This window comes from Hydra vulgaris, chromosome 02 (genome assembly GCF_038396675.1).
Source record: "Hydra vulgaris chromosome 02, alternate assembly HydraT2T_AEP".
NCBI lineage: Eukaryota > Metazoa > Cnidaria > Hydrozoa > Anthoathecata > Hydridae > Hydra > Hydra vulgaris.
In genome coordinates, this window is record NC_088921.1 from 60190263 (window position 1) to 60262351 (window position 72089).

The 72089-nt window shown below is 28.0% G+C and overlaps 1 protein-coding gene, 2 long non-coding RNA genes and 1 other non-coding gene across 6 annotated transcripts; 2 read left to right on the forward strand and 2 right to left on the reverse strand.

The window, feature by feature from the left end:
* The first annotated feature begins 2621 nt into the window (after positions 1 to 2621).
* Positions 2622 to 13294, forward strand: LOC101236613 (uncharacterized). Its single transcript, XR_010636808.1, has 3 exons — positions 2622 to 2764; positions 2855 to 2995; positions 12959 to 13294. It is a non-coding gene; the product is annotated as an uncharacterized LOC101236613 (transcript).
* Positions 13295 to 24428: 11134 nt separating this feature from the next.
* On the reverse strand, positions 24429 to 25534 carry LOC136076563 (uncharacterized). 3 transcript variants are annotated; one of them, XR_010636377.1, is made up of 3 exons: positions 25362 to 25534; positions 24970 to 25005; positions 24429 to 24800 (listed from the first exon to the last, which is right to left on the reverse strand). It is a non-coding gene; the product is annotated as an uncharacterized LOC136076563 (long non-coding RNA). The 3 variants fall into 3 exon arrangements; XR_010636375.1 differs by having other exon boundaries at positions 25340 to 25534; XR_010636376.1 differs by having other exon boundaries at positions 25378 to 25533.
* Positions 25535 to 27511: 1977 nt separating this feature from the next.
* Positions 27512 to 41104, forward strand: LOC105848279 (neuropeptide Y receptor type 6). Its single transcript, XM_065791582.1, has 2 exons — positions 27512 to 27568; positions 39620 to 41104. The coding sequence occupies exon 2, from the start codon at positions 39663 to 39665 to the stop codon at positions 40926 to 40928; it is 1266 nt and encodes a 421-aa protein (XP_065647654.1). The 5' UTR covers positions 27512 to 27568; positions 39620 to 39662; the 3' UTR covers positions 40929 to 41104.
* A 16608-nt stretch (positions 41105 to 57712) lies between these two features.
* On the reverse strand, positions 57713 to 61829 carry LOC136077072 (uncharacterized). Its single transcript, XR_010636807.1, has 2 exons — positions 58203 to 61829; positions 57713 to 57895 (listed from the first exon to the last, which is right to left on the reverse strand). It is a non-coding gene; the product is annotated as an uncharacterized LOC136077072 (long non-coding RNA).
* Positions 61830 to 72089: the final 10260 nt, after the last annotated feature.

Below are 72089 nucleotides of genomic sequence, written 5' to 3' on the forward strand. Positions count from 1 at the left end.
GCAATTTGATTTGTATTAACTTTGTAACTAGTTTTTAAGATTAAGGTCTTTAAAATCACAAAAAAACTTATTCTTAAAACAAAAAAATCAACTTTAGCCTGCCATTATGGGAAAAGTTAAGATGCCAGAAATAATATTTTTTTCTTTTTTCAAAGTATCCACAGCACACTTGCTATCTTATAATAATTGAAGTATAAAACTAACTTGTTCAAAAGTTATTGGCTGTTAAAAATGATGAAAAAACCCTTTTTTCTTGTAGAGTGAAATTTTATGCAAAATAGCCCACTACTTAAATAGCGTTTTCTCAAGAACCATATTAGATATTGATCTAAAATTTTCAAAACATGCTTTTAACATATATATGTACAAAATCAAAAAATTTCAATAAAATCTGAGATGGTCCATGAGGGACCTCATTAAAATTTGCACCACTTGGCATGGAATGACCCTATACCAGCAGGAGATGGCTAAATTTTTTTGTAAATCTCTTACACATTCATTCACACCTGGTGACTACAAAGAGCTGCTTCAGCTTTGCCTGCTCATAATAACTAAGGGACCTGGACCAAAGAACTTGAATATGCTCTATCCTGGTACCCTTCACAAACCAAGGCGAATTAGTAAACTGCTTTATACTCTAAACATTGTGCTTCTGTCATTGTGCAGCAATTGTTAAGAGCAACCAAATAAGAAAGTTATATCAATTTGTTGTGTTCACAGTTTTAGTTTATGTGTAGTGGTGGCTTGTTTATCCTTTACCATCTGCATCAGTGAATGACTTGATTTTAGTGGAAAACTTGGCAAAATTTGACTCAACTCTAGTTGAAAATGCTTGCATGGCACACAAGTCGATTCCATTAGTTCTGTTCTCATATAAAAACTGTAAAAACCAGAGAAAATGAGGGAACCCATTCTTATCTTTGAAAACATTTTGATCACAAAGAGAGTTGGACTCAGCTTAGGAGGATATGGCAGGCCCTATCTTTCTTTTACAATAAAATATGGTGCTTCTCTAGTTGACCTAATTTGGCCGCATTCATGTAGATTTGTTAACATTTTTGGTTAACAAATCTACATGAATAACAAACCCAATAAATTTCTCCATATTCCAGCATATGATTGGGTTAATAGGAAGACTATCAAAATATGAAATTGATTGGCGACAAAATTTAAGTGAAGCAGCAGAGTGTGGTGTGAAGGTGTGCCATGACTTTCTAGGTGTAACTAGGGATAAAAAGCACTTCCAAAGTGTTCTCCAAGTTGTAGAATCTCATAGACAATTTTCAAATCAGTGAAAGCCATTTTGTGCACAAATAGAAATTGTGGTTTCTGGTCCTGGAAAACAAGTAATTTTATTACTTTTTCATTAATTTTCTTATTATCTTGTACTCTATATAGTCTATAAATATTTCTGAGCCCCATCAAGGTATTAGAATGTAACATGAGGGAAAACAATACTTTTTGAGTTAAATTTCATATTTTCAATTTTATCAGTGCTCATTCAATTGTGGATGAATCTTCAAAAAAAACTTTGTATATGTCATTTTTATGACTAAATACAATTCCAAAATTATGAACAGCATCATACAATAAAGTTGGGGGAACTTTCACACACATACACACAGTTATATATATATATATATATATATATATATATATATATATATATATATATATATATATATATATATATATATATATATATTATAAATAATAAGTATATAATCTGTAATTTTATAAGTTATTTTATTAAATGATTCATACTTAAACTAGGTTAATATATAAAATATTGGTTTTCAATATTTTCAATATTCAAGTTTCAATATTTAAATTTTTAACTTTAGATTATCAAATTTTATTTTTGTTTGCTCATTTTTAAACACTTATAAATAAAAAAACACAAAATTTTTTTTAGTTATTCATTACAATAATACTAAGACTTCAAAATCCTATTTAAAAGCAACCTATGAACAATGCTTCATTTATAAAAAAATTTTAAGCTCTAAATAGCCGAATAAATATGTTTTACTCCATGTTGACAACAATCAGACTTGAATACAATAAGAAAACTTGTTTATCTATTTAGAAAACTTGTGGGTTTTTTCAATGGGTAAAGTGCTGTAATAAAGTGTAAAAATGCTATTAGGGACTTGAGGGCTTTAGTACATACATTGACTTGTTTAGGGAAAATATGCAAAAAAGTGCTGCTACATCAACTGATATTTTGGGTTGAGGTATTATGGTTAGATTTAGGAGTATTTTTCTGCATGGTTAGGGTGAGGAGGATTTTTCTGCAGTTTATTCCTGCATTATATCCGTTGAAAATTGTCAAATAGTATTTCTATTTTTACAAAATGCATTAATTTTTTATTATAAAACAAAAGCTTTTTTAATTATTAATTAGTTGAAATAGTGTTGTTGCAAGTATAGTTCTTAGTGTAAAACAGATTGTGTGATAAAACAGGTTACATCACCATACGTGATAATGTAAAAAAGGTTGCTTAACTTTATCCCTGTTGCTTAGCTAAAAAAAAATTTTAACTCTGTGAACCGAATTTAAAAAAATTTTGTTACAAAAGTTAGAAAATAATTAACAATATACAGACTATATATAAAATTGTCACAACATTAATAAAAGTTAATGCTGTGACAAATAAGTTTTATGTATAGTCTGAATATGTATTTGAGCAGTTTATTACTTTTCATGAGAAATCATTATTATCGAGGGTGCCATTAAAAACACACGAAGACTTTAGTAACATATGTAAGTAATTTTGTTTGATTTGTATGGGGTTTTTTCTTTGAATTTTTTTTTTTTTGCTGAACATTCTTTTTTCATAAGTTATTTATTTAGGGATCAAAATATTGCACTAATTGAAAAACAATGTCGTGAGCAAATTCAAATATTCACAAAATGTGTTGAACTTAATGAGGATACATGGCAGACTGTTTGTTCGACAGAAAAGGAAAACTTAACCAAATGCTCTTCTGAAAAGTAAATCTCAATTTTTATGTTTATATTATATCATTTATGTTTATTATGCTTATAATATATATTATATATTTAGTGACAAGTACAAAACACAAATAATTTATGTAGGGATGATTTTTCAATGTGTATTATTAAAATTTTTCGTTTTGAAATATGACTTAAAAATATGAAAAAAATATGGCTTAAAAATATGACTTAAAAATATGAAAAAAAGGCAACACAAAGATAAAGATTTTTGTTATATACAGTTCATAAGTACATTTATATACAACATTATGCTTAGTGAATTCGTACATTTCTAAATCAATCATCCAATATTTTGTTGTTTTGCAAAAAAAAATAAACTTTAAAGGGTAAAAATATATGAAATCATCCAGACCATGACACCCTTACGTCTCAGAATTTGTTTATTTTTACACCACTTGCAGTCCATATCAAAAAAATAATAACTGCGAAAATTTTAGTTAAAAATACCAATGGGTTCCAGAGATATCGTCACTTGAAAGAAATGCTGGCTCAGCATTTTAGTGATTTTCTGTAGTGACTACAAAGCAACTTTGACATACAGTATCTTCATAATGGCTTGGGGAAATTTCCTAAAATTTGGTACTCTAATAGATTTTAACTTGAGAAATCCAAAAATAGCACTCTTAAGACTCGATTATCTCAAGAAATGTCTCATTTATCCAATTTTGTACAAAAATTATTGACTTGTAAATTAGTGATTTTTGGAGGTAAAATGAAGACTGTGGCCCAAAATCCCGAGTAAAAAGTTTAATTGTATATCATTATTTCATCTTAGGTCTACTGAAAAAAATTAGATTCATCAATTGTTTCTCTAATACGTGATCAAAATTTGCATTTAAAAATGGTGTCTTTTTAGAAAAATTTAAATTTTGTAACAAAAGCAATTAAAATATTTTTTTAAACATTTATTTGAATAAAACATCAAATAGTGTCATTTATTGACTAGTTTAGGACATTTATAATCATGGGCCAAGGGAGATACCCTCTCCTCCCACAGGAGGTCCCTACGCCCCTCCCCCAATCTCCCTAGATTTTTTTTTTTTTTTTTTTTGCATAAAATGAATAAATAATGCAAAAACATACAATTTAATTTTAATTTTGAAAAAAAACATTTTCATTATTTCAAATTGGTGACTTAAAACCTCCTTTTATATAAAAAACAAACATAAGTTTTGTTTTGTTCTTTTTAAAGGTATTTACTTGTTTGTATTTTCTTAAAGAATTACTTTTATTTTATAGTTTTTATATTATTTTGTTAGGTAATAAATAATAAAAATAATTAATATGGAGAAATGTGACATTGGAAAAAGTCTTAACATTCATTGCCACAAAACTGGATTTTCAAGAAAACAAGGTTTTGTTCAATTTAAAGATCTTCCTTGTGAAAAACAAGAAGAAATAATATGGCGAGCAAATTTAAAGGAAAAATATAGTTCAATAAGAATTATATGTTGTTATCATGAGCAATTCTATGGAAAATGTTTTGAGAAAAAAAATACAAAGTGTTGCAATCCTTTTGGAACACACAAGGAAAGTAAAAAAATTGCTATAAAAGGTAATCTTACCTTATTTACAACAGAATTGATATGGAAATTAAAAGAAAACAATTTATTATTTATAAAATGTTTGATAATTTCAGTTATTTTAACCACGTAAAACTAAATTTGTTTTTTAGGTAATATAAAGATTTCCATAGACATGGTAAACTATTTGCAAAAAAATAATGTTTATGTAACCCCAGGTTGGAAATTCTGCAGTAAATGTTACAAAAAAGCAATAGAAACTGATGAAGATTTAAATTCACAGGAGGAATGGGAATCCAAAAGTGAGAAAAAAATTAAGTTAGATACCACTATAGAATTGCTTGGAATTTCACCAGTCAAACTAAAAAGTCTTTCAAAACACAGCAAATTGCCTGTAGCAAAACAAAAGTTTGAGAACACTATTGACAGAGTTGCAAAAATGGTCTCATTAGCACATATTATTAAAGAAACTTTTTTAACAACAGAAATAAAAAACCCCATTTTAAACAACAACATAAACAATGACCATGATCTAGACATTTTAATGTATGAAATAAAAAATAAAATTCCAGAGACTGACTCTTATTGCCATAAGGTGCAAATGTTAACACTCGCACCAAAATCATGGACATGTAAAAAGATATCAAGCTACTTTGAAGTGTCTGAGTATCTTGTTCGAACAGCAAGAAAAGTTAAAAATGAGAATGGAATTCTATCATTACCCGGAAAAAAAACTGGAAACCCACTTACACCAGAAACAGTTAATTTAGTGATTAACTTTTATCAAAGTGATGAATTTTCAAGAATGATGCCAGGAAAAAAAGATTATGTAAGTATTAAGAAAAACCAACATGTTCAAAAAAGGTTATTGCTACTCAATCTTAATGAATTACATGTTGCATTTAAAAAAGACTACCCTAACGTCAAAGTCAGTTTGTCAAAATTTTGTACTCTTAAACCTAAATGGTGTATTACAACTAATGCGTCAGGTACCCACAATGTATGTGTTTGCATACATCACCAAAATACAAAATTTCTCATTGATGCCATTAGGTGGAATAAAAGTTATAAAGATTTCATGGCATTGATCGTTTGCTCTCTTGAAAATGCAGAATGTATGTTGCATTGATGTAACCAATGCCCTGGTATTGAAGTGTTAAAAAGTTTTTTAGTGCAGGAGTTTATGGACCATGAGTATGAAGAAGATGTAGTATTTAAGCAATGGCAGAATACCGATCGTACAACACTACTTTCACAGTCATTGCCACTAGATGAATTTAATGATTTATTATGTGACAGCATTGACAACCTTACCACTTATTCATATATTGCAAAAACACAAAGTAGATACTTAAAAAACTGTAAAGAAAATCTTAACCAAAACGAATGCTTAATTTTAGGAGATTTTGCTGAAAACTATCAATATGTTGTTCAGGATGAGGTTCAAAGTTATCACTGGAGCAAAAGTCAATGCTCACTTTATACAATTGTACTTTATTTTATAGAGAACAAATTTCTCAAGCATAAATCTTTTTGTTACCTTTCAGAAGATGTTGATCATGACACAGGATTTATTTACAAGACTCAAGAAGATATAACTAGATATATCAAAGAAAATCTACCTGATGTATCAAGTGTGAAATACTTTTCCGATGGTTGTGCAGCACAATTTAAAAATTTTTAAAATTTTATCAATCTTTGTCATCACAGTAAAGACTTTGATTTAAATGCTGAATGGGTATTTTTTGCTACCAGTCATGGTAAATCCCCCTGTGATGGTATTGGTGGGACTGTTAAAAGAGTAGTATGTCAAGAAAGTCTAAAACAAATAACTACTGGGCAGATTTTAGATGTTAATTTAATGTACTCCTTTTGTAAAGCCAAGATAAATGGAACTTATTTTAAGTTATTTTCAAAAGAAGAAATTGATCAAACACGAGCTCAATTAGAAAAAAGATATTTAGGTGGAAGAACAGTTCCTGGCACAAGGATGTATCATCATTTTATTCCAATTGCTCCAAACACTATAAGTTATAAAAAAATAAGTACTGATGCATGCACTGAAATATTTGATATCATTCCAAAAAGCAAACATTATGTAGGTAATTCATTATATATTAAAAAAATGGATTATATTGCATGTTTTTATGATGGATTTTGGTGGGTAGGGATTGCTGAAGATGTAAGTGAGCTTGTTATAAAAGTCAGATTCATGCATCCACATGGACCAGGTAAAAACTTCTTTTGGCCAATGAGAACTGATGAGTGTTGGGTGCTCAATTCTGAAGTTATATGCCTAATTTCTACACCGCGAACAATATCAGGTCGTACATACAACATATCTGATTTAGATTTGAAGAATATAAACTGTTGGTTACAACAGTTTATATTCTTCAAAAATTAATTATGTTTAAAATAATTTTGTTTTTATTTTATTTACCTATTTTGCATTTAAAATGTCTTTTATTTTTTTCAAATTCTTGAATTGCAGGCTGAGAAGGAGGGGTGGGGGTTTAAATAAATCACAAATCACTCCCATCTTATTATGTCAATGATTATATTAGTCTAAAACTACATAAAGATATTGATTGTCAAAATGTTTTAAAAACGTTTTAATATCTTTGGTTTTAAAATTTATGACTTAAAATCGTAAAAAGATCTTTGAAATAAGAGGTAAGTATTTATCGATTTGAAGTAATGCAAATAAACTGTTTCTCAAACCTAAACTGAAAAAATATGTTTTTAAAATGTAATTTAACAATCAACTGTTATTTATTCATTTTATGTATAAAAAAAAAATAAAAAAAAATCTAGGGAGATGGGGGGCGGCGTGGGGCCTTCCTTGGGAGGGGAGGGCGTCTTCCTTGGCCCATGACTATAAATATCCTAAACTAGTCAATAAATAACACTATTTGATGTTTTATTCAAATAGATGTTTTACAAAATATTTTAATTGCTTTTGTTACAAAATTTAAATTTTTCTAAAAAGACACCATTTTTAAATGCAAATTTTGATCATGTATTAGAGAGACAATTGATGAATCTAATTTTTTTCAGTAGACCTAAGATGAAATAATGATATACAATTAAACTTTTTACTCAGGATTTTGGGCCACAGTCTTCATTTTACCTCCAAAAATCACTTTTTTACAAGTCAATAATTTTGAACAAAATTGGATAAATGAGGCATTTCTTGAGATAATCGAGTCTTGAGGGTGCTTTTTTTGGATTTCTTAAGTTAAAATCTATTAGAGTACCAAATTTTAGGAAACTTCCCCAAGCCATTATGAAGATACTGTATGTCAAAGTTGCTTTGTAGTCGCTTCAGAAAATCACTTAAGTCAGCATTATTTGGAGTGACGATATCTCTGGAACCCATTGGTATTTTTAACTAAAATTTTCGCAGTTATTATTTTTTTGATATGGACTGCAAGTGGTGTAAAAATAAAAAAATTCTGAGAAGTAAGGGTGTCGAAAATTAATTTTTTTGGATGATTTCATATATTTTTACCCTAAATCTAAGTAATAATTAATTGAATCAAAGAGATTAAGTTATGTGGGGTTCTGAATTATGCTTTTAAAGTGTTTATAAATGCAGTAACTGCAAAAAACCAAAAGTGGAAAGTAACAAGTTACATTTACTTGTGTTACTGTAATTGAGTAGTTTTTTTGTGAGTTTTTATTTTTTAAGTATGTGTACTTTTACTTTGACTTAAGTCTTTTTTTTAAAGTATTGTGCTTCGCTACATTTTAAATCATATACGTTACTGAATAAAAAAATATATTATGTATCAGTATTTAATTTCACAAAAAGTATAATTTATTTTTATTATTTGATAAAAATTAGCCTATTTTATAAAATTTTTTTCCTTATAATTTTTATAAATGTTTTAAGTGAAGTAACAAAGCCATTAAAAACGTACCTCGCTTACATTTCAATCTTTCTTTTATAATTTTAAAAGAAATTTTAAAAGAAAATATAAAGCAAAGTATAAAACTAAGATTTACTATTTTTTCATTTTTTACAAGTTTGTATAAAGTTGTCTGTTACCTGAAAATAGTTGTTAAAATTAGGGGTTTACCGGATTGGAAATTTTGAATTCCGGCTGGAATCAGATTTGCCGGAGCTGTTAAAAAATTCCGGCCAGAACGAGAATTATGTTTATGTAATTTTTCACCTTCAAGATTGATTGTGAAAGCCTGCAACTCAGCATCATGGCTACATATTATATTTATAACCTATAATATATATATATATATATATATATATATATATATATATATATATATATATATATATATATATATATATATATATATATATATATATATATATAAATTAGTAAAAAACACTTATCTAACTTTTATCTTCGACTTGAAGTTTCACCATTGCTGGATCATCAGGAAGAGTTACTAAATCTCAAAAAAAATTCAATTTATAGAAAAAAATATTTTACAGGAAGTTATAAATTATTATAAAAAATTTTTAATTACTATATTTTTTTGTTAACGGGAAGTTACAGAAAGTAATTATGAAATAATTTTCTTTGGAATGGGGATAGTTTAATTTGGTCATTTGTTTTTATAATTTTTTAAGAGGTATTTATTTTCGTGCCTACATTTAGAAATTAATTCAGATTTTTTATTTAATAAATTTTCTTGATTTAAATGAGTAATTATTTCAAATTTTTTTTGCAAACATAGCATACATTTTTTGGAAATGTTATTATAGGCAGGGGCAGATTTTAGAATAGACCATTGTAACTTAAAATTTTTATTTTTTTCTTTTAAATCCCAAATATATTTTGACAGCATAGTCTCTTTTGAATATTTTTTGTGTTTAAACGATTATTTGTGGTTGGCATAACGTTTTTTTCATTCCCCCTCGGTTAAGCCAATATATTGTTTATCAGGGTTGTTTTGTGAGGAAACAATGCACTTGTAAATTACATTTTTCGAAAGGCATTTTCCATTTAGAGGGCAATCTATTTTTTGTTTACAATTACAATAATCAGTGTTTTTTTCTTTTATATGTTCATTTTTATTAATTAACGAGTAGTTGTGGCCTTTTATAATTCTTTCTAAATTTTTTGTACAACTATAACTTACTTTAATGGTATTTCTGTTAAAAATCTTATGTAATTTATTAGAGGGAGGAAAATGTTTGTCTACTAATTTTAGAAAAATTTTACCTATATTTGTTGAAACATTTTTGCTGTACGTTGAACCAAATTATGTTTCTATTTCTATTACCCTTTTTTGCAATTTTCTTTTCAAATTTTAGCTCGAAATTTTGAAAGCCACTTTTTTTAAGGGCATCTTCATAAACGCGTTTAGAGGAGTTAAAAATATTTTCATTAGAAGAGTTTTGGTTTAGCCTATTGTTAATTGAAATCGGAATTTGTTTTAGAATTTGTGGGGGATGGTTCGAATTTACATTAATATACAATAATTCGTCATTAGGTTTTTTGTAGGGCTTATAGGAACTTTCTGAGAGGTTAAATGTGACATCAAGAAAATTCACTATTTTTAAATTTATATTTATTTCAATTAGGAAGCCAATATTTTTAAAAACTTTAATAATATCTTTTCTAATCTTATCGAGTTGTAGCCCTGATTTTTTATGCATTATTATTAAACCGTCGTCGCGATAAAGACCTAATTGATTAATTTGGATTACTTTAGCTAGGGTATTTAAAATATATAAACCTACAAATTCGCAAATTTCTGCTCTGTCGTAACTTCCCATTGTTACATTAGAGCAAAAATTTTTTATAAAAAATTTTTATAATAATTTATAACTTCCTGTAAAATATTTTTTTCTATAAATTGAGTTTTTTTTGAGATTTAGTAACTCTTCCTGATGATCCAGCAATGGTGAAACTTCAAGTCGAAGATAAAAGTTAGATAAGTGTTTTTTACTAATTTATTATTGCTCTGTTCTTTAAAAACATTGAGCACTCTATTTGTAAAATACACTAACATAATTTACATATATATATATATATATATATATATTCAGTGGGCCAAATTATTAGTTACAGTTTGTTTTTTAACAAAAACTACAATTAAATATAGATTTTAAATGAATAAATTTGCTTCTACTCTTACATTCTTGAAGATTTTAATATCAATAACAGTTTTTTACATTTTTTTAAATGAAATTGTAGCATTTGTAAATAATTGTGGCAATTTTTAGCATTGATTAGCTGGAATTTGCAGAAACCTGCGAAATACCTCTTTTTTCAAATTCTTTGCAAAATTAATATTTGCTTGACAATGCATGCATAATAAATAAAAATTTTGTCAAATGTTTGGTGTTTTTGTGACCCTGATTAATTTTTATAAATCAATTAGTAATTTTAACTAAAAATATTTGAACTTAGATACCTAAAAATGGCAAAAGCTAAGGATATATCAAAAAAAAAATTTCAGTAATATCTGCTTCATTAAAACATTCAAATCACTCCCAAAGAAAAATTGCAAATTTAGGTAAAGTTTCTGTGATGATAGTAACCAGAATTAAAGATAAACTTGATCAAAAAATTCCTGTACAAAGTGCCAGAATTGAAAATGTGGGAGGTCACGCATCACCAGCCTGAGAGATGAATGGGCAATTCATTACATTTGTGTTACAAACCAAAGAAAAAGTACAAAAGCAGTTACTAAAATCATAGAAGAAACCAGTATCAAGATTTCTAACAAAACTACAAGGCGTTGAATAGCAGAACTGGGACCTAAATGCTACAGACCTTTGAGGAAACTTAAACTTATGTCAGCGATAAAATTATAACGCTTCACTTAGGCTAAACAGCACCAACATATCTCTGCTGAAGAATATGTAAATAAATACTTATTTAACTGTTTATTACAACAGCTGATTAAAACATTTATATGAGTTTTTATAAAAACACCCTCTAAAGGTGATAGTGTGATCAGTTGTAAGTGGTAAGGGCAGTAGCCTTCTTTATATAGTTGAAGAGATGAAAAACTAGGATAAATATAAAAAAGAATTAGCTACCAAATTATTTCCTCAGTTACATGATTGGTTTCCAGATCCATACAAATGCATCTTTATACAAGATGCTGCCCAATGCCATAAAGCTAAATCAGTGACAAGGTATTTAGAGTCAAAAAATGTTACTGTTTTATCATGGCCTTGCGATTCTCCCAACTTAAACCTAATAGATAACGGCTGGGAACTTTTAAAGCGGATAATTGGACATGATAATAAAACCAACAAAAAAGTTCTCATAGGTTCACAAAATAATAAATGGCATAATGATCAGGAATTAGAAACAATCGTAAAGAATTGCATCTAAAGTATGCCAAGAAGGATACAAATAGTAATTAATGCAAAAGGCGCCCCAACAAAATACTAAAAAATATTTTGTATTATGAGTTTTTATAAATAAATGCTTTAAATAGTAACAGTGTTTAAATAAGCGTTTTACTTTTAAAAAAAATATATTTATTTAAGCAAGTAGGACTAATATTTATAAAAAATTTAACGTAAGAGTATATAAAAAAGCTTATAATGGTTAATATGATATTTTTTGGAAGTGTAACTAAAAATTTGGCCGCCCACTGTATATATCTGTTACATCTATTATCTTATAGCCTGCTACTACAAGGGAGTGTTGCTACATCGACTAAGGGTTTGGCATGAGGCAGCAATCTTTTTTCTTTTATCATTTTAATTACAATGCCTAATGCTTTCCACTGACGAGAGCACAACAACCGAAAAAATTATTTTAGACCGCTTAACTGTAGCTTTACCTAAAATTACATTTTGTTTGTTAAGAATTTTGTATTTTTTACCTAGGTTTACCTATAGTTCTTCATTGCCCTGTAGGACAATGATTTTTAGGTTTAATTTATACAGACTGTCTCACAAATCTTAAAAAAAAAAAGTAAAAATTTAATTTTGGCATTCCAGCCTGAAATATTGATGTTCCGGCCTGAACCGGATTGACTTAAAAATCACAAATTCCGACCGAAATTCCGTACATCCCTAGTTAAAATAGTAGCCTGGTAACTTTTAATCATATTTTTCATGAGCTATTTTTTGCTTTTACTTAAGTAAACTTTTCGACCAGCGACGTTTACTTTTCATTAAGTAAAATTTCACTTAAGTAACAGTACTTGATTACAAAGTTTTGTTACTTTTTCCAAATCTGCTGAAAACATAATCATTCAAGATTTAATTTTCAAATAAAATCATTTGTGAAACTTGTTGACGCAACACCATCAAATAAAATCATTTGTGAAACTTGTTGAAGCAACCGGTTCCTCGCATATAAACATCGCCCCAAAAACATAATTGTATAAGTTGTTTGAAAATAAAAACATGATTTTAAATTGATTCTTATACTCACAAGTCTTTATAAAAATTTTAAAATTTTTTTTATATTAGCCCTATGATTCAGTTGATAAACAAAAACTGCAAGAATGAATTTCGCAAGTATGACAGCTGCGTCCGAGACAATGGAAGTCAATTATACAACTGCATGGAATCGCTGGAGCACTTTAACATTTGTGCAGCTCGCACAGTTAATGGATTTGGAAGTTCTGGATATTTTAAAAAATAAACGAGTAATTTATATTATTTTTGGTGATTATAAATGTTTTATCTAATGTATTGAGATCATTTTTTCAATTAATAATACGTTACTATTTATATTTGTAATGAGACCATTTTTTCATATAATATTATGTTACTATTTGTATTTGACGACAAAAAAAAGAAAAACTATTTTTAATTTTCATTTTTCAAACGCTTGTTAAAAACATAAAAACCTATGCACATCAAATTTGAATGGATTTTTTTGATTTTCCTTTTAAAACTAATTAAAATTTTTAGGTTAATTTTTATCAAATCTCCTGTTTGTTATTATTTTAAATTAAAATACCTTAATAGTTTTTCTTGTTTTTGCTTATGATGCTCGTTGCATCGGGTCGCATCTTGAAAGTCATTATTATGGAGACAAGAAAGATTTCATATTTCGTTGCTTTGGTCTGGTAAGAAACAGTGATTACATATTAAATAGACAATAGTTACTCAAAAAGATTCAAAAATTAATAGATTTTTGGACTTGCGATTGATCCTCTCTTCCCCTCAAATGTAGTCCGTATTTTTTGTTTCGACTACAACGATTAAATTCAATTATATACAGTGGTGAAAAAAGTAAATACACTGTCTTAGCATTTATTACAGTGGTGAAAAAAATAAATACACTGTCTTAACATTTATTACAGTGGTGAAAAAAATAAATACATTGTCTTAACATTTATTGCAGTGGTGAAAAAAATAAATACACTGTCTTAACATTTTGAAAAATGCTTTTTATTCACTGCAATTGATCTCAACTGATATTAATTTTTTTTTCATAAACTTTATTGTTAAAAATTATATTTTTAAAAAAATTATGAAGTTTTTTTCAATTTTTCTCATGTTACTAACAATTTTGTTAGTAACATGAAAAGTATCTGGAAATTTACTGGAAAAAATAATAAATACAGAAATGGTTCATTTGATCGTATATTTGAAAAAATCAAGAAAATTCAATGTTTCTAAGACAAATATTTAACAAAAATAATTAAAAACAACATTTTTTTCATTCTGAAAAAGGTTTATCAATCACTCAATACAATATTTACAAAAAATACCTAATATTTTGTTTCATTTCCTTTGTTTTTTTTTTTACTTCGACTTGGCTTTTGGGCATGCTGTTGACCAATTTATGGCATGTTGATAGTAAAATAGCGTACCATGATGTTTTCACAGCCTCCCACAGATCCCTTTTGTTCCGAGGCTTTTATTTTGCTACCTCATCCTTTACAATTTAACTGTTTTATACAAATATGTATACTAATATCACCATATATTTTTAAATATTGAAAATACTTACTGATTAAAGGTAAGGGGCAATACCTTCAACTTTAGCAATGATTTTTACTCTAATTGTATTTAATTAACTGAAACGATATTAATATAATAAACCGTAAATAATTAACTGAACATACATAGAAAACTTATTGAACATACTATATTTCAAAGTATAAAGTAAAATATTATTCAGTAGCGTAGGAAGGTTATATCAGTTTGAGGGGGAGTGACTAAAACAGCCAGAATTGGAGATTTGAAGGGGAAGGGTGAGAGAAGTGACCCTCCTTTTAAACGAATATGAGGAAGAGGCTATTACCCCCTCCATAACTTTTTCCTTGAGATATTAATAATAACCGGAGTCAAACACATATTTGAAAATTAAAGAAAAAACAAGATCAATCATCACCGTATTTTTTATTTTTTTCAGTAAATTTCCGACTACTTTAAACAAAATTATTAGTAACATGAGAAAATTTAAAAAAAATTTCATAATTTTTTTAAAAATATAACTTTTAACAATGAAGTTTATAAAAACATAAAAATTAATATCAGTAAATATCAATTTCTGTGAATAAAATGCATTTTATAAATGTTTAGATAGTGTATTTATTATTTTTTCAACCGCCGTATCTTGATCAAAACGCTTTGAGCAAACTCTCACGTTCTACTTGAATTTATTGAGATAAGTGACAAGAATAAAACCTGTAATAGCTAAAAATCTGGACAAAGTTTTATTTACTATAAAAATATGAAGGAATAACTTTATAAACTTGCATTCACACCTATTTAGTTACAAATTTTACAAATACAATTACCTAAATTACCCGGATACCTAAATTATTCAATTACCTAATTTACTCAATACAATTACCTAAATTACCCATATTTTACAATTACAAACACCTATTTAGTTACAACTCTTTATATTTATTAATAAAAATTTTTTACTTTGTTATATTTAAAAATGGAAAAAAAGAAAGGCTCATAATAAAGATCGCTTAGAAAACTAGAGTACGCATTTTTGGATTTGCATCCAGATGAGAATAAAAGTTTTATTGTCAATCATTTTTAAATGGAAAACATACCAAAATTTACTATGCATAATACACTAAAATGAAAGGAGAACAATATAGGACCAAATTTGAACCAAAATTACTCGTTTGGATTGCATTTTCAAAGAAATAAATTACTCAGCATTACAAAGCTTTATCCGGCCAAGCAGTCAATGAAAATGAGTGTATTTCTAAATGTCTTATCAAATTAGAGAAATTTATTGAAAAATATCATAAAAATGGCAGTATCATTTTTGGCCTGATCTTGCATCATCACATTGTCCGCTAAAGTACTATCAAAAATTAAAAAGTATTAAATTTTGTACCAAAAGTGCATAAACCTGCTAATGTCCCAAATTACAACGAATTACGAATTTTGGGTCTGAACTTAAAAGATTGCTGTACAATAAAAATTGACAAGCTTAAAATTTAGATAAACTTAATAAACGGGTCGAGTTTTCAATCAAGAAAATTGACAAAAAACGTGTACATCTGTTCGTCGTTATGGCATGAAAAACTTGTAACTTCATTTAATTTTATTATTTAGTCTTTTTTGGTTTTTACACTTTTTAATTATTAAAATTGATCATTCCTTTAAAAAGTTATACGACTTTTAGTTTTGTCCAGATTTTCAGTTACCTCAATGCAAAATGCATTGGTCATTTTGAGATCAGTATTTTTGTTACGTTGGATCTTTCATTTGGTAAAACTCATGTACTTTTGTTACGTTGGATCTTTCATTTGGTAAAACTATGATTGCTGTAGTTTAAAAAAAACAAATTAATTTTTATGAAAAATAGTTTATTTTTGATTATTAACCGATTTATTGCAACAAATCAAATTTTTAAATTCTTCTCCTTCAAAATACCATATTTGCACCATAAATTACATATACATATATATATATATATATATATATATATATATATATATATATATATATATATATATATATATATATATATATATATATATATATATATATATATATATATATATATATATATATATATATATATATATATATATATATATATATATATATATATATATATATATATACATATATATATCACTCTCCTTTATGGGGTGGCATTAGAGCGTTCTATGTGTGGCCATAGCATTTACAGTGCTACACTAAATAAGATTAAACGCCGTTCTTTATTTTTTTGTTAAAGTTTTATGTTAGCTATGTTATGCACATTTCATCGATGTATTTATAACTACTCTTTAATAAATTGCATTGGCGCAATCCTTGTGTGACACATTAAAAAGACGTGTTTATATATGTGTACTTATTTCTATACGAACCAATATGCATAACCGCATTAGTTAGTATACTTAAGAAGCAAAATATTATTCTTTTTGCATTTGTTTATAATTTTACTCTCAATTACATTTCTTTTTTAATTATGATATATATATATATATATATATATATATATATATATATATATATATATATATATATATATATATATATATTTGCATACTAATACTGAAAATCACTTTTAGATTTTCTCCAGCTATAAGGGTTGTGGAGATAAACTATAATAGTGGGTTCCAGCGGATACCATTAGTATTGGTAGAAAATAATGTAATAATTAATAACATGTAGAAACAACAGTTTAGATTAATTTGTGTTGAACTTTAAGTTTAATTTATATGCCGATAGCATATTATTATCTAACTACAATTTACATTTAAAAGTTCAAAAATCTACATTTTATTATTTTTGTATTTTGTGTGTGGAGACATTACCACGGACAAAACTTTAAATATAGTCCTCCATAATGGCTTCATCCCATCTTCAATGGTAATTATTCTCCATTACCTTGATGTCCTGTTAAAACCTTTCTAGATATTCTTTACTAACGGCTCCTAGATTGGGACAGAAAAATTCAAGATAATAGTGTAAATAATGCAGTTTGGATGACATTCTGCAGCTCAGTTTGCTTTAACTGTCAAGTAGTTCTTTATCTTGTTACTTTTAGTTGTCAATCCTGTTTCTTCACAAAAAATTATAAACTATTATCTTGAATGCAAGTCAGGCTCTTATTTCTTTTTCTGTCCTTTTTTTTAAAGAGCTTCTGATAAAAACATTTGTCTTACTTGCGGTCCAGTAAATACACTATTTGAACGGTTTGTTTCAGAAACACCGTAAGTCATTTTTTGACAAAAATAATAAAGCACAAAATCATATTATCTGAGGGTAAATGCAAGTTAAATACATGTCAGAGCTTTCAATCAACACTTTATAAGGCGTTGACTGAAAGGTGTGAACAATATGATTTTTTTTAAAGAAATATGTATTTACCCACAGATAACACGATATCGTGCTTGGCTCATTTTTGTCTAAAAATGACTTGCGTTACTCCTGAAAAGATCCCTACATTTTAAAACTAGGCTTCTGATAGTTTAGGAAACATTAATCCAGTATTTTGAAAAAATGTTTGATCAAGCCCAATTTTTTGAGTAGTGGAGATACTACAAATAAAGTTAAGATAAAATTTTCCACTGTTACTTGAGCAACATTATCAAAATTGTAGATCCCTGGTTGCATCCTTTTTTTTTTAGTCCATTCTAATAATATACGGTGTCTCTTTTATCTTTTGCAGCAAAATATTAACATTTTTGTAATCTTCTTTTAAGTACACAGTGTGTGAAACTGGAAGAATATTGATTTCCGTTGTGAAGTATTACAATTTTTAAACTCTTTTTATTGCTGTCATCAAATAGCCGCAATTAATAAGATTGGTGTAAGATACAGATTTCTTAAAACAATCTAATCAGATCTGAACATAAGCAGAGAGACTTTTTGGCTGTAAAGTATTGAGTACACAATTTATGTTTTGTTCGGTACTTGTTGATTTTCAAAGTTTTCAAAACTTCCATCCTTTTAATATGGATGAAAGCAGTTCTGCATTAGCTTTTGAAAGATTCAAACCCTTTACTAGATAATCAAGTTCCTGTTGGTTTGGAAACTGAGGTTTTCTAGATCGCCAAGTTTCATTATCTTGCTCTTCCTTATCATCATTATCCTTATCTGAAACTTCAATGTTGACTTGACCTGTTGTTCCTAAAACTGGAATAAGTATATATTCATCATGTAGTACAGGTGCAATATATGATAATAAATTAAAATTGACTAACTTTTTCTTTTCCTGACCTTCTTATAATCAATCATTAACGTCTAAAATGGACGTTAATAATTATAAGAAGGCTAAGTAATGCAGAAGTAACAGTCGTTCAAGTAACTAGTTGTTTTTATCCGAATTCTAGGTAATGTAAATGGCCTTCTTTTTTTTAGTTGTTCTTCACCATCCTTTCAATGTGGATTTGTAATAGCCACAGAAAACATGAAAAGCCCAATTTATCTTGATTCCAAATAAAGATAAAAAAGTATTTCTCGTAAACAAGTTAATATATTTTATGCCTTGATATTGCACATTTAACTTAAGAAGGTCCAAAAAAACACCCATGTACGTAAGAAAACAGTTTGCTAATAATTTTTAATGTCTAGAAGCCATTATGCTAAGTAATTTAGTTTTTTTATTTTCCTAAATAGATAAAAAGGTAAATGAAATCACTGAATAACTACAATAAAGTAAAAAAAATAAATAAGTTGAAAAAAAATAAATAAGCAAAAATTTTGCTGTCTAGTGTAATCTATGTGAAATTGCCATATATGGTTGACATTAAAATTTCTTGTTGGATTACAATCAATAAAGTAGTGTTAATCCAAATGAAATACTGAGTCTTCTTTTCTTGTACACAACTGGCTGCAAACACTGAATCACATGTCAAGCTTTACAAAAGTTCTGCTTTAATTGTCTAATTTTAAAAGTATTTAACAGAAACTATTGGTTTTTAACACGCTCAATTATTTTATCCTGCATATTTTTAAAATATATTTTGATAAATATTTCATTTGAACATCGAGGCTCAGTTTTATTTATACTTACCTAGCTGATAGCATAATATTTATCAATTAGGCCAGCAAATTATCTTACATATTTTTAAAATATGTTTTGCTAAATATTTCATTCAAACTTCCAAGCTCAGTTTTATTTATACTTACCAAGCTGAATGCATAATATTCATCAATTAGGCCAGCAATTTAAATGTAAAATTATAATCAAACTTTTCATAGTTTTCTAAAATTCTAGGTTATACCAGAAATTTAAAGTAAGAAGTTTGATTTTCAAAATAACTTGAGAAATTTTTTTGAAGTTTTTAAATTTTTATATTCATTCAGTGCCGTGGTTTTATATTCATACACTGCTGTGGATTGGAGGCCTCTAACCACGGCACAATTCATCCTACCCCAAAACCTCTACAGCTCTATAGGGGCGTATGCAGCATTTTTTGGTTTTTGAGATAATTTCCAAACATGGAGCAAACTCCAAGCATTTGTAGGTTTATACTTAAATCAAATAAATATGCTTGACAAATTGCGGTGTTTAAAGCCCGGGAACGAAAAAGCCCTAACGAGTTGATAATTTTTTTTTTTTACTTTTTTCAACTTAACTTATATTTATTGATAAATTTTAAATTTCATAGACTAATCTTTTAGCATTCGAAAGTTATAACTATAAATAAAGTTTACTTCCCCCCTCAAATTTAGGGGGTCACAAATTTAAACGGTCATAACTTTTGAACGCTAAGAGCTAATTGTATGAAATATAAAATTTATTAATGAATATTAATTAAGTTATACAAATAAAAAATAAAAATTATCAATTTGTTGCTCTCGTTTTGGGGGTAGTTATGGCCAAAACTTTAGGGCTTTTTTGCTCCCAGGCTCTAATCATCCCAAGTTTTTACAAATCATTCTTATTTGACATAAGTTTAAACATGTAATTGTTTGGTGTTTGCTCCATGTCTGGATATATATATATATATATATATATATATATATATATATATATATATATATATATATATATATAATAATATATATATATATATATAATAATATATATATATATATATAATAATAATAATAATATATATATATATATATATATATACATAATTGATTTATATATATATATTTATATTTTTTACAAATTATATATATATATATATAGTTTTTACAAATCATTCTTATTTGACATAAGTTTAAACATGTAATTGTTTGGTGTTTGCTCCATGTCTGGATATATATAAATATATATATATAAATATATATATATATATATATATATATATATATATATATATATATATATATATATTATTATTATTATATATATATATATATATATATATATATATATATATATATATACATAATTGATTTATATATATATATATATATATATATATATATATATATATATATATATATATATATATATATATATAATTATATATATATATATATATATATATAATTATATATCTATATATTATAATTATATATATATATATAATTATATATAATAATACAATATAATATAATTATATATATATTATAATATATAATATTATAATTATATATATATATATATATATATATATATATATATATATATATATATATATATATATATATGTATGTATATATATACTTATAGTCAATTTTTTAAGGATTATATTCGGCTAGTCAACATTTGACATATGTCAGTTGGCTGAGTTTTTAGTTTTGAGGACCTTTTTTTTAGAAAGCAGTTGGCAGTTTTTAAGGATTCTCCCGATTTACTTTTAGAAACACCGCTGTATTATACTTTTAGAAGTTCTCGGTCCATACGAGACTATTTTCTGCGACGAGATTTTGTACAAAATCAAAAAAAGCCACAATTTTTCAGAATAATAAAAAACCCATAGAAATATCGCAAAATTTTTAATTTATTTTTTTGATTTTTATATTATTAGCTATAAATTAATGTTGTTACTTAAAATAACTTTTCAATAGACTTAAGTCATTCAAAGTTACAGCTGCCATTCTCTCCGGTCTCTTACTTCGATGGTTGCTTGAAAATGAATAATGTTGCTCACATTGTATCAATGTTAGCCTTTTTTTTTCTTTTCTTTATTAATTCATCTCCTCAAGGCCAAGAAAGCCACTACTGACGAGGAGGCTATTTAATAGTGGTTATAAGTGGTTATATATATATATATATATATATATATATATATATATATATATATATATATATATATATATATATATATATATATACCCTCTCTAAAATCTATAACTCTGAAACACAAACCTTGACAAACAAGGCCACTTCGCGGAAAACATGTTGAGCGCAGAACTACCAGGAAGTAGTGGGGATCAAACTCGGAACCTCTCGCTTATGAAGTGAGCGCTCTACCACTACACCACTACCGCATGATTAATTTTAACGCATCTTTTATTTGGCATAAATTTTCTGATTTGATTACAGTTGTAACGTAGGTGTTGAATTCTTCTGCCGTTAAATCATTAGGATCAGCGGCTTCGATTTTTTGTCTCGCATTGGATTTTATTTTCTTTGTTTTGAGGTCTCTTGGAGCTTTGGTACAAAGTTTGATGTAGTTCAAAGTTTGAAAGAAACTAGGAAACGTAACTTTGGAGTGTTTGGAGTCTGTTTGACTGTCTGCTAAGCTTCAGATAGAATTTCTATAACGTCATCACTGACGTCATCACTGGACGGAGTAAAATAAATATATGAGACAGAGCCTTTGATTTTTTGATAATTTTTTTATTTGATGAAAGCAAGAATGGGGACACTTTCGACTCTTCAAGAACTCTTGGATTGTTGAGAAATTTTTGCAGACTGACAGATAAGATCGGACGCCTTTCAAGATCTTTTTCGATTCTTTAAGCAAATGACTACAAATAGAGCTTTCCTTTATTCGGAATTCTTCCAAAAAAAATTCCGATGCACCTTCTGCAAATGTTTAAGTTATAGTAATTGCCACTTATGGGATTTATATCTATTTTACATGGTCGTAGAGTTGCTATTTGTTCAGTAACGTTCGAATTCTAAATAATAAGGCCAATCATATCCAAATGATTGAAAAGTATTTTTAACAGTTGGCATTATGTCATTAAAAGTCGTTAACATTTTCAATGCACAGCTCTATCGAGTTCTGACATTGAGAACCAGAAATTTTAATGCTAGACAAGCACTTCCTTGTCTTCTTTAGCATTAATTTCTTTTTCATATTCTACTTTGTTGTTGCTGAAGCTCGTTCGGTGTGCTGCAAGAACTCTGAGATGTGCATGCTGATATGTCTATGCATCTAATTTTTCTTTGTTCTGTCTAATTTAATGAATCTTCATTTGCTCAATTGATGTTTGTAATTGTCTTATTTAGTGTTAGTACTCGTTTTACACAATGGTGGATTCCGTTTTCATAGCAAATGTAATGAAGTTGTTGTGAGAGACTGCCGCTTTTATTGCAAACATTTGTGTGTGTGTGTGTTTTTTTGGTGCCCCAAGAAGTCCTTACGGTCTTGTCACAGAACACCGCGGAGGTGCATTTAATCAGGAAATTCACGCCTCCTTCCTTACCGTGACGCAAAAGTTTGTCAAGAGCCTGTTTCGAACCTGGATCTCCTGCTTATAAAGCAGGCACTCTCACCACTTCGCCACGGCTTGTTTCAAACCTGGATCTCCTGCTTATAAAGCAGGCGCTCTAACCACTGCGCCACGGCCGCACATTTGTCCCATCCATAATTTATCCATAATTTAACATTTGTCCGATCCATAATTTAACCAATGCAATTTTGGTTAGGATTAATGCCGAATGACATTAGTTGATGGTTTTGCAACCTCAATCGAATTCTTTGAATGATCAAATTGAGCAAGTAATGTGATTTTGCAATCACATTCATTGCTCAATTTGATCATTCAAAGAATTCGATTAAAATTGTTGGGTCCACAAATATCGGTGTTCATAACTTTAACTTTTCTACACGTTTTCTAATCGCTCACATAGGAAAATTTTCCTCTATTGGATTTAATCAGCGTTATTTCCTCCATCATTTTGTCCTTCTCATACGCTGCTGAGCTAAAAATTGTCTGACAAACTTCCTTTGTCGTTTTTGGAAGCTTCAACCTTTTGTTTCTTTTTGTCTAAGATCTAATGCTAGCTTTACAACAATTTTGTAAGTTATTGTAAGTTTCACTTTAGAAAACGGGTCAATCGTTTTTGAGCGAGATTGAAGTTGCGTAGATTTTTCGGATTCGTCAGAAGCAGACGGAACTTGACGATGTTGATGGAACTTATATAGTCTGTTTATTTGATAACTTTGCCCATTTGCTCCGTCAGGAAACAAGGTGCATTTAATGTAAAATTTATCACTTTTTAAAACTAGACAGAAGATTTGCCGTTTTAAATAAGTATCTTTTGTAATTTTTCCATTTTAATATTTGAATCTGTTCAAATTTTATAATCGTATAAGCTGTGATTTCTACACCAAATGTCATAAATTAAAATAATTATGCTTTCTACCTAATTAATTATACTTTCTACTTATTAAAATACATTTTTTGTTATTTTCCTTTAATTTATTTTTACACTTTTTTATGTGACAAATAGCATTATCAACATATCAAAAATGAGCGAAAACGTTTCATTCAACATCAAACGTTTACATATTTTGCATCAAAAATAATAATTATAAAAATGATAAAACTGAGATTACTGAAAAGCATTAGAAACCATCAAAAATTAAGGTTTCTTTTTTTTAAAAATATATTTCTTTCAGAGAAATATGCTAAAATGGATCGTTGTTAATTAAAAAAAAAGTGTATCCCAGAGTTTAGCAAATAAAAAAATATATAATGTTTTAAGAATTCTTATTTAACAAATCAGCAAACACAGGTTTAATCAAATAGATAAAATTTGTGGGGATGTGGCAATTAAAAATAAACTCGTGTGGGGTAGTAAAATACCCTACCGTCTTTTAAATGTTAATTATTTTTGCGTAAAAACAAGATAATATAACAGCAATCTTTAGTTTCAATTGATTTAAATAATTTAACAATTTTTATTATTTTAATAAGGAAATATCAAAGGAAATGAATACAACAAAAAATTTATTTAAAACATAAATTAAAAGAATGGTTATAATTAAAAAAATAAGTAAAAAAAAACAAAAAAAAAACAATAAAAATAATAAGATCTTCGCTGATTGAAGTTATCGATATTGGTACCTTACACACAATTGAATGAGATAAACCCTCCATCAAAACATTCAAATAGCTATGTGCCCTCACATCAATACAACCGTTTGAACACCGTTTGTTAAAGGACCTCAGTTCTAAAGGCCCTAGTTATTAGGAGAGTTAGATAACATTATCATTCCACGTTCAACTAAAAAAAAAAAGAAAAAAAGAAAATAATAAAAAGTATATATGTTTACATTTGTATTAGAATACAAACTCTAATCTTAAATAATATCTTTCTATTAAATAAAAAAATTTAAAACTTTTGTTCTATCTATGAATATATTCATGAAGAATTTAAATGGATTTAAACTTACTTGCAACATCTTTGCCATTCTTATCGTTATCATCAACTAAACAAAAAATCATAAGAATAAATAACAAACACAATCTTTATTTATGCCTTATATGCTTAAAATAGATGAATTTAATTTAAAAATAATACTTATATTAAATTTTAAACCAACTAACACATACACACTGCAAATTCAATAACAAAATACAACTAAAATACTATTTACTCCTCAGCAATTCAGCGACTAAATAACAAATTATAATTAACACCAAAAACAGATGCAGTATAAAATAAAATTTAAAGGCATAAACATTAATTAGCTACATTAATTTTCGACTTTCAAATCAATAATATAAAAATCAAATTCAAATCGATAATATAAAATCAATTACAATGAATCCAAAAAAACCCAACTGTTAAAAAAGCTAACTTAGTCAAAACCAACAAATCTTTAAAAATTCCAAACTATAAAGCGAACAGAAAATTCCAAACTATAAAGTGAACAGAAAATTCCAAACTATAAAGTGAACAGAAAAGCTAATAAAACGAACATAAAAGCTAAAACAAAAAAAACGTAAACGATTCAAAAAATTAAACAACATTAAAAGGTTAAATTACTAAACAACGCACACTGCTTGTTATAATCGTTATAAAGATTATTTTAAGAATGTCCAGCCTATTTTACAGAATCGTAACTAAGTTTTATAGTAACTAACAAAAACGACCATTAAACAATAAATGTAAGAGTTATATATTTATATATTGTGAGTTATTTCTACTTACCACAACCGTGAAGTTATCTGTGAGTTATTGTGAGTTATTTCTAAGTACATAACGTGTAAGTTATTTCTACGTACCACAGTAGAAATCTCTTTAATTGTAACTGTTGTTTTTTAATTTAGTATAATATAATAGAGCACAACACTATACTAAATAACGTTATATAGTATAGTTATATATACATTATATAAATTTACAAAATAGTCAAGGAATACGGGTGAATCAAATTCATGCATGAACTATACAGCTCGTAGAATCAAGGTTAGAAATACCAATCTAACTATTAACCTCACAGTGTTTGAGGTTATTAGTTAGATAGGTTATTAGACTATTTATAGCCACCTTGTCATAAAGTTGTTAACGCCACATTTTTGTTAAATAAAAATCTACTCTTCTTTCCGCAGCAAAGAAGATCTGTGATACACCAGATCAAACAAATTAGGAATTTTTTAACAAATTATATTCAAGAATTTAAAAACTGAAAATATATTCAAGCACATAAAATATTATAGTTGATTCAATAGATCATAGTTTAAATTGCTATTTTTGAACCAAACAATTAAATGCGAAACGAATCAAAAGTGTAATAGAGTTATAAACTTTAAATTTCAACATAAAAATCTTTTTGATAACCAGAGTCAGCGGTTTTCTGATTTTCAAAAGTGATCTGTAATTTCCATATACATTAAATACTTTTAATTTATGAATTCAGTTTTACTAATGGCATTCGTTATCAATCTAATATCAAGATATTCGATCGTTAGTCTATTTGAATTAATATTAAATGCTATCACTAAATTGACATGGTTTGCCGGAACTAAACTATGCTCTAGGCCAATACAGTATACAACGTTAAATTATCTATTTGAATGAATGTTTGATTTGATATATCAGCACCTTATGCCACTATATTAGCCAGGTCAACTTATGCAATCCGTAAATCTACATTTTCACGGTGGTAAAACATGCACTAAAACATATTATTTGCTCAAGAGATTTACGCTGGATAAAATATCTTTCTAAAAGAACTTTTTTAGTCTTTAGATGAGATTTTTGTGAATTTTACTGGGTGCTTTACGTCAAATATTTTGACATAAGTACATTATAAAAAATGTTTTATATTTATATATATATATGCTAGAACATCAATTAATAATAAAATAACAAAAATAAGTTTATGAATATTTTACCGCAACTTTCAAACTACTTGTAAAACAAAATGTCTTAAGTTTATTTTAATAATAATCACAGTTTTTTTTTAGCATTGTTTTTATGCGATTCTAAAAAAAATCTCACAATGAACAGTATTATTAAAACTATATTTATTGTAATGTTTAATATTTTGTCATAAACAGATTTATATTCTCAAAAACGTTCAAAAAGTAAACAAACCAAAAAATAAATCTAAAAGAAGCAACACTTGTCAATCAATTATCTTTTATTGAAAGTGCAAAATTTATAGTTCTTTAAAATAGTTTATCTTCTTATAAAGTTATTTTTAAACATTTGAATACGTTGTTTTTTTGCTCATATATTTGTACTTTTTAAACTACAAGTAAACAAAATAATATTTAAATAATTTTCAAGCAATCATAAAAAAAAGTTTTCTGTTGAAGAAAACTTAATCATTCAGAGAAGACAAAAAAATAAGTTTGTGAATCAATAAGTTGTTTTAGATAATTTTTTATGTCGCAATTTTAGAAACGAATAACATAAATGTTATTTAAATTAGACAGTTATATAAAACAAAGAATGTTTTGTATTTTGAATTTTTGTATTTAAAATTTTTGTATTGTTAAGTTTTGTGTTTTAAAGTTTTGTATCTTAAAGTTTTAACTAAGGTAATTTAACTTTTTGTAGATCGAGCTAATTTGCTTGTCGCGCTAAATTTTTTTTAACATTATATTTTTTCTATTTTTCTATTTTCTATTATATTTTTATTAAGTTTTTAAAAAAAGTTTAATTCAAAATACTTATTTTCTTCTTCTTTTTTTTATTTTAAATAAACTATACATAACATTATTATAATGTATAATAATATATATAATAATTATTTTATATTAAATATGATATTAATAATATTAAAATCCGATGATGACCGTGATTTTTCGTTATATTTTGGATGATGTATACAAAAAAGAGGGGTTAGCGCAATAAAAATAGTTTTAAAAGAATGGAAATCTCAAAAAATGCTTTTTTACTTTGTTTTACAAAAAAACTATTTAAACTAAAAATTCTTATTTATAGACTAATTAAAGAATTTACAAATATTTTTTATGTTTCACACATTAATTTTAAAAATTATGTTCAGGGCTTTGCTAATCCTTTTTGTTGTTTTTTTTTATTTTTTTATTTTTTTATTTTTTCTTTTAATTTTATTTATTTGAATTTCATGTTATATTTTGATATACATTGCTCTTATATCCGAAGATATTGTTGGGTAAACATGGGGACAGCCACAAATAGTCATAAAGACTAATCCAAAGTTGTGGTAATTGACCAACATTTTTACGTACCCAAGTACTACTCAAGCGCTGAGTTGGCGGTGATTAGATTTGAACTCGTATTGTACAAAAGCCTGGGTTTTAACAGTTATATAGCTATATCGCCACAACAATATCTGTTTGCCTAAATAATGTTTGTAAAAAATGTTAGCCAAACATTCCTTTTTTCTTGTGTATTCTAATTTTAAATAATCTTTAAGACTTTTTTTTTTTTAATTTTTTTGGACATATTTACATTTTTGTTTGAAATTTTACCTGAGGCGGAAGTTTTCTGAATATTATTTCTTACTTCGAAAGAATTTATTAAGTTGGTGCATGCGCAACTTTTGTTAAAAGTTGTTAAAAGGAAGGAATTTAACCTGTACAGATTTAACAAACTTTATTTCATGTCTTTGAAATGGATCAGTGGCGTAAAAAAAATAGGTTTTTAAGTATTATATACAGTTTGTGAAACACTTAAATTATCAAGCGAAAAAAATTAATTAATAATGTAGATAAAAACCACCCTTAGTGTGATTTAAAAAATTATAATTCAATAAAATTTTTTAAAATTAACCCACGAGCATTTTGTCTAAAATAAAAGTTTTTTAGGCGTTATATGAAGGTTTAAAAGATAACTTTTCCCCACCAAATACCCTCTAAAAACTGACAATAAACTATGTACAAAAAAGGTGTACAAATTGACAAACTGGTTTGTTAACTAACTGCAGCCACACATGGTAACTGCAGTTGGTTAACAAACTGGTTTGGTAACTAATTGCAACAAATTTTAAAAAAGTTGAAAAATGTTTTCTTATTTTCCGCAACTTGATAAGTTAATTTATAATTTAATTAAAGTAATTTAAACAATAATTAGCTTTAACATTTGAGAGTTTCAGTATAAATATCTATAGTTTTTCCCAAAACTTCCTTTAAAATGTTTTATTCATTCATTGCTAAACTTAGTATTAAGCTAACTGTTATAATAATCTCTGATTTATAAATAATCTATGGTCAGACAATACAAAGTAAATGATGTAAAACTTCGCATTTTTGTTTAGGTATGGTGCGGCACTGAACTTTAACTTGAGATTATCAAGTTGTTCTATTTAATAAACTCTGGTTTTCATAAGAAAGAAACATAAAGAATCTAATTCATTAGAATTATTGTTCTAAATACATACTTATTTTCCTAAGAAAGAAAAAATAAAGAATATAATTTATTAGAAAATTTAGTGAAAACAATATTGTTTTTTTCTCAAGCATTTTCTACATTATCACAAATGGTAGACATTATAAGAAACAAAAGGAAAGATGCAGTGCTGAATTAAGATATTAAGTTTGGAACATAAAAAAGATAAACAATCATTTGTTTATCTTTTTTATGTTCCAAACTTAATATCCGTGCTTTCTGTTACTTAGAGAAAATCATATTCAGAGTCAAGCAGATCACTTGGTTCCAGGTTCTTTAAACACATTAGAACTATCCTCAGTAAAAGTCTATTATCATATTCTTAGCATATTGGACAAAAAAAATTTGTTTGCATTGTTAAGTTTGCATGTTTAAGCAAGAATAGAGTTATGGTGTATAACCAATAGAATGTTTTTTAACTACCCATAGAAATACATATAATAGTAAATAATTAATATTTTATCTTTTGTCTTGTTTGTTTTTGTTATATAAATGTAAAAGAATTCGCAATAAAGTCTACAACTCAGCTTAAACTTAAATTTTTTATAGAATTTGTAATCGCATTTCTATTTATGTTGTAAGTTTGATGTTTAACGTATAATAGGATAATTATCGTATATAAACTATACGAGTTTACTGAATAATAAATAAAAACAGTGGCATATCTAGATGGTGTGATGGGTGAAGACTAGGTGGAGCATTTAGTAGAAAAAAATCTTGCTTAATCATATGCTCGATTCATAAGCTTGATTGATAAGGAAGATACAGTTTCTACAAAAATTTAAAAATATTGTTGTCAAGTCAATAAAGAGTTATCCAATTGAAGAATTGTGTAAATTATTTAAAATAGTCTATTTTAAAAGTAAGTTATTATGATTTACAACAAAAACATGAAAAGATTCGAACTTATTCATAAATAAATATTAAACGAGGTATAAATAATTCAAAAAATAAGATATATTTTTAAAATTAGAAAAAGACGCTATAGGGAAGACCGGGGCAAGTTGAATCTATTTTTACTCTTTGAGCTCTGTGTCCCTAATTGAAAAAACTTTTTGTAAATAATAAAATGCAGTCTTAAAGCGTATGAATTTAGGTAACAATTTTAACTTGCATTTATTATAAAAAAAAAAAAATTCTTGTGGGGTTTCTGGGGCCTCCGAAAAAAAAAAAAAAAAGGTTCGCCGATTTGCCCCACCAAGGAGTAAGTTGGTGCAAACTAAAAGAAAATGATTATTAATATACTATTAAGTGCAAAATTTATAAAAAAAAAAAACTTAAAAAATTTTTTTTTTCATTTTTTTGTGAAAAATCAATTTTTACAGTATGGTCAAAAATTTTAAAAATAATAATAATAAAAATTTTATAAAGTATATCTTTTTTCCACAGTGAATGCTATAAGCCAACTAGCCCCGTAAAAGATTTTTCATACAACTCACTACTTCCTTTGTAAAGTAAAAAAGAAGCAATGTTCCAAAAGTTACGTTTAGTCTTAAAAACAAATAAAGCTTAATATCTCCAAATCGCTCGCGAGAATCTTAATAATACCACAGTTAATTATTAAAAATCAATTAGCAAGGTTCCATGCAATTTTTGGCACTTTTTAATTAAAAAAAACTCTGAAGATAAACGCAGTCCTTCAACTTACCCCTACTGCTAGCCGCGGTCTATGTATAAAAACAATATAGCACTACTCCTATACATTCCTTGTGAATAAACTTCTAGTTTTTTAAAATTCTTTACCTCAAGTATTAGCAAAGACATCCATCGTAGACAATAAAAACGTCCCTCAAACGTTGCTAAAAATAAAAGACATGCTGCTATGCATACTAGTCATCAAGTTCATCTAAAATTCTGATGAACAGTTTGCTGCACAATTTATTCTGATGAACAGTTTGCTGCACAATTTATTCTGATGAACAGTTTGCTGCACAATTTATTCTGATGAACAGTTTGCTGCACAATTTATTCTGATGAACAGTTTGCTGCACAATTTATTCTGATGAACAGTTTGCTGCACAATTTATTCTGATGAACAGTTTGCTGCACAATTTATTCTGATGAACAGTTTGCTGCACAATTTATTCTGATGAACAGTTTGCTGCACAATTTATTCTGATGAACAGTTTGCTGCACAATTTATTCTGATGAACAGTTTGCTGCACAATTTATTCTGATGAACAGTTTGCTGCACAATTTATTCTGATGAACAGTTTGCTGCACAATTTATTCTGATGAACAGTTTGAAGCACAATTTATTCTGATGAACAGTTTGCTGCACAATTTATTCTGATAAACAGTTTGCTGCACAATTTATTCTGATGAACAGTTTGCTGCACAATTTATTCTGATGAACAGTTTGCTGCACAATTTATTCTGATGAACAGTTTGCTGCACAATTTATTCTGATGAACAGTTTGCTGCACAATTTATTCTGATGAACAGTTTGCTGCACAATTTATTCTGATGAACAGTTTGCTGCACAATTTATTCTGATGAACAGTTTGCTGCACAATTTATTCTGATGAACAGTTTGCTGCACAATTTATTCTGATGAACAGTTTGCTGCACAATTTATTCTGATGAACAGTTTGCTGCACAATTTATTCTGATGAACAGTTTGCTGCACAATTTATTCTGATGAACAGTTTGCTGCACAATTTATTCTGATGAACAGTTTGCTGCACAATTTATTCTGATGAACAGTTTGCTGCACAATTTATTCTGTCTGTTTTTACGAAAGATGTTAAATTATGACCTAACAAAATTGAAAACAATATTGGTGCATGTCAAAGACCATTTTAAAAGAATAAAACCTTATTAGTAATAGAATCACACCAGAGATAAAAAAACTAGAGACAAAGAGACTAAATACTTCTAGTTTTTTTATTTTTGGTGTGATTCTATTACTAGGATCAGATGCTAGGTTGTTACTCAATTCAGAACAATCTTTTCATTTTCGATATTATTTCAATTTATGAAAACTCTTCATCAATGTCATCTAAAATTAAACTCTATATGCAAACATATTTCTTGGTACAATAAGATGCGTTAATACAAAACACTGCAATAACAGCTAAAGCAACTTGTGAAGAGCTGAAGGTATTATTTAAATGTTGATTTTGAAGAATAAAAAAGTATGGGTGGGAAAAATTAATTTTGGGTTGTCTTTAAAACTAGATTTATAATGAAAAACACTCTTATCAGTTATTTATAGTAAAACATTTTGATCAGCTGCATATATTTGCAAGAAAATATTCTTGCCAACACCATGTAATCTACTAAATAAAGATATAAAATGTCAAATAAATAATTTCATTCACATTAAAAGTTACATAATGGCAAAAAAAAAGGAATACAGGTTTTTATGACTATACCTGCACTATAATAAAGAAAGCAAAACGTTAAAAAAACGGGATAGCCTTCTTTTACAAATTCAATTACAAATATTAAAAATTTTGAGAGAATTATACACAATTTTTCTATTGTGAAAGTTAGGAGGTCAAATATAAAAGTATATTTACAAATGCATTTGTGTAATTTGTTAATAATTTGAAAAAAATGGAATGTTAAATTTTACTTTGTTAATTCGGTGCTTTTTTCATAAGATCACCCGGCATAATTAAGTTTTTAGAAGTTTTTCGGATTTATAATAAAATAATTATATAAAAAACTTAATTTTTTAATAGTTATTTTATATAAAAATAAAAAAATTATTTAAGAGTTTATTTATCATAAAATAACTATTTATATAAAAACTAGGTTCGAACAATAACATAAGGTTATCTTTTTCCCATATCCATTTTTATCGAACAATTGGAGTTATTTAATACTTTCGAAATATTTGCACAATCATTTCCATTAAGTTTCCTTCATAGTAAGGTTGAGTAGGGACGTGCAGTGCTGTTGTTGACAAATGTTAGGAAAATTGTGACTTAACCATATTATGAAACTTAATGGAAATCATTGTACAAGTATTTCGAAAGGATTAATTAACTCCAATTGCTCAATAAAGATGGAAATGGGAAAAAATAACCTTATGTTATTGTTCGAATTAAGTATTTTAAATAATTACTTTATTATAAACCTTTAAATAATTATTTTATTTTTAAATAAAATAATAAATGTTCAAAAGATCTTTAACCAAAAACGAAGATTAAAGGACAGTTAAATTTTTAAAATAAATATTTACCACTCCAAGTTGCAAATAGAGTTCCATAGGTGAAATAGCTTGGTGTACAATCATTTAATCAGGAAGCTAAAAATGTGGCTAGTTAGATTTTCAAAATCTCTTGATTTTCCTATGTCACTTGTAGGACTAATAAATCGTGAATACTAACTCGTATTTAAAAGTTTCTAGTTGAGTAAATAACATTTAGATGTTTGGCGTGTTGATTGAATTTCACAGATAAAGTTGAAAAATTTCTAGTAACAAAAGGCGTAATAAATCTCCGATGAATACTGGCAAAATGTAACCAGCATTTGATGCTTTACACTTGTTGTTATTTGATGACCAAGAAAAAATCAGTTCTAAAATTTATTTTTTTACCTCAACCATCAACGTTCTGCTTTACAATGGAAAAATAGTATAGTAAAAGTAAACATTAAAAGTTTTTGATCTGTCTTAGCAAACGTTTAGCAAACGTTTAGCAAACGTTTAGCAAACGTTTAGCAAACGTTTAGCAAACGTTTAGCAAACGTTTAGCAAACGTTTAGCAAACGTTTAGCAAACGTTTAGCAAACGTTTAGCAAACGTTTAGCAAACGTTTAGCAAACGTTTAGCAAACGTTTTCGAAAATTGAGTTTAACTTTAGGAAGTTAAGATCCTCTCTTAATTCTCAATTTTGAATAGTTAAGCTCAATTTTGGCAAAGAGAATAATTCTTGAGCTTTATAATATTCTCTCGACATAAAAATTTAACAAGCTGTTAGAAAGCTTTGTTGTAAAAATATTACGCTTCAATCAAAAGCTAATATAGTGCCATACAAAACTGCCAAACACTAGTGCCAAGTCACTATCAACCACTTGTGCCATGCCGCTATCAAACACTAGTGCCATGTCATTACCAAAATATAAAATTTAAGAAACTCTTCTAATGGGCTTAAATGATATACTTTGACAATTATAGCGAATAGTTTTAAGTAGAAGTTCTTAGTTCTTAGATGGTCACTACTACAGTAAAAATTGTTTAACTCCAGCTGGTCATGTTTCTGCAAGTTTTAATAAATTTATCTGTTGACTTCTAGGATTGCAATAATTTGAAAATCTGTGACCAAAAATTGACAAGGACTTTGAGGACCGCTTTTTAGCATTTTCTAATAAAATTTGTACCACGTTTGTTTTTTGTTTTGTTTTATTTTGAGTCATCATCCTTACTAATAAGACTCTATTCCTTTTTTTATTTTGCTGAAACACGCGTTGAATCCTAAATTATGATTAACTCAAAAGCACAGAACTTATCCTTTCATTTAGCTTTGTTATTCAAACGCTTATAAAAAAATTAGTTTTGATTATGCATTTAATTTTACATCAAGTTATTTTTTAGTCATTTTTATAAGCACTTTAAATTAGTCATTCACAAAACTTACAAAAAAGAAAAAAAAAAAAAGACTGACAATAAATCTTTGTCACAGTAAATAATTTTATAACTAAGCAATCATTGTATTCTCTAGTTTTTTACATATAGTAATAATAAACTTCTTCTTATTGTGAAAAAAATCCTTTCCTATTTAAATATTATTTCATTTCCTATTATTAGAAATTCGTTATTGTAATTTTTCATTGGTTCTTTTTATTTATAAAAAATCACCATCTTGCTATAATGGCAAGCATGTTGTGTTTTAACTTCATATAAAAAATATATAAGACACACCAGCTGTAAGACCTTTTCAAAAATTTATTAAAAAAAAAAAAGTTCTAACACTGGTCCCAGTCTTCCTTTATCGATGCATATTGCCACGCCAAGTAGTTTTTAGAAGTCGTTTACTGCTTTTCACCTCATATACTTAAGTAAAAAAATTTAATCAATGATTTCAATGTCTCATACAATAACACTCAAAACTCGCATATAATCTAGGGAAGAGATGCTTTTATCAAAAAGTGTCTTAACTAAAACGCTTGCATTTGTTTTGGAAATAAAACGTCTAATAGCTATTTTATATCGCATTTTTCTGGTTAAAGGTTGTGTTTCTGCGTTTTGTACATATTCTAAATTATTTCCGAAAAAATTTTACAAGAACAAATTTACAAAAACTATACATATATATATATAAATAAATTTACAAATACAAAAACTATCAATTTTTTGATTGCGTGAACCATCAATTTTTTGATTGCGTGAAACTTCAATTTTTTGATTGCGTGAACCATCAATTTTTTGATTGCGTGATCTTTATTAATGTGATTTAATCACGTTTTCACATTCTATTGCAAAGAGGTAAACTATGTAATCGAAAGTTTTATAATTTTTCGAGTTTAATCAAATAGATTTTAAAATGCAAGTGATAGGATCTTATAAGTTGCGGCAAGCATGATATGCCAGTGATATAACAAAATAGTCCAAAATTTCCTTTCGGTCAGAACAATAAAGTTCCTATCACTAAATCAGTAATAAAATCTAGGAGTTATTAATATATGTACAAACAATGATAAAAATTATTTTGTAATTTTTATTTGGTAAAATAAAAAAGCGTTAAAATAGTTGTAGAGTATAAACTAAAAGTTAAATTATACGTACAATTTTTATTATACTAAGAACAATTTGTAGATTTTCATTTTGTTTCAGCAATTTTAACCTTAATTTCAATTTTTTTAATGAATTATTTAAATTGTCTCAGTAAAGATATAAGTAACTTTTAATAAGTTGTTCTTAGTGCGACTTAGTGCATCTCTTTTTAAATAAAAGCGGTAGCGTTCCCAGCGGGCACCGACGTCCGTATACGAAGTCTTACAGATGTCACAAGTCTGTTAGACGTTCTTAAGACGTCCATCACACGTACTGTGCCCGCTGGGATTCTAACTTAGGAATCGATGTATTTCAATTTAGGTAACCAGTTGTCTTGATGGAAACAAAATGAAGTCTTGAAAAAACCGAGTTTGTTACGAACAACAGTGGCTATAAAATATTACGTTGCCTAGTGATTTGCGCTAAACGGGCTAAATTTAAAAATTATATAATTTATAACTTAATTACTGCAGTGCTTAGTAAATTGCATAGACAGTGCCTTCTTTATCAACTTGTTTACAAATCTGTGCAAATCATTGTTACTCTAAATAAACTTTTATTTCGGCATTTCAGCTTCTAAATCCCAGACTCCAGTTTTGTGTTTTAAATTTTTACTTTTTTGTATTCTTTTTGAGAATTTGTTCACCTTTCCCCAAGCTTTTACCCTGACCTGGTTCACACGAAAAACATTTTTGCCCCATCAAATCTAGTTGTATGGTTTAGTATATCTAAATAAATAAATAAAAAGAAAATATTTAAATAAGTGATAACAATCACTCGCGGCTGTAAGCAAACAAGATGATCCAAATTACGCGCGAGTAAAATTAATATTTAAAAGTTATTTTGTATACTTACGTAATTAAACTCTAATAATAAAATTAAGTTGCAGTCGATTACTATCTTATAGCAAATGATTCATAGTCAACAACTTAAAGTACTAACAAAAGTGGCGCTCTTTAAAAAAAGATTATTTATATTAAAAAAAAATGACGAGCTCAGAAAAACGTAAAACATAAAAAAAAATACTTTTAAAGTAAATCAACGAGTTTTTACAATACAGTTTGAATATCTAATAGGATTTTTGTAATACTCGTATTAACTTTAACATCACCAGATTCACAAGCACACCAATACCACTACACAATCATAGATACTACCACACACAAAGGCACACTTATGTGTCTGACTGTATCATATATATATATATATATATATATATATATATATATATATATATATATATATATATATATATATTATATATATATATATATATATATATATATATATATATATATATATATAGAACCCTTAGATGTTGTCCGAAAGTTTTTTCGATATTTTGTTGACAAAAAGTAAAAATTAAAATGCAAGACCGGAATTTTTTTTTTTTAATAATGATAGACTGCCTGCCCCAACCAAACCCTCAGTCGATGTAGCAGCACTCCCTTGCGGGTCAGGCTATTTGTCAGTCGATGTAGCAGCACTCCCTTGCGAGTCAGGCTATTTGTCAGTCGATGTAGCAGCACTCCCTTGCGAGTCAGGCTATTTTTCAGTCGATGTAGCAGCACTCCCTTGCGAGTCAGGCTATAAGATAGTCGATGTAGCAACACTCCGCGCATGACTTACAGTAAAAAAAATAAAAATAAAAACATTTTATTAAAAAAAATAAAAATAAAAACATTTTATTAAAAAAAATAAAAATAAAAACATTGTTTATATTGTTAAAAACATTCAAAATGTTATAAAAACATTCAGAATGTTTTTAAAAACATTCTGGTCAATTAAATTTGCGTTTTTGTGGTTTTTTTAAAAAACGATTAATTTGTAATTAAATTAATGGTTTTTACTTTCGTCCAACACGGAAATGTTGGACGAAAGTCAAAAGTAATTAAAAGTGACGTATGTGTTGGCGTAGGAATCACTTTTTTCCTTCCGCTCTTCCTAAAGCCAACAAACTATAGAACTCTCTCTCTCTCTCTCTCTCTCTCTCTCTCTCTCTCTCTCTCTCTCTCTCTCTCTCTCTCTCTCTCTCTCTCTATATATATATATATATATATATATATATATATATATATATATATATATATATATATATATATATATATATATATATATATATATATATATATATATATATATATATATATATATATATATATCTACACACATATATATCGTAAAAAGTAAGTTATTTATAGACTTAATAAAGTATGGGGAAAAGGGGGAGTGGGGGAGAGACTTCCTCGTTTTCCAGGCGTCGTCGGCTTTAAAATACAAAAATTTAGTACAAGCAATTTAAAATCTTATTGCGTTGCATTCGAAACGCTTGATTAAAAAGTTCAATTGAAATTCTTTCTTTAATCATTTATCGAATACAAATATTTTTGTTTTTATTTTTTGTTAAAAAAGAGAACGACAACAATGGAAATAAGATAAAGCCAAACGCATATCTATAAACGATGTTATCGACGCTTTTTAAGGCTAATAAACTAAAGGTTGCTTTATTTAAATTAAACTTTCAATGAAATATTTCTTTAAGTAACGGAAAAAAGCATAGCTATGCTTTTTTCTCTACGAATAATTAATTAATATTAATTTTTTATTATCCTGAAATACTTTCTTCGCACCTTTTAAAACCTTAAAAAATTTAAATGCGAAGTATTTAAATTTTTTAAGGTTTAAGAAACCTTAAAACTTAATGCGAAGTTATAACTTTTATCAAGCTAAAATATTTTCTACAATACCACGGAGATTTATGTTAACTTGAACACTCGTTAGTCGAGCAATTTTCTCTGATCCTGTGGAGGTTCAAAGCTTGAATCTCTTAAATTTTTTTTATGTTAAACTATTTTCCTCAATCCTGAGGAGCCCCAAGGTAGCGAGAGTCCACTGTTTAAAACATTTACAAAAACTCATATCATAAAGATAAATAGATTAGTGATGGGCTAGTGAGTACACGGATGTATGGCAACTAATATAAAATGTTCACGGACAGTAATGGCTGCATAACCGAGAATTTACTTTGATGTAAAAACAGTCAAACTTTTAAGATTTAATTTTCTTTAACCTTTTAATTTAAAATATAAATATTTAATTCTGGAATTTTCAATAAAAATATGAAGTACTTAAAGCTGGTTATATGATAATTAAACAATAACAATCATAGTTTTGTATATATTATTTGTTTTTAATAAACTGTCTCTCTGAACAACAATAATCCTCATGCATCACTGTAAACGGTTTTATAAAATAGTGTTTAATGAATTAAAATATAGGAAACTAACTTTTTATTAAATTTATTTATTTTCACTTCTTGAGCCAATCAAATGTTGTACCCAACTCTATATATTTACCGTTTGTATTCATTAAGTTATAAAAGCATTATACGTAGTTTGCATAAATATCTTTGTTTTTATTCAGTCCCATGTATAAAATATTTTTTTTTTGGTTCCACGGTCTAAATTAGTTATTATTATTATTTTTTTATTAGCATATAAACGGTTTTTAATATGAAAAAATAAACCACGATAAATATGTCAATTACAATTAATGTAACGTTCAATGTATCCTTAAATACATCAATAACGACGCAAACAGAAGAAATACCACAAGCTCTGCGAATCGTGACGTTGATCGTTTGTTTTGTTGTAATTACTCTTGGTGTTATTGGAAACAGTTTAGTGTTAATTGTATTTTGTCAAAAGTGGTCAAACCTAAACTCGTGTGAAATCTTCTTGATTAATTTGGCGATTGCTGACTTTTTAAATGCAACTGTTGCTCCTGTAAAAACGGTTTTAGATTTAGTACATATTAATTTGTTTAGCATAGGAAACGATGGATGCAAAATTATTTCATTTTTTGGTATAACAAGTATAACAGTGTCCGCATTTACTTTACTGACAGTATCTATAGATCGATTTATTATTGTAAAATGGCCTTTACACAAGAGGCCATCCCTAAGTACTTTATTGGCATTAGTAACTTTAATGTGGTTGGTAGCAGGAATAGTTGGATGTTTTTATTTTGTTGGTGAAAATGTTAAACTAGGACTTCACTCGAAAAATGTTTATTCGTGTTTTAACTACATGAAACAAAATGATTTTGTTGTTTTCAGTCTTGCTGTTTTCTGCATACAGTGTGTTATACCAATTATAATAATGACCGTTATCTATATGCTGGTTATATTGGAATTGAAGAAAAATGCAAAGAGTGGAATTTTCGCTCACTGCAAAAACGAAATGAAGTTAAGATTGTCACAAAACAAAAAAGTAACAAAAATGATTTTTTTAGTTGTATTAGTTTTTTATTCGTGCGTTTTACCGTCAAACAGTTTTTATATGTGGTATTTGTTTAGCGGACAAAAACATCCATTTCGAATGGTTAAAGTTATATACGACATACTTTTAATGCTTCAGATGTGTAACAGCGTTGTTAACCCAATTATATACAGCCGGTTACATACTTCTTTTAAAAAAGATATACGTAAAGTAGTTTTCTCATGTTGTTTTAACAATCTGGAAAAGTGGGAGACATTCCAAGATACCGTTCGTTCGATCCTTCATTCTGGCTCATCATACAGACGACGCTCAAGCTCTTTTTCTTTAAAATCACGGACATCGATAATTTCTTTACAACATCATATTTCGCTCAGTAAAAGAGGAAGCACATTCGACGATGATTCGCGGAGACCATCTGTGGAAACGTCATTTATAAGTGATAGTTGCAGCAAATTATATCATAACAAAGAAGAAAACAAGATACCATATTATAAATGCCCATTATTATCACCAAATATATAAAGCGTCAATTTATTTGTTATAAGAAGTTGAAAAAGTAAATATAAAATTTTAATCTAAAGGAAGAAGTAAAATACAAGAACTATATTACAATCAAGAATTAAAAGTAAATCTTGAGTAACGATTAACATTTTTTATGTTTTGTTAGTTTTTTTTTCAACATAATTGATTAAGTAAATTTGTTTATGATGTATTTAAATAAAAATCATTAACTAACAAATGTTAGTAAGTCATTTAATTTGGTTTAACGACCAATTAAACTAAGTTATTAATGGTATTAATTATTATATTTTTTCAAAAGTTTTAACTCAAATACAAATGGTCTTAAAAGGTCTAACCTAACGTAAAAATTTTTTTTTTAGAACTTTGACGTATTCTTTTTTTAAAACCATATACATTATAAGAATTTTTGAGACCCTGTCTGTTTTTTAATAAAAATTTTTTGCAAAATATAAGAACAAAATTTGTGTTATGTCTTTTTTTTTCTACCTAAGGAATCTTACTAATATATTGCAACATTTAAATAGTTATAATTAAATTTGTCTCCAAGTAAGTAAAGAGTATTGTTAGAATAGTTCAGGGTAATACGAGCACCTTGGTAACATGAGCATACTAAAACATTTCTAAGATGTAAGCAGTGAAGTTGTTTTGTATTTTTTGAATCGACTTTTTAAGGCGATAACAGGAATCTCTATAATTAGCGTAATTTTAAAGGCAGAAGTTAGCGACTCTCATCTGATTAAAACGCTATAAATTTATCGCGTTGTTATGATATTATCACATGTGAATAAATCTGTGGGGCGAAATTTTGATGCTAAAATAACTAAATTTAATTTTTCATAAAGAAAAATAGTTTAGCTAGAAATCCGTTCCATCTTTGGTTGAAAACGATGCATAGAAACATTTAGTTTTGACTTTATTTAAAGATACCATTTTTGCGTAATATGAGCAAGCTCAAACTACCCAGGGTTTTTTCATTGAAATAATTTAGTTTAAAGCCCTAATTGCAGTGGTTTTAATTGATTTTTGAATAAAAACAAAACTTTGTTAAAATGTTCAATATTTTAGCAATGCTAATATCTTTCTGTAATTTAAATTTAAAAAATATGTAATTTTATTGTTTAAAAGTTTGAGTTAATAAAATTGAAAAAATAACGAACTAATTTTTAATTAATTTTTTTTTTTTTTTTTTTTTGCGTGAGCTAGTAACTTAAAATTTGATAGGTTTTGTTAATAACGAACCATTATATTCAACAAATTAGTTCTAATTATCAGATTGGTATTTTTTTGAGCTAACTTAAAGTGGTCATAATATCAAGTGGTCTCGCTAATATGGGCTCTTTTGTATCCTTTTAAAAAACTCTGTGTTTTCAGAATTTCAAAAGTGTGTTTTGTGTCTGTGTTTTTAGAGTTTCAAAAATTTCGGGTGCTCAAATATCTAAGTGGATCATGAAAAGTAATCCCTAAAAATTATTTATTCGCGATAACTTTGAAATAATTAAAACTAAAATAATTAAACAAAATTTAAATAAAAGTTTATTAAAAGTAATTTTGAATAAAACAATTTTTGTTCATTTTTATTTTCGTGGTTATTATCAAAGAGCACCGCGAAAGAGCATTTAACTAGGAAGATCATGCCTGTAATGCAAAAAACCTCTAAAGTGGAAGTAAAAAAAAAGAAAAATTTTTTTTACAATTATTTTTTAAAAATAAACAAATAAAGCAAAGTGAGTAAAGAGAAGTTAAAATGAGGAAAAAGTTTTTTATATGAAAATGTTCAGATTAAAAAAGGTGGTAGGCAAGGTTCCTTTGTCACTGATTTTATACATAACATAAGCCATAGTCAATAGAATATAACGTGATCTGAAAGTATATTGTTGTATCTTATTATTCGCGTTTATTTATGCCAGGAGATCAAAGAGAAAGCAAAACAAAGTTCAAACAAACATATAAAGTTCAAGCAAACTAACAAAATTAATATAAACAAAGTTTACAGTTTTATTCAAAACTATAAACAAGTTATGCCTGGCAGGAATTGTGCTTTTCCAACTTGAACAGTTTCCTATACAAATAAGCACAGCTTTTATGAGCAGCTTCCGAATTCTAACATGAAAATTTGAGTCTGACTGGAAAAATGACACTGTTAAAGTTTTAAATAAATATCGTAAAATAGATACACACTAAAATATTATGCTGTTATATTTAACAAAAATTTAACAGCATTGGGATACGATATAACAGCATAAATGGCGTTATTTTGTGTCATTATGGTGTTATAATGCTGTTATTTTTTTCAAAAATGCTGTTATATTTATTTAAATAACAGCAAAAATAACAGCAAAATGCTATTATTTAAATTTAAATAACAGCAAAATGCTGTTATATCGTTATCCAAAGGCGTTATATTTGGTCTTATATTCGAAATCCAAGCTAACAGCATAATATGTTGTTATATATATATATATATATATATATATATATATATATATATATATATATATATATATATATATATATATATATATATATATATATATATATATATATATATATATTTTACATGTTTTGTTTTTATTCAAGTAAAATCTAAATCATTTATACACTACATTATATAATTAATACCAATTATCTGATGTATTTAACAATCTTTCAATGCTAATATTACTAGTAAGGCATAAAATACATACTATAAAATATTTTTAATATGTACAATGACGAAATAAATTCATTTTAACATAATTGTAAATAAAACACCATAAACCATTTCATATCAATGATCTATTAATAAATCTGGTAATTTATGTAACTACTTAAACCAAGGATTAGTTTTTATATTTTTAAATATATGTCAAAAAATACATTATCAAAACTTTACAAAATCAGTTTATTATTTTTTATTATTTCAAAGAAAGCTTTATTTCCCAACTTTTTTTTTAAAGTAACAACTTAAATATAAAATTATAAGTAACAACAATAAGTAACAACTTAAATTAAAAATATAAAATAAAACAATTTATAAAATAATAAAGTTAATAACTAGTAGTCGCATTCAAAAAATTAAGTTAACTGTTTAATATAAGAGAAAGTCTTCTTTGATTTTTTTTCAAAGCTTTCATTTAGCAACATCTCCTGGAAAAGACCCATCAGTCGTGAAAAGGAAGATGGATACGATAGATCTAACAAATAGTAAATGCTAACAATAACGCATAAAACCTCTTTAATCGTCCGTAAATCTGTGCGTAAATCATTTCGCATCCTGATCTACTGTGAACGCCATAATGTGTTGAGTTGAAAAGAACTTGTGGACCATACTTTGCAGGTATCTTCAACTCATCGACCAGATCGTCAGACTTAAAGAAATCAAATTTTAACTATAAAAGTTACCGGAAATTTAATTTAATTCAGGTTTTTTCCAAATAGTTTTAAACCAGGGATTAGAACTCCGACCTAAATTGGGGGTTCTAGAACCCCGGGGTTCTGGAACTCTGACTGTAAGGGGTTCCAGAGAACTGGTTCTGGAACCCCTATTGCAAAATGGGGTTCTGAAAGCATTGGGGTTCTAGAACCCCATAAGCCGGGGTTCTGAAACTAGGGTTCTGGAATCTTTCTGCGCCCCTGTTTGGGCTAACCACTCTTGAATTTTACAGGACTAGCTGTATATAATATTGCGCTAATATTGCATATAATAGCTGTATAATATACATAGCTGTATAATGTATAATAGCTGCATATAATCAAAGGCAGATCCAAAATATGTAGTACGAGGGGAGAGAACGAATTTAATTTCTTATTATATGGTGAATCCGGACAACTAGTAATGAGGGGGGAGGGCGATTTTCAGGTTCAATGATTTGTACCCTAGCAATCACACAGTTTAAAATTTGCACAACATAATATTAAAATTAATTCATTGTAATAACCTATAGGTTATTACAGGACATGTTTTTAAATGTTAACGTCATTTTAAACCCGAAGATATTGAGTTGACAAATAAGTTTATTTTCAATTTATAAATAAGTTACTGCGATTGTGTTGTTTTTACAAAACGTTAGTATTGGGCTGCATTGCAATACTGCCTCAATATTGAGACAAACACTAATTAGTGAATAATGCTTATATATATATATATATATATATATATATATATATATATATATATATATATATATATATATATATATATATATATATATATATATATATATATATATACACATATATATGTGTGTATATATAAATGTGTGTATTTATATATATATATATATATATATATATATATATATATATATATATATATATATATATATATATATATATATATATATATACATATATATATATATATATATATATATATATATATATATATATATATATATATATATATATATATATATATATATATATATGCAGACCTCAACGGTAGAACAATCAGAGTCACACTTTTGCTGTTTTGAGAAAATCAATTTTTAAGATTTAAACACCATTATGTAGTTCAATTAACTAAAATCACCCCAAAAATCATTTTATTTTAGAAAACATTTATTTCTCAATATAGCAATTCAAAGCTTTATGTGAAAATATTGATTTATATGTTTGATATTGATACTGTTAGTTTCCAGAAACTCAATCTCATAACAGTTTTTCTTAACTGATTACTACTCATACCAAACACAACAGAATTGAAACGCAATAAAGTAATGCTTTACAATAGTAGTATTATTAGATGAGTGTCATCTTTATTGCAGGTACCAAACCAAAGAATAAAAGAAGGGAGAAGGAAAATAATAAAAACTAATGTTTATGTTGCAATAACTCCATAGGTATAGACTGATTGATTCAATCATCAGCATAATGTGACGTTTCTGTTGAAGAACCATCTTCACAACCAGAGGGTTCAACAACTGGAAGATTGTTGTAGAATTTCTGGTTTTTTCAGACACTGCAAGTCCTTGAATTTCTCCCGACTGATTGGTATCGGCGCAGTGTATAAACACTAGAGTGGCCTTGTTTTCAGAGGGTTGGTTGTTTGCTTAACTTTAGGCCTCAATATCACAACCGCAGTTTCAATGGTGCTGTTCCAGGAATATCTAAAGCTGATATACTGCGGAGTGGCTTCGATGTAGACTTCTCGTAAAGATCTTATTTTAAAGGGACAAGATTTCTTGTAGCCTAGCTTTAGAAAATCTTTGGATGCCTTGAACATATTCTGTTCACAGGGGATAGTTGTAAAAGGGAGATGGCTTGACACGTGCAGTCCTGAACACTTGAACTGGCTGGGAAGATCAAGATGTGTTGACTATTTGATCAGGGCCATGTCACGGTAATATTTAAGATAAGAGTGACCACGGATTGGTAAACAGATTGAGATGCGCTTAAATTATCATTTTGTATTTACTAACCAATACATGAATCTAAGTAGAGCATAGTTCTTGTTTTGCCCTGCACACTCATTACAAAACAAACCCAGTCTTGTCATAACTTGCCGGATGTATGGAGCACACATCATCCACACCTTTTTTGGGAACAGTCTCATCGTAAAAGTAGAAATATACATCGTCTGTTGACAGCATGTGAACATTAACGAGACACAGGTCAGTTGACGCTTGTAATTGACATTGTTGAAAGTTATGTTGGGACTGCATAGATTTTTCTGAAAATCGAAAAAAACTGCCTTTGTAGAATTATTTATCCGGGCAAGATCTTTCGCCTCGCGTTTTCTTTTGTAGCAAAGTTGTAGCTTTTCTTTGATGAAGTTCCAGTTCTTGCCTCATTCTGTCACTTTCTGGGTTGTTTTCAGACTCTGCATGTGACATCTTCTGCTTCAGCTCATCACAGACATTACATGTATCTTTTCTTAGACATCCAAATCCAATATTAAATATAGTGTTGAAGATATATCCATATCTTTCATAAGAAACTTCACGGGCAGGGCAAGAGTTTACTAACGTTTGATGCATCTTTGCAAAATTCAAGTCCTCTGGCGAGTATATTTTCCTTGTAGCACCCATAGCATAGTGTGACTTTCTACCACGGAAGGACCAGGTATGGTCAATCACTGCTTGCAACTCTTTTGGCTTTAGTCGATGAGGTTGAATTAAATGTCTCCCTCCCATGTCTACAGGTGGACGTCCTGTAGTAAAATAGGTAAACCAACAATATTTAAATAGTATTATTATTTGAAAAACAGCACAGCATAAGCCTACATAACTTTTGTTTTTAAGTTACAGTTTAAAAAAAAGTAAGCGAGTAACCAATCACTCAGCATTATTTTTACAACCTTTGCGACACGTAGATTTATGACAAAAAAAAATGAAGCTTACCAGTCTTTGACAGAGCAGATTTTATTGTTTGAATCCTCCTTTTTGTTATTCCAAACAGAGTTATGAATGCTTTGTGACACACTCTTGCTTCAAATGGCACACCAGCTCGAATAAACCGGACCTTGCACTCATAGGAAAAGTCCCTGAATTCTGCATTCTCTTCATCTTGGTGAGGTCGTCACCTCTCCACTGCTTTCTTCTTTAAATAAAAATCAGTTCACTTATTTTTAAAAATCAAGAGCACTTATTGTGCTGAATTTTTGTACTCGATGTTATTATTTTGCAGGATGTTTACAAAATTATTGCCCGATAATTAAGTAAGGCATTATTTTAGCTCTACAATTAATATTTTTTGTGTGACAAAACTATGTTTAACCTGTTATGACCGCGTTATTAATTTTAGTTAGTTTTAAAATGGCTCGTAAACACGGTGACAACACAGATAAAAGTGTACTAAATAAATAGAAAGTCGAGTACGGTAACAGAAAGTTTATCATTTAACTATAAAGAATAACAGTTACACCAAATTTAACTTACAGTAATATACAAAGTTCACAAAACATATAAGCCTAGACTATAACACGATGTTTCTAATAAAATAAATCTGCCTGAGATGGAGGGTGCCTGTATAGATTAGTGAATATATATTTATACTAATTTACAGGATCCTAGAATAGTAATAATCTAGAATATGGAAGATATGCTAGTGCTGCTATATTAAATAATAAAATCCCCAAAAAGAAAAAAAAACTTTCCATCCTCTAAAGAAATTCTATACACTAGTAAATTTAATACCATTGACCCAATTATTTTTACCCTGACCTACAGTACTGTTCAAATTATTACGATAATTGACAAAAAACCTGTTTTTTACACTAAAAACTGGTTTTTATTCCTCGTATTCAATATATAAACCCAAATTTAGCAAACATACATGTACTGCATACAATTTACTCATTGTGCATATGATTTCAGTATTTGGTTGCACCACCCTTGGCTTTTATAAGCGCTGCAATTCTTGTCGGCATACTTGCATAGTATTTGGAAATTAACTGTGTGATATTCGGATTGTGATACCGTACATGAATAATGCGTTCAATTAGGTCAAGTTTTTTAGTGATGGTGACCTCGTTTACTCTGTCTTTCAGATTGTGCCATATCCCTTTAATTGGGTTCATATCAGGAGTACTTTCCGGCCAGGGCAACACTTCGATACCAATGTCAACAAAGTAATCCTTGATAATGTTTGCTGTACGGCAGGGTGCCCCATCTTGCATGTAAATCCAGTTCCCATCAGGATAACAGTCCTCTAGTTGAGGAATCAGACAAGTTCTCATCACTTTCTTGTACTGTTTTGCATTCATCATGCCATCTACAATGTATAGACGCCCAGGTTCTTTGAAAGATATCACGCTCCAAACCATGACTTTAGTCGGATGTTTGACCTTCTGCGCCAGACACTGTGGAAGAAACTCTTCTCCTGGTCTTCTTCTTTCATAGCGGCAATTGTTGTTTAATAATTCCGAAAAGTGTTGATTCATCCGAAAAACATACCTTAAACACACACATATACAGTGAATTACACAGACTACTATTATAGGCTTACAACTGTTACAATTATTCTCATTCTAGTAATTTAAATTTCTAGTTAAGTTAAATTTCATTTAATTTGTTTGTCGCTAATCAAATTTAAAAATTATTTTGCTGGATAGTATGGAAGTACATTTAGACAATTCACCAATTTGACTAACATAACAAAGTTTAATGTTAAATTACTCAAGAAATTTCTCTCGAACGAAAACACTAGCCAACCTTTTTCTTATTCTAAGCATGAATAGCATTTTAGAGAGAGACAGAGAGAGAGAGAGAGAGAGAGAGAGAGAGAGAGAGAGAGAGAGAGAGAGAGAGAGAGAGAGAGAGAGATACGAACCGCCACAGTCGTTTAGTGTCGACAAGTTATTATACGCAAGCGCAGTAAACATTTAAGAAAATAAAATTTTTCAAAACAGCTACGGCTCGTAGAAACGAACTTTTTTAGTTTGATGACTGTTTGATTATATATATTTCCATATAAATCAACTCTTTTTATAGCTGAAAATATGTTTATCTTGGTTGCATAAGAAAATAACTCAAATATGATTGAAGATATATTTAAAAGTTTAAAATTGTGCTTTTCTAAGAAATTTAACATTCCAAGCTGAGCGTGATTTGTTTATACTTTTGAAAACACATAATCTAATTATCTGAGCGGAGAAGTTTATTTATCTTTTCAAAAAACATTTTTCACTTGTTTTTATTATATACAATGTTTATATATGATAAATATATGAAATTATAATAACCTCATATATTCCTGTATGCAATTATATGGGCGGATGTGTAATCGACGCACCCCCCTAAATTTGGTAACTACCGACAATTTACGAGTGTGATTTAGGATGTAGTTTACTTGCAGTACGGAGTTATTTACGAGTGCGATTTAGGTAGTAATGTTTACTTAAAAAACGGAAGGAAAAAAATCGACAAAAACAAAACTCTGTTTTATCAACTTTATATATTGTTCTATAGTAAATAAAATAAAAATTATCTAATAAACTTCCAACAAAACAAATGTTGCATTTTTTTTATCACAAACATGCGAGATAAAACAATTTATTTACAAAATAGAATTTGTTTACAAATTATTTCTTATTATTATTACTAATAGTATTTTAAAGCTTGCTTGAAACTAAAACGTTATATTTACTATTAAATAAAATTTTTTTAAATTATATATATATATATATATATATATATATATATATATATATATATATATATATATATATATTATATATATATATATATATAAAACATCTATCTAACTTTATCATTCTGCTTAAATACTATTTATTTAAAAATAACAAATCTATCAAACCTATACAAAAGATAGTATACAAACCTACAAACAGGTATCCTCTCTAATAAAATAAAATAACTTCAGTAAATAAAATAAAACAGCTTATTTTATTAGAGATGATACTTGTCATGTATACGTTGCAAAAATTTGTAAAGTTTTGACAAAGGTTCTCAGTTTTAAAAGCAAAAACTCTCTGTATATTGCTTCATCAAGTCGACTCCACTTCAAATCCGCAAAAAAAATTCAATCTTTGCTTTATTCAACTCCAAAAAGCCTCGAGGTGATTTGATGTTGCTTGCGTTACAGGATCAACAAAGTTGGTTGTGTGATTTACTGTGAGATGGGTAAAGCATATGTTATTCAAATTATTGTAGGCAGTTCATTGATCTGAATGAATTGTAGACCCAACAGCCACTCATCTTTGAATTAATGGAACCAATGTTGCAGCAGATCTATCCTCCAAACGTGTTAAATATCCCTTTTTAGTCATTACATCATATGCTCAAGGCATCCAGTATCGTTTGACAACATGCCCTACATTATTCTTCCTTTTAAATATTAATGATTCATCAATTTCAACAACATGGCCAGGACCACCTAACTGATTTCTTTCAGGAACATTAAATATTTTTAAAACAAATATGTCACTGGCTGTTGTGACAGGCACCATGGCCATTTTTACGGCAAATGTTTCTTTTATTAAAATGGTCGAGGAATACCTGAGATTATCATCATGTAATTACATTATTCTATACAATACTTTTCGCTAACTGATTTCCTATTTCAGTATATTCCAATAACATATGAAATACTGAAATAGGCTTTCAAATAGTCATGTATCAAAATGCTACTAAAACAAACTTACATATTGCAAAGGCTACTTACAACTCTTATCAGGAAATAAAAACAAAGGTTTGCAATTTTATATGTATTAAGGACTTGAGAAAAAATTTTTTATTAGCACTAGCTATCAGTTCTTTATCTTTTTTTAAACTCGCATGTGAAATCAACACTGCTATAATAAATCTTAAAAATTTGTTCTGCAAAACTTTTAAGTGATAAAGAATAACTGCAATGTTTGATTAGAATAGGAGAAATAATATCTAGAATACTAAAAAGATGACAAATAAAATCAGACAAGGATTGACTTGGACATATAAGTCCACGTCTGGATAATATTTTTAGATATTCGTTATTAAGAACATCTTGGTCTGTAGAAACCATTTTTTGACCACAAGATAGACATTTAAATCTTTTTTTCAATTTTTTTAACAATGTAGCCTGCTATAGTAACAGCAACTTCCATGCTATCTTCAGAAAGATGACACTCTAATATCTCTGAAGACAACAATGCAATATCTTGCATAATGTTTTCCAAGTTATTTCTAACATTTTTTATTAAATGGATTGTATCATATAATAGATATGTTTTTAAAACTCCATTATAAGCAGGATGATAAATAAATAGTTTTCCATCTCCAGTATAGGATTATGTAAAATGCATTAACATTGGTAGAATGATTATCTGTAACAATAGCTCTTACTTTAAAACCTGATTGGTGCAATGAGGTAATGCACTCATCAATTTCTTTTTTCAACCATGATCCTATAGTGCAAACTTCAGGTGATGATCTCACAGTATAAGGAATAGCTTTTTGAAGCCCTACAATCATAAAAACAACAACACCTTTATAAAGACTACTTTCTGATTCTTCACCAATTTATTTCCCACTTTGATATTGGGCTGCTTTTTGCAGATACATTTCATCCACAAGAAGCACACAATTACTTGATACACAATGTTTTTGTAACAAAACTGTTATAGCTAAAAGATGGTAAAGGTACTTGTTCCAACAATAACTTATAAGACTGTGTTGAAGTGTGACGTAAAACTAGTGCATAACGTTAAGGGATGCAGAATATGGAGGTCTGCCTTGAGGAGAATAATATCTAAATTTATTTAGCTCTGTCAAAATTGAATTCATATCATTGGCTTTATTTCTAATATAGACAGGAAAATTTTCTAACATACTACAGTTTGTTAATTTGCAATTATGACCACTACGAAACCATTCAGATAAAAAAATATGATAGCCTTTATATGAAAATGAAACATAAAGATTTTTATTTACAGTTATTGACTCAAAAACAGTTGGTATGCCAGATTTTTCATCAAAACATAGTTTATAATTTACCATACTATCATGAATTTTTTTAAATGTAAAGCCTGGCAGAGAATGTTATTCTGTCAAATAATCAAGATTAATTATTTTATCAACACTTTGAAAATCTTCAAACTCATCTTTTCCTAAATATCTCATTGTTGGTTCTTTTCGGGGCAACTTTAGAACCTTAGAGTCGATGATCCACTTATTTCATTGGTTTAAATAGTTGGAACTGGAAGAAGATTCCATTTCAAGGTGCATCTTTTTCCGTATTTAATAAATTTGTCATCATATGATTCACACAAATAGCTGAATATTTTAATGGAACCCATTCTTTTCTATTAACAAAGTATATCCATCGTTCTCGCAAATCAAATTCTTCAGGAAAATGAAATGTTGACTTTTTTGGACCATTAGAGTAAACAGTTTTACAGTTTGTAACAACACATTTATTAACCATTTTATTACTAAAACAAATCAAAAAAATGTAGCACAGTTATTTTTAAATTTATTAAAGTTATTTTTAAAGTTCACTTACATTTATTATTGGAATTATCTCCACTTAAATAACATCTCATAAAAAAGCAGTTCGGCTATATACAGTAGTAATAATAGACTGTCTGTGTGTCTTTTTCATTATTCCACTCTCTAATGGAATATAATGAAACAGGCAATCAGTCAGAATACATTCACATATTAATCAGTTCAGAATACATTATATATTAAATGACTATAAAAGCATAAACCAATGCATGCGAGCAAATATTTATATAGTAATTGTTACAATATTATAATTCAATATTTTATTCAACACCTTTGTATAATATTCACTGGTAAATATATAGTTATTGTTGTTGTTGTTAAAACCTTTTATACATAATTTAAAATTTACAAATAAGCCGTAATAAAACTGGCCTCTTAATTTTTTCCGGAAAATGCAACAAATCAAGCCGTATAATTACAGTAGGCCATGCTGCAACTCATAAAAGCATAAGTTAAAGAATACTACTAATGTCTAGTGATGAACAAATTTGAAAAAAGCACTTCTAATTGTCTTTGTCTTCTTGCATTTACAACACCTCCAAATATGTTTGTCCTAAATAAAAAGTAAATTTTATTCTGTAATTCTTATTTGATAAATCTTATTCTGGTATTGACTACAAATAATAAAAACGCTTATTTTGTCTGAAAATAAGCACACACACACACAAAAAATCAAAACTAAGCTTAATGAAAGTTTAATAATATTTTTGTGATAGTAAACATTACCAAAGATTTAATAAAGATTAACAAAACTAATATAAACATTACTCAAGCTCAAAAAAAGATTACCAAGGCTAATAAAGTATTACTTAAGCCTAAAACAAAGCTTAAATACTATTTAAGTTTTGTTTATTCTTTATTTAAAATATTTGGATAATTAAACAAAGCTTAAATATTATTTAAGTTTTATTTAAAATAAAGATTAACGAAGCTCAAACAAAGATTAATAAAGCTAATATAAACATTAACAAAGCTTAACTAAAAATAGTTATAACATAAATAAAATTTACCTAAACTTAATGGCTTTATTATTTGTTTTTCTCAATTTAAGCATAATGAGTTAATATTTAAAAACATTTATCTGACAGTGATTATATTTTTAAACATTCATAGCATGTCCACATTCACAAAAGTTCTGAGTATCCATTCTGTTGTGCTGGAGAAAACTTATTAAATTTTCTTCATTTATTAGTTCAATAAAATGTGTAAAAGGAGATATCTTCAAAGCGTTGAGAGGTTAACTTAAAGTGAAATAAAAATGTGATTAAAAATTTGGTAACTATTTTAGGCCAATCGTTTTATTTTTTATCAACCAATAAATTTCAAAATAAATTGCCCTCGTAAATTGTCGGTTTTATTAAATAGTAATATTTAGTAAATTGCCGAATTTATAGAGGAGGGGAGGGGGAGGGGAAGGGGTGTGTGCCAATTACACGTCCGCCAGAAGTAGATGCACGCTGTCCCAAATCCATTAGTTGCAGCAGAAAAGCACTTACCATTGGTGTATGCTCTGCCATCATAAGTTTTAATGATGGTATTAATGATCTTGAGAATGTCTTTGATTGTTTGAATATTCCATGTGGAAGTTTTTTTTGAAAAAAATGCATTAAAGATTGACAATCATAGAGCTTTAATTCACCATAAACAATCATCTGATACTTTAAAAAGAATAAGAAAAGTAAAAAGGGGCCTAAGGAAAGGATATATAGACAGAAACAAAGACATTGAAGGAGCTCAATTCTATATTTCTGGATCCCATTGAATTATTTCTATTTTATTTTATGTTGATAAATATTATATGAATTTTCAAAACTGTTTATTCACAGTACAGAATTTGGTTATTTTGGTTATACCGTTTACGTAATATCTTCAATAATACTTTATGAAACCCCTTGAAATTTTCCAAAAATGTTTGTTACTTGTCGAGCTACAAATGACCCTCATTGATGAGTCTTGCTTACTCAGACTTATATATATGAAGTTTTGAATAAGCGAGTAATATTGTTAAAGTTACTAATTCTTATGAAAATGGCTATAACTTTAAAAGTTTTGATGTTTTGAATATGAAAGTGACACAGATTGTAGTTTACATTGTTATGAAACAACTTTGCAAGTTTCATTTTTGTAATAGTTACTTTGTGTTAAATAAATGTGTAAACGGTTTTAGCCCCTTTTTGGGTTCAAAACCAGATTATTTATTTATATTAAAAAATAAAAAAAAAATTCTTAATTCTGTCTTTTTTTAACCTACATTTTTATTAAATTCATCCTAATATATCCATTTTTAAGAAAAAAGTGGTCTAATTGTATAGAAGTACCTTAAAAATAAGAGCACACTAATTCAGGCAAATTAATTTCGTTAAAGTAGTTTGTGTCTGGATCGGATTCTTTATCCGATTTAAAATCTAAAAAATATATATATATATATTTGTAAAATACTTTTAATAATTTATTTTATTGTATCACGACTAACATTGTAAACTTAAAAAAAGAATAATAAATAATCATGAATATACTTTGTTTTAAGATGATTTAATGATTATTTTATTGTACACAATTTTTTTTAGTATTATTTAATGTTTCTTTTATTGTTTCGTATTGTTCACTAACAAACTCGATAGTTTTATTTGTATCATTAAGTTCACGTTTTAATTCTTTGTTTTCATCTTTTATAATGATCAGTTCGCTTTCTAATTTTTGTATACAATCATTAAAGATTTCTATTTTCGTATTTTCTTGAACTTCCAATGTCGCATAGCAACATAGCAACTTGGTTTAGTGCCAAAATTGAACTTACCTGTGAAATCACACAAAACATTCACAGCTGAGCAAAGAAAGCTTGAAAAGTGTTTTCAATGAATCAAAAACTTAAAAAGCTGTTTGTTACAAGCACTGGAAAGACAAAAATTAAAGAATTACAAAGTTACAATCAATGATAATAAGCAAATTGTTCAGTTTAAAAATTATGAGATACCATTCTCTCTACCAAAGTTTAAAGTAATTGCAAATGATTCTTTGGAGTTTACATGTTTGGTTGAAAACTTCCAGCTAATCATATAATTTAAAAAGATTTTAAACGAAGTATGACAATTGTATTGACACAACAACATACTTTTAAAATACCCTGTCCAATGCTTGCAAAGAAATTGAACAAGAAATAACAATTTCCAGAGTATTAAATTATGTTATACCTTATGATTACGACCTTGGTACAATATCTTCCATGCAACATAAAGAGTTAAAAAGTCATAAAGATTGTAAGGTTTTGCATGAAGAAAATGAATATGGAGTTTGTAAAAAATTTGAAGTATTAATGAAAAAACAACTTCAATCTCGAATATATATTTTTTATTGTATTTTATTTAGGTACCCCTACAAGTCCTTATGTTCTTGTCACAGAGCACCGAGGATGAGCATTTAATTGGAAGTTCACGCTTTTTTTCTAACTGATATCGCAAAACTTGTCCAGAGGAGAGGTTTGAACCACGGATCCTTTGTTTCTGAGGCAAGTGCGCTACCTCTGCGCCACGGCTGCTCAATAAATATTGATCAAAGTTAAAAGCTCCTCTAACAAAAGCATCAAAGAGTAGAATTGTTCTTGCGTTACAATATGAACAAGTTAAAACCAAAGAATTGAAAGAAAAAATAATTCGGATGATTTATTTTGATGATTTATTAATCGGAACTCGGAAGATCAGTGTATTACGCTAGATGTTTCGTTTATATTTATTCAACCAACATTTTTTTGCGAAATTCATGTTAATAATATATTATAAAAATATATTGTTATAAATAATAATAAATACGGAGATCCTCGAATAAGAAACATCAATAAACAACAAAAAGAAAGAACTTCTTTAAACATTAAGACTATCAACAAACTGTTATTATTTAAATATCAGTAACATATAAAAGTAACATTTTAGTTTCATTGATTTTTAAGTAATGCCAGTTTGTTGAGAGTCTTTCTTACATTTACTCCGAACACTTTTGTGGATTCTTCTTTTCCAAGGCGATGCAATATTATTTTGCAATAGGACTTAGCTTGTAATTTTAGTAGAATAAAAATATGGTTTTCATAAATTGGAATATCAAACATATGACTTTCTAAGTCCCGAAACACTAAAGATAAATTTATGTTTTCCAAAAACTTAAAGGGAAATAGCATCAACTATACCGCAACTTATTCTGGTTAGTTTTTCTAAAAGTGATGTTGACATTCTAACAAATTTCTGTTCTGTCATTTCACACAATTTAATCACACTTAGTGAAGGTTTAAAAAGACCACCTCCCCAGTGAAAAAGCGCACATGGGATACGCGTGGGTTTTTTCCATATGTAACCCATGTGGGGATTATTATTTTGTCCCATGTGGGTTTCATATGGTAAATCCCACATGGATCCCATATGGGATACGCGTGGGTTTCTACCATATGTAACCCACATGGGGATTATTATTTTGTCCCATGTGGGTTTCATATGGTAAATCCCACATGGGTTTTATGTGGCAAAATCCTATATGGGATATAAGTGGAAAATACTACATGTTATAGATCTTAAATGCCACATATTTTAATCCAAATGGTATAAAAGTAGTCAATACTAGACAAATGAAAGTCCGAATGCTTCTATGATAAATTTTAAAATTCTTTTAATTTAAAAATTACTTAAATAGTAATTTAAAATTAATCATCGAAGCTTTCAGAGAGGCTTAATTTAATCTGGTATTTGCTACTTTATCCCATTTGGTATTCAAAATGCGTAGCATTTTTGATCTTTTACATGTGATGTTTTCCACCTATAACCTGTGAGATTTACCTTAAACTATTATGACGAAATTTTATAAAATTAAAAAACGTGTTGCAAAATGAATTTATTTTAAAATAAATGCTATTAATCAATACATCCAAAATGAATATTAAAAATATTATTTTTTCTTTTGCGATTTACGCGCCGTTTTTTGTCGATTGAATTAATTAAATCGCTTCGGCTTGCATAATACCAAGGTTTTTAGTATCTTCTAACTTTCTTCAAACATTTTCTAAAAAAATAAATAAATACAAATATATATATATATATATATATATATATATATATATATATATATATATATATAGAGAGAGAGAGAGAGAGAGAGAGAGAGAGAGAGAGAGAGAGAGAGAGAAAGAGAGATAGAGAGAGAGAGAGAGAGAGAGAGAGAGAGAGAAAGAGAGAGAGAGAGAGAGAAAGAGAGAGAGAAATTTTAATAAGGAACCTTTTTTAGTCGAGCAATTTTAATTATTAGCCAGGTTGAAGTCATTAATGACTACAATATTTCACAAATAATTATTTCCTAATTTATTACTTACAATGACTAACGTATTATGGGTAATTGAACACATATTATGCGTAATGAACTTGAACCCATGAGGAGAATCCTGAAAAAAAGTGATCAATTAGGATAAGTAGTTAAACAAAAAAACAAAAACAAAAATGTAAAAACCTACTTTTTCAATGATGTAGACGTTGGATGCAAAAGTATCTTTACTTTTTCGTCACACACACGGCCTTCTATGATAACAGGCCTTGACATCGCGCAAAATGCCGTAAAAACTGAAGGCCGATTAAACTTTCACTTTTACTTATATTGATATATTTTTGTATTAGGTAGGGTGTAATGGCAGTCTATGTTTTCTAATAATAATCTCTAGTAAAGACGGAAATATATAAAGAAAACCAAAAAATTGTTAAAAGATAATCATATTTTTCGTATTTCAAATTTCATTAAGAATATTTATGTAATATTAAATAGTATCAATAACAAGCAGAACTATAACAAAGTATATATCTATATATTAGAAAGATAACTGTATTTTCAGTTTTTTTTTGCTAAAAATGGTAACAATAAAAACCACCAACAATAAAAAACACCAACAAAAGTTGATTCAAGCAAAAAAAGTTTTATCAATATATCTCAACAGGGTAAATATTTAAAAATTCAAACATATTGAGAGACATATAGGCTAATGAGAAAATAAAAAACATAACAAGTAAATAGCATAATAAATTACAAAACTAATTTTCACATAAATTATGATAGCTTTAGTATTTTGGGAGTGGTAATTAGTGAGTAATTCTTTAGCAGAATATTAGAATATACTTCCATATTTATAATAATAATTGGTAGAATCATCATAAATTTTTATTTCGCTTTTTTGCACAAAGCCAGCTATGTAAACTATAGCCACTAATGTAGATTTATTAACTGAGCTTTCAAGATCATGTATATTATCCAGAAGTTCTTTTTCATCAGTAGAAATATCTCTTAAACATATGTCACAAGTATGACCATCGATACCATCAACAGGAATGTCAAATTGTAATATCAATTTAGTATGTTGAATATTAATTTTTTCAATTACAGATTTAGCGTTTATAAAGTAAGTACCTCCAGATCCCTGTCGAAGCTTAGAAAAAGCTTTTTCGAGTGGATCTGTTGAAAACCAACCTAATAAGACATACTTTGCTCCATTACTCAACAAAGTTTCTACGAGATCAACAAAGCCATAACATGAATGCGCTATTGCATTGCTAGTATCTAGCGTAAGCTGTTTTACACGCTTACCTGTAGGTTTCATAAAATTTGACAGTTTAGCAATATCTCCTAGCAGTTGTAACTGTTGATCACCAACTGAGTAGATTTCTCCGCATAATTCATTTCTAAACCGAATGCCAGCACCAGGTGCTTTGACATTAACAACATTCGAAAAAAAGTTATTTTTTCAATAAATACAGCAGTACCTTCAAATGCTTTTATTTTCAATCTCTGGATGCGTTCTTAATGGAGCTACTGTTTCTTCGCAAAAAACAGACAAACAAAACTTTACAGATTGTCTCTCTATTGGTTTTGGATAAACTGATTTAGCTGTAAGTTTAGAGAGTTTAAAAAGACTATTGCACTCAGTTTTATATAAAGTTTCTAAATCATTCCACTTAGCCAAAGCCAGTTATTTTTTGTTCAAAAATTGAAGTTCGTCAGTCTTTTCTGTCAACCAATTGTTTCGTATAGATTTTAAGAGATGCACATAATCATACAATAAATATATACCTGATGTTGTTAACCATGGTTTACTATCAACTGTTTTAAACATTCCAAAAAATCTTTGATTTACACGGTTACCATCAGTAATTATTACCAGTGTCTTACTATTTTCAACATTATTTATCGTATCAACAATTTGTTGACATTGAGCAAACTGAAATTCAGAGGAACAATTTGCAACAGGTTGAGCTCTACATATAAATTCTGGACCTCCAAAAAGACATTTAATCATAAATGATAAAATTGTTTTAGCTAACTTTTCAGGGTAGTTTACTGCTTGACCAAACAAAGCACCTCTTTGGTTAAGTAATGAAGCTTTGACATAGATCTCATCAATTAGTATTATGGAAGTTCTTTTCAATGGATTTAAATTCATAAAAATACTATTTATGAAACTTAGGTCCTCCATTGAGCTTATTTTTGAAGTCAATCGTGTTAAAGTTCTTATACTTGGCAACTTGTAGTCAATACACAAACAATCATATAAACTTCGTCGCATAGCAAAATACTCATATGCTCTACATATAATATCTGAAGTATATAAAAATTCACCAACATTAACTTTTCTCATAGCATTAAGGTGTTCGAATAAATAATGGAACACCAAGTTTGTACATTTTTGATTGTATATGTAAACTTTTTTTATTAAGCTGGAAAACAATAACATCGTTATTATCACTTAACAAAGATTGAATATCAACAAATATAAGTTCATCCTCTTTTAGAAAATCATTTAACTCATTCGGCTTCGAAAACTGCTTGAAGTTACAGTTTTTCTAACTTTACTTGCTGGTGTGGTTAAACAGCTAGGCGGAATATTTTTAAAAACAGATGGTGGGTTTAAAGGTCATTGCTTCCCATACTTGCTTTCAAAAGGTGCTTTAATTGGCCAATGAAGTTGACATTCTGCTGTATAGTCTGTAACAATAAAACCAGTTCTTGGGATAGCTTCACTACATCTTTTTCTCTCCTCTAGATTCTTCGGGAACTTATAAATTGATATTTTTGTTGTAGTTGAGTATTGATATTTTTGTTGTAGTTGTAATTGATATTGTAGTTGTATAAATTGATATTTTTGTTGTAATTGAGTTCAACTTGCAAAGAGATACACAGCATTATAAAGGCATTTTAATTATTAAAAAAACTTACCGTTAGTTTGACAATATTATTACCTTACAATGTAACGCCTTGAACCTTACAACGTTATCGTCTTGAAGTTGCGCTATCTAATTTATAAACCAATCAAATTTTAAAGATTTATTAAAAAAGCGTGAACACAAACTTTCGTCTAATGTTAAAAGATGAAAATGTAAACACAGTATTAGGAATTGGCCTTCAGTTTAACAACTTTGTTGCGCGATGTCAAGGCCTGTTATTATAGAAGGCCGTGGTCACACATAGTATAATATTCTGAAACTAATAAACAAACATCTAAATTTCTATAAGTAAATTTATTCTTTGATCATTGCCTTTATATCCTATCTTATTTTCATATCATAATCTATTATGGTATTATTTATATAACATATCACAACAATATTATTAAATTTGTGATGTTCAAATATCATATGAACATTCTCTAACATGTTCATATGATATTTGAATATAGTTCTTGAGTATATTATCTGCAAACATTTGACTGATGCAAGTTCAAATGTTGTCAAAAACCAAGCATGCATGCATGGGACACTGCAGTGTCCCACAAAGAAATGCTGGTTTGAAAGTCAAATTTTCTTTATTAAAACAATGAATAAATAAGAATTTTAACTTGAACTTTAACTAAATCTTGAATTTAAATTAATTGGTACTAACTTGTTTAAGCATAACCTTAAAAAATAAGTTTTAATAACAAATTATATGTATAACTAGTTATACATATTGAATCTTAACTGAATTATTGTAAGCTTTGTAGGGGTTTGTTGTATATCAAATGGTGTTGTAAATAAAGTAAAAATAATATATATATATATATATATATATATATATATATATATATATATATATATATATATATATATATATATATATATATATATATATATGTATAACATTAAAACAATAAAATTAATACAAAATTTCACTTTAAAACGAATACCATTAACATTGTGATGATAATAGCATTAGGAAACTAGTATTTATGTATTATTATTATACTATAAATAAATAATTTTTTAATTCATTTTATAAAATAGAGACTGACAACTGATAATTAATGGAAATAAATACAAATTATAAAAATCATGTAAACTTCATTTATTATTTCTAAATACTATATTAATGTTAGTCTACAAAGTTAAAATCAATTTAGAGCATTGTTATTAGTTCTTTTGCGATTCGCACTTCCACTTCTGTCTCTCAAATTTATAAAATTGGTGGTCAAAGCTTGCTCAATAGGTAGGTTCTCAGCATAACAATGCTTTTTTCTTACACTTTCTTAAGAGAAATATGGCAAATTGATTACTTATTTTACCTAAATCATAGGGTCATCTATGCATAATGATGTCAGATGATGACCCGTTTATTGAACACCTTCACCCTTAATCAAACTCAGTCAATTTTTTGCCATTTCTATTGAAAATGATGTCAGCTTTTGTTATCATATTATGATGGTATATCTGAATTGTTAATATAATATAAAAAATGCATATACCATCAATTTTTTTCTTGTTCAATTATAGATTTATTCTCAACAGTACTAAAAGTAATAAAAAAAATAAATAAATTGTTCTTTCAGATAAGCAAGCTAATTTCTGAATTTAAATTGATCCTCTACAGAGGATCTTTTTCGGAATTTTCCTATGATCCTCTACAGTTTTAAGCAACAAAAGCAAGAAGTTTTTAGACCACATTGTTGGTGTAAATACCTCTAAAACCTGCTCGTAGCTAGCATAAATTGTTTTACTTTTTTTTTTAAATAAAATATGTTACTTTTTTTTTAATTCAATTTTTAATTGACATTATTTTGGTCTCAACATCCCCTCCCCATTGTCAATGAGTTATTGAAATGTAATAAATTTAACATCAATAGAAAAGTAAAGCTGTCATCATTTAAAATGTAAAGGGTATTGTCAAAATATGTTGAAAGTAAAATTAAGTTACTAATAAAATCACGTTCAACAATGATAAATATTCTTACTGTAGTAAGAATTAGTACTAGTTAACAAATTTGAACAGATAAATATAAAATAGTGAAAAACAATGAACAAATAAGAACTTGAACTTGAACTAAATCTTGAATTTGAATTAATTGGTACTAATTTGTTTAAGCATAACCTTAAAAAATAAGTTTTAATAACAAATTTTATGTATAACTAGTTATACATATAGTTAAATATCAGGAGTTATATGTATAACTGCATGCATTTTAAAGCATTTTATTTAATTTATATACTACTTTACATCATATTCTTTGAATACTGGACCCAGAGACTTTATTCCCAATTACACTGTGGTACTCCAAATTAAAAATTGAAGTTTCTGTAAATATCCTGTTTTTGTTCCTCAATGTACTTCGTAAGTCCCTTAAGTCTTAAGGACCTTATTATATCTAAAGTTAAAAGTTTTGAAGCATAAAAAAAGTTACAGAAACCCATCTCCATTCTTTTTTTTTTTTTTTTTAATAAAAAAAATTGGGAATTCTTTGACTTTCAAACCTGCATTTCTTTGAGGGACATTGCAGAGTCCCATGCATGCAAGATTGGTTTTTGACAACATTTCAACTTGCATCAGTTGATTGTTTGCAAATAATTTACTCAAAATCTAAATTCAAATAACTATTATATTATCCTTATAATACGTCTATTTGCACAAATCTTAATCTTATTTCTATAAAGAAAGATAAACATTATTCGTGGTACTTACATACTTGCTTGCCATTCTCTATATTAATATAGAATATTTTCACACAATATAAACGTAACGCAATGCAATGTCGATTTAAAAAATTTTAGTTCTTTTTAAAAAGTTTTTTTTTTAGTTTCCAGCTTTCAAATTAATTCCCATGCAAATCCCACAGGAAACCCACGTGGGATTTCCCATTTGTGTAAATACCATATGGTTCCCACATGTAACCCATGTGGGATTACCCACATGTCACCTTAAACCCATGTGGGATTACCCACATGGGTTTAAGGTGACAAATTTCCATACGGATACCACATGGGAAAATCCGTCCCACGTAAATCCCATCAATCCCACACGGAACCCACGCGGAACCCATGTGGGACGCGGTTTTATTTTTCACTGGGTCTATCTTTAAAGGAGAAAAAAGCAGATTCATGCTGACAAATAATGGAACCAAGAGATCTACGGTAGTGTTTACACAATAACTGCTTTTCATTCATTTTTGCCACATAACCAAATACATGTGATATAGCCAATTTTTTGTAGTCTGATAATATATTCACAATAGGTATTTCATAATAATCATGATCAGTAATGTGTGGTGTTATATTATCTATCAGGTTAAACTTTCTTAATAGTGGCGATGGTTTTTACTGTTAGAATCATCTAACACATTAAGTATATTAACTGGGTCTTTACTTTAACAGTTACTACGGCCACCTATAATGCTACTTCTGAATAGTAGTATTTTATATGCCGCGATTAGTGAACAGAAACTTTCGGCTTCGACCGAAACCGAAATTTCTGCTTCAACAATTTTTTACTTTTCCTGTTTCGGCCAAAACTTTGGTTCAAACCGCTACCGAAATGAACCGAAACTTTAATAAGATTTTTTTTAAGTTTAGATAACTTTTTTTTAATTTAAAGTAGGATCATGACAATTTCCTAATTGTAATTGTTTGTTAGTAAATTAATTTTTAACTATAACAATTGTAGAAATTTTAATTGAAATCACGTTACATAATAGTTTCAAGTTACTATTCTCAAATCATTCTTTAAATAAATTAACATTTAAGTGAAGCAACCGAAATCAATAATTTCATCAAAAGTTTCTCAGTGCTAAATTTTAAAATTCATTTTACCGTAACAGCCACTGATTCCAAACACGCAACTTGCAATATTTGCAGTTTGAAAATATCTCGTGGATCGCACAGCCCAAAACTTCAATCACTTAGAGGACTTTCATCACATCACAACTACCGGCTGTCCTTAAAATATACCAACATCAGATCAATTTGAGCCTATTACAATTAAAAAAAGAACAATACCCTTATTTAACATCAGATCAAAACAGCAGAGGACTAAAATGTTGCAATTTACAATGCCTGACTGGGTTGACAATATCTCAAAAATTGATTCTCCAAAGAAGGTCTGAAGTTTCATAGATCTATACTTGAAATGATTATCCTTGACTTTCAGCCTTGGTCAATTGTGAATAATCCGGGATTTTTACGCCATCATGCAGTTATTACACCACACTTTGACATTGGGAGTGAGAAATACTACCGTAGCATGCTCAATAAAGCCTATGAAAAGCTGGTAACCAAAGTTATGTTTAACGAAAAAAATGCTGAAACTGTTTCCATCTCTCTGGACGCTCGGTCAACCTTTCATAATGAGTTCTTTGGGATAATGACACACTTCATTTTAGACAAATGGGAGCGGATCAAATTCTGCCTGTCATGTTCCAAGTTTGATGAAAAGCATACTGCTTCAAAAAATTTTCAAAGACTTGAAAATGTTCTGAAAGAGTGGGAGCTAAAGGACAAGATCACAGTCTGCCTAAAAGACAATGCTGCAAATATTAAAACAGCTTTCAAAGATTCACAGTGTGTTTACAAGTCTGCTGGGTTTCTAGATCATTCACTTCAGCTAGTGATTAAAAAAGAGCTTTCTTCACTCCAGAGTGCTGTAAGCCTAATAGAAAAATGTCGAAAGCTTTACAAACATGCTTCTTTTTCAAACTCCTTCTTTGCCGAGCTTTCCAAACAACAAGAGGTTTAAATAAACAACTTTGACAGGCTCGGGCTCTAAAATGATGTCCCAACACGCTAGAATTCAACTTATTGCATTCTTGAAATAATTCTGTACTTGAAATCTGTAATTGCTACTACACTGCTAATCCGTCCTTTTAGCGGCATTGAGTTCACTGTACAGGATTGAAACCTGTGTGAAAAGCTGGTAAATATCTTAGCGATTTTCGAAAAAGCCACCAAATTGCTCTCTGGAAAGGATGCTTGGATCAGTGCGTGCATTCCAATTGTAACAAGTGTTCTGAAGTCACTTGAAGTTCTCTCTGATGACGAAGAAGTAATGGGCATGAAAAATGCTTTAAAGACAGCAATGGAGGCACATTTATTTGACTAAGAAACCATTGATCATTTTGCAATAGCAACACTACTTGATCCCAGATTTAAGCACCACTTCTTTAGATCCCAAGAAGCCTTTCAAGCTGCTAAAAAACAAGTTTTTTTGGAATTAGACAGTTCCAACTTGAGCCAAAATGAAACTATTCCTTAAATGAAAACTACGTCTATTGAGAACACTGGGTTTTCTTCAATGATGCAAAATATCAATGCACAGTCACAAAGTACAAGTTCCAATAATCCAACTTCCAAATTGGCAAAGGAAGTTTTAAACGAGTTCTTAGAAAGCCCAACATCTTCATGCTGTTTAGAGTTTTGGAAAGAGTATGAAGAGAAAACAACATTAAAAGCAAAGTTTGGTTTGGCAAAAGTAGCAAAGAGATTCTTTAACCTCCACCAAAATCTACCGAAGTTAAAAGGTTGTTTTCAACTATTGCAAATATTCTTTCAAATGAAAGAAACAGACATGGAAAAAATTATATTCTGCTGAGAAAATTTCAATAATTAACTTTAATTATTGAAATGTCTTGACATATTATAGTGTTTATCAAGTTATGTTACATGGTGATTGCTTAGATATATGTAAAATAGTTTTTTTTTGCTTCAACTAGTTGATCATAGATGTTTGAGGGATTTTTAACATTCTTTTTCAAATTTCGGTTTCGGCTACGGCTTCACTGAACCGAAATTTCGATACTTTCGGTTTCGGCTCAAATTTCGGTTTCGGTTGCTCACTAGCCGCGATAAAGTTGGATTGTTATTAAAACCAACAGACGAGCGAATTGCTCAAAAAAAAGTAAATGATCCTGACTAAGCTTGTATGTTAAAAGGTATTGAAGTGGTTTGTTTTTTTTCGACCAAAGTATTAAAGATCTAAAGGCACACATGTGGTTTGAAATATGAATAAAAAACTCTGAGTTATTATTATTTCAGCTTATATTTATAAGTTTTGTGATTATAGGTATTGGTTGAATATTAATAAGATTGTTAAAACATTTTACATGAGATCAAAAAAGAAAATTAGAAAAACAGACAAGTAGGGGAGATGGGGGCGCATTGATCGCCGGGGCAGTATGATCTTTTGGCTTTTACTCGTTCATTTTTGCCTTACTAGAAGTGAGGTTGCAATTTAATTAACCATTATGCTTCCCTAATTGATTATTCGTAATATTTTTTCATAAGGTTATCAGCGTCAAAAAAAAATAAAGAAAATATTGTTTTTCGTCATAAAAGTGATTTTTTTAAATCGTACTATAATTCAAATATATTTTTATTTAGATGTCTGTATGGGTTAACAACAATTTTATTTTAAATTTGTAAGTGTTAGGTGTATAATATAATATATAATTTTTATTTGGCTGCAATTTATACAGTAGATATTGCTATCAATATGTTACCTATACCTATTGGGGTACATTGATCTTTGACTATGCGGGGCCCATTGATCGGAGGATCAAAGTGCCCCATAAAAGACGAAGTGCCCCATGTTTTTGTTTATAAGCAATACAGTTAAACGAATGGAATTGTATTTATAATTTAAAAAAAAACTATATATAAACAAACAATAGCTTTTAGCATCTCATTTTTTAAATCTACTTATGTTATAAGCTAGTAATCAAAATACTATTATTTTATAATATCAAAAGAATAATATTTAACATAATAATTAAAAAATATTTAACATAATATTATTATGTTAAATATTAGCATTTATTAAAAACATATGTTTTTATTGATATATTTTTTTACAGATCTTAAAATGGTTAGAAATAGAATTAAAAAAACAAATAAAGTTGCTATACCAAGTGAAACAATGAAAGTAGCTGTTAATAAAGTTTTAGAAGGAACACAACTGAATGTTGTAGCACGTCAGTTTAACATAGATAGAATGACTTTAAAAAAATTTTGTCGTAAAAAGAGGCTTAATCCAAATGAAGCTTTCAAGCCTAACTACAACAATAGACAAGTTTTTACAGCAGAAGATGAAAAAAGTTTATCAAGTTATTTACTAATTGCATCAAAAATGAACTATGGCCTTTCAACTAGGTCAACGCGATTATTGGCATATGAATTTGCTTTAAAAAACAATAAGATATGCCCATCATCATGTATCAAAAATAAAATTGCAGGCATTGATTGGTTGCAAGGTTTTATGAAAAGACAACCAGAGTTGCCTCTACGAACACCTGAAGCAACGAGCTTCGCTCGATCAACAGCTTTTAACAAACACACTGTAAGAGAGTTTTTTCAAAATCTTAAAACGGTAAGAAATCAATATAAATATAATCCTAACTGTATATATAATGTTGATGAAACTGGTTTAACAACCGTTCAAAAGCCGGTAAAGGTTTTAGCTGGTAGAGGAAGCAAACAAGTTGGAAGAATCACATCTGCAGAACGAGGAACATTGGTAACTGCATGTTGTGCCTCTAATGCTATTGGAAATTCCATTCCTCCATTATTTATTTTTCCTAGGGTAAAGTTTCATGATTACATGATTAAGGAAGGACCTCCTGGATGTGTGGGATTTGCAAATCCTTCTGGTTGGATGAACTCAGAAATTTTCATAGAATGGACTAAACATTTTGTTAAATATTCAAACTGTTCTCAGGAATCTCCAGTTTTGTTACTTCTCGACAGTCATGAAAGTCATATTTCTGTTAAAGGCTTGGAGCTTGCAATTCAACACGGAATTACAATGATAAGTTTTCCTCCCCATTGCAGCCATAAATTGCAGCCATTAGATAGAACTGTTTTTGGACCATTGAAAAGGTTTTACGATTCTGCATGTGATAATTGGATGGTTTCAAACCCAAGACCAATGACCATTTATGATATTGTTTCAATAGTTCGAGAACCGTATACAAAAGCTTTCTCACCATCTAATATACAGACAGGATTTAGAGTAGCTGGCATTGAGCCATTCAATTCTGAAATTTTCAAAGATGACGAATATTTACCATCATCAGTTACAGATAGAGCTGCTCCAGATACAGTTACTATCACTCCTGTCAACAACATGGAATCTGAAATGATACCAGCACATGTTAATCACATAGAGTCTGAAATAACTATAGTAAATATTGAATCAAGTATTTTAAACAAAGTGTCAACAAGTGTTGCTTCTATAATCTCACCTGAGGTTTTAAAACCTTACCCAAAAGCATCTGCCAGAAAAAAAAATGTTAAAAGTAGGCAGTTAAAAACAAGAATCTTGACTGATACTCCTGTCAGAAATGAAATTCGTTTGTCAAAAGAAAAGAAAATTTTGAAGCAAACCAAAAATCAACAAAAAGTCTCCACAAAAGATAAGAAAGAAACTAAGAATTACTTGCTTAGGAATAAAACACAATGTAAACCAAAAGCTGCTTCACAACTTGACTTTCACAAATGATGAAATATTCTTAATCAAAATATTGTACTTTTAACAAGTTTTGTAAACTTAAAAGTTATATTCTTATTTCAGTCTTTATATTTCAGTTCTTATTTCAAGTTGTTGTAAAGTTTTAAACTTCAAGTTGTAAAGTTTCAAACTTCTTTAAATTTCAAGTTGTTGTAAAGTTTTAAACGTATATAAAGCGGGTAGCTTATAGCTGCTGTGATTTATACATTTTTTAATTAAAAATTAGACTAGTGGGTTTAACTGCTATATTTAAAAAATAATTAAAAAATTTAGATGTATTATATGTTATACAATATTACCCTTTGACTAAATTATTTACAAGATTTAGTTATAGAAGTGTTAAACGTTTAGATAATATTACGCATATAAGATCAATGTGCCCCAAGTCGGAGATCATAGTACCCCATAGTTTTGGGTACATTGATCTTTTGAGAGGGTTGTTTAAAAGTTAAAATTATTCATGTTTATCATTTTTTTAAATCAAAATATTTATATATTCCAAAAGCCAGATAGTTCTACATGTGTTTCGTAGTTAATAAGTTTTTACATCTCTTTCAGGTTCTGTGCAATTTTCAAAACACTGCTACGGCGATCAATGCGCCCCCATCTCCCCTATAATTAATAGTGCATTGCTATAAATTTCAAATATTTGTAAGTATATATATACATATATATATACTTACAAATATATATATATATATATATATATATATATATATATATATATATATATATATATATATATATATATATATATATATATATATATATATATATATATATATATATATATATAGTATATATATACATATATATATATATAGTATATATATACATATATATATACATATAAATATATATAAACATATATATATATATATATATATATATATATATATATATATATATATATATATATATATATATATATATATATATATATATATATGAATATATATATATAGAAAAGAACTAATAAGCACAAAAATGTGAAAAAACATACACTTACGACAAAAAGGAATATACAAGTTTACTGGTACATTTTGGGTCCCCGTTAATTTTTGTCCCCGTAAGTATATGTTTTTTTGTAAAAAAAAATTCGAGTATGCAGCTTTTTTATATAGTGAAAAGTAACCGCATTGACTGATTTAGGGAGAACTCACAAAAGAGTATAACACGCATCGACGGAGGGCAAGGGTTTGGGCAGGGTTAAGGTTAAGTTTATAATAACATATTGTAATATTTCTTTAAATCTTTGTTTTATTAAATAAATATATGAAATATTATATATAAAATCATAAAATAAAAATAATAAAAATAAATTTAATAAATATAATTTTATATCAAAATATAAAATTTAAATAAGTAAAAATAAAAATACAATAAAAATAAAAGTATATAAAAACACCAAAAATATAAAAAAAAAGTGCTTACGGGAACAATATATATATATATATATATATATATATATATATATATATATATATATATATATATATATATATATATATATATATATATATATATATATATATATATATATATATATTATGGATATGACTTTTTAATTTTTTTCAAATAAAATGTTTCCTGTATCATAAATCGATGAACTTTTACCTAAAATCATGAAAAAAGGCCCAAATAGCTTTCTGCAACAAAAAAAGGTCACCCCCAAAATAAAAATTTGATTTACCATTTTTATACATTCATTTTTGACCGATGTTTTAATCTTAAGCTTAATTCTCAGCTTAATTCTATTTATTTCATTATTTTGTTATGAATTTATAAACATAACGCCACACGTTACCATGGCAACGAAACGGCCGTGTGCCGGCAAATACTTGGAATTGTTATGTGATGACGTCATTGTGTTACCACGGTGATATAGACGACTGTAACAGACTGTAGAAGATTATAGAACTTAGTAGAACGTTCTGGAAGCTCTAAATAATTATATAAGCGAGCTGCTGTCAGAGCTCAGTGTTGATAATGTGAATAGTTCTATGAAGTACTCTGCGTGTAACTGAGCTAATAAGGAACTACTGTAGCGAACTAAAGACGCTGTAAGTGTACGAAGTATAAGTAGTTGTAGCATTATCGTTAGGATACGGACTGGATTATCGAACTGTTATCAACATTGACTGGATTATCGAACTATAATTGGATTACTATACAGTTAAAGTATTTTATTAATTAAACGACTTTATTAAACGGATATTTACGCTCAGCTATCCGTAAAGTCGTAACAATATTATATGATGTCTCACAAGAAAAGTCATACCACAGTAACAAAGAACAAGAAGACTTGGACTAAAAATTTGGTGAGATTTCAAGAGTCACACAGAAGAAGAGGAAGCGTGGCTGTAGAAGAACATTCACTCGATGAAAAATCCAGAATACCACTTCAATTGCAGATCGTAGGAAGATACCAGTTTCTCGGAGCATATGTTAAAGGAAGAAAAGAACGAATAGACCAAATTTC

Bases quoted from the DNA above. Each gene is read 5' to 3' on its own strand.
- LOC105848279 (XM_065791582.1), top strand. From the start codon at position 39,663: ATGTCAATTACAATTAATGTAACGTTCAATGTATCCTTAAATACATCA.